Source organism: Platichthys flesus, chromosome 17 (genome assembly GCF_949316205.1).
Source record: "Platichthys flesus chromosome 17, fPlaFle2.1, whole genome shotgun sequence".
NCBI classification, from domain to species: Eukaryota; Metazoa; Chordata; class Actinopteri; order Pleuronectiformes; family Pleuronectidae; genus Platichthys; species Platichthys flesus.
Genome location: NC_084961.1, coordinates 14,580,340 through 14,652,428, shown reverse-complemented (window position 1 = coordinate 14,652,428; position 72,089 = coordinate 14,580,340). Strand labels below are relative to the sequence as shown.

The 72,089-nt window shown below is 41.9% G+C and overlaps 2 protein-coding genes and 2 long non-coding RNA genes across 4 annotated transcripts; all 4 read left to right on the top strand.

The window, feature by feature from the left end:
- The first annotated feature begins 11,266 nt into the window (after positions 1–11,266).
- Positions 11,267–12,322, top strand: LOC133972661 (uncharacterized). The gene is made up of 3 exons (XR_009924471.1): positions 11,267–11,334; positions 12,121–12,164; positions 12,248–12,322. It is a non-coding gene; the product is annotated as an uncharacterized LOC133972661 (long non-coding RNA).
- Positions 12,323–12,451: 129 nt separating this feature from the next.
- On the top strand, positions 12,452–13,369 carry LOC133972660 (uncharacterized). Its single transcript, XR_009924470.1, has 3 exons — positions 12,452–12,512; positions 12,997–13,083; positions 13,323–13,369. It is a non-coding gene; the product is annotated as an uncharacterized LOC133972660 (long non-coding RNA).
- A 1,171-nt stretch (positions 13,370–14,540) lies between these two features.
- Positions 14,541–19,503, top strand: topaz1 (testis and ovary specific TOPAZ 1). Its single transcript, XM_062410222.1, has 9 exons — positions 14,541–14,640; positions 14,835–14,886; positions 15,139–15,310; positions 15,393–15,487; positions 15,733–15,898; positions 16,308–16,460; positions 17,200–17,403; positions 17,556–17,742; positions 18,291–19,503. The coding sequence occupies exons 1-9, from the start codon at positions 14,552–14,554 to the stop codon at positions 18,487–18,489; spliced, it is 1,317 nt and encodes a 438-aa protein (XP_062266206.1). The 5' UTR covers positions 14,541–14,551; the 3' UTR covers positions 18,490–19,503.
- A 3,787-nt stretch (positions 19,504–23,290) lies between these two features.
- On the top strand, positions 23,291–56,201 carry trim71 (tripartite motif containing 71, E3 ubiquitin protein ligase). The gene is made up of 7 exons (XM_062410088.1): positions 23,291–25,188; positions 39,460–39,627; positions 43,670–43,804; positions 48,620–48,862; positions 49,306–49,803; positions 50,080–50,220; positions 50,454–56,201. The coding sequence occupies exons 1-7, from the start codon at positions 24,436–24,438 to the stop codon at positions 51,024–51,026; spliced, it is 2,511 nt and encodes an 836-aa protein (XP_062266072.1). The 5' UTR covers positions 23,291–24,435; the 3' UTR covers positions 51,027–56,201.
- Positions 56,202–72,089: the final 15,888 nt, after the last annotated feature.

The following is a 72,089-nucleotide window of genomic DNA, read 5'->3' as shown; positions in this document are numbered from 1 at the left end:
TTTGACACAAGTGGAGGTCTGCTGCTTAATGGTGTGGGTACAGCAGAGACATGGGGAGGATGGTTCTCCACAGCAAAGCTTTTTGCCTCCCTGGCTTTCATCCCAAGTGCAGACAACAGACGTCATCATTCTCCAACTCAATTTACAGATGCATTAGGAGATGCTGAGGCGCGGCCAACTCTCTCAAATGCAATCAGCCTGCCTGTGTGTTTTAAGTGGAAATTGAGGGCGCAATCTTTATTGACTTCTCTTTGACTTCTCATCGTCTGCGAGATCCTTTTTTCCACTCCATTGAAATAATTAAAAAATAAACAGCTGCACATGGGCTATTTTCATGACCGCCCTTTATTGATTTGTTTTCCTTTTAGGCTGGAAAAAAAGCAACTCGGATGTTTGTGAGGACAGTTCAAACTCATCTTGTAAAGATTTAGATTCAGATTTAAAAAAAAAAAGGTAAGTAAAGAAATAGATTTGGTTGCACACTGTTGAGTTTGTATGTGGACATATATATACAAATATTTTAATATTTAACAATACATTTTTTGAGCAGTTCTTGGCTGCATTAAAACAATGAACATATCTTCTATAAATCATTTGACTAACTCATTTAAAGGCCTGTCATCCAAGTAATAAAGAGTCATGCATTACTTTCAATCCACAATTTCGTTTTTATTATTTCGTTTATCTTTTCGTTTTTCCAGCACTTTAATTTATCGTCTACCATATTGACTTGATTAAACGAACTAATGGTAAATTTGAAATCTATAAAATAAATATTATATAAAGGTCAAATTTGAAAATTTTTACTCAAAAATGTAGTTCTGCCTGTGTCATTTTCTTTAGTTAAATATGCTTTATACGTGTCAATATAGATTAATAAGGTACTTTGTTATACCTCCTTCTTTTTCCATTTACTCTTTTCCAAGTCAGAAAAATTCCGTTTGGAGTGATTTGTGTTGAATATTTGAGTTGTTTAATTGATCTTGAATTCTGTTCTATGGATCATTAAAAAGCTCTTTATGTTCTGCTTTGTAAAACCTGCTGATACCTTAAAAGTCCACCTCTCTCCCTGTAAATTGATTTCACACCTTTGAGTTCACATTAGTTCTCTGAGTGCACTTAGGGGACAGATTCAGGACAAAGTCAGCTCGAGAGGTTTCCTCCGCGTAGATCCACCCGCGCACTCGCCAGCTGCCGACAGCCCTGTGCTTTTAACGTCTCGTTTGACCCTCAGCTAAACATATGACTAATTGAGAGCTCTGGTAAAAAATTGGAGAGAGGCAAGCGGGACAAAGGATGGGGGCTGGGAAGTGCAGAAATGAGAGGAGGGGATGGGCGGAGAGGTGGTGAGAAAGAAGAAGCGCACGGGGAGAAGGAGATATTAAGAAAAGAAAGGAGTCTTTGAAAAGATGACATCTACTATTATACTCTGCTATCAATAGCTATTTTTCAAGACCTTCATTCTCTCAAATATGTTCCAGATCATTCATTTCACTATTCATATCTGTCTGTATCGCCCAATTTCTGGCACCAGCTGTTCACTCATCTGTTTCACTTTTCATCTCCTCTTCCACCAACATTGGATTTTTTTTCTTATCTGCCTTCTTAACACAATTTTTTCTTCTTCCTCCCTTCATTCATTTCGCAACACTTGTCATTATTTTTTTCCAATAAACGTTTTCCTCGAATAACCCACGAAGAGAGGCTTCCGATTGATCTCACACACAAATGCACAGCTCAGAATATTGATTCCTCACGCTGTGGATATGTAGACACGCAAAACGTTATTCATATGTGCCGTTAAGTGGCTGCATCGCCTGCAACGGTGTGGATCTATATCGTTCAGGTGGAGGAGGTCTCTCTGAGCATGTGGACGTTATCTCGAAACAAGGGGCTGGCTGCCATAGCAACCATATGATGAGGCAGGCAGGGCTATTTAAAGGAATTCAGCTGCTGCTCGCGTTCCCGTCAGCTTCACACCGGTCCGCTGAAAGACAAAGGAACAGATGTGAATGCAGAAGGAATATAGATTCTTGTAGCTCCAGTGAGTTAAATGCGACAGATACCATAGTAGCCCTCTAAATGTAGGGTTACTTACATGAAACAAATGCTCACATTTAATCTCGCATGCAGTCTGAACAATTAATTAAATTGCCTTAAACTCCTACTATAGAATATCCTATAAAATCCATGTTAGGTTTTTAACATGTATTCTTGTCTCCACTAGGACCAATTAGATAGATCAGATTTAATTGCAGCTTTTCCACTTAACAACGCATCTAAACATGTGAACGCGCGCCCTATTTTCATTTTGATGGAAGCACCCATTAACATGAAAGGTAGACATTAAATGCAAATACTTATCATCACAGAAGGTGGATGCGTTCCTCTTTCCATATATGCAAATGTGAATTACAGAATCTTGCCGCACAAGAGAAATTGTATTTCATTACGGTGATGTGCATATGCCTGAATTATCCGCAGAAGGGGCCACTCTTCATGATTTTTAAAAGAACGTAGTTTTTCTCTAGAGAGCTGATTCTCAGTGGACAGCAACACATGTGGAGACAAGTGTGAGAGAAAAAACGTCTGCCCTCGACGCCAAACACAGAGAGGGGCAACATACAAAGGATTCCATAAACACACAATTCCCTGATGTTATAGTCGATTGTAAGCCGATTGGCTCCTGAAATAAACGCTTTAAGAGAGCAGTAGTGTATTTCAGCTCAGCTTCACATGGGTCTCTGTCAATAGCGGTCAATAACGTTAAGTCTGGTAATGACGGTCACTGCTTCCTTTACATCCTGCAGCTTTTACTGCTCATCTCTTCACTTATTACTTCTCCCTCTGAGCTTTTCACCGAGTAACCTTTTACAAAGAAGCTTACATATCCCATTATCCAGGTCATATGGTTAAGTTTGCTCCTGTCAACGAATGAAGGCAAAGATGAAACATTTAACGGGTGTTGGTTCTGGATTTTTAGTTTGGTAGATATTTAATTTCTTCTCCTTCAGCTATTAACAAAGCCTACCTATTGGTCCGTCCCGGAGCAGGACACTGAAACCCTCACAAGCACAAAAGCTAAAAGCCTAAACTGAAATCTATTAATCATCTGAATCAACCTGACTGCTCTATAGGAGAGGTGATTCTTCCTTTCCTACAAAAAATGCTCGGGATTTTAGCTTTTTTTTTTTCCACATGCTGATATTCTACCACATTTTAATTTCAGGTGCTCTGTAATTGGTGAAACTACTGGTGTGGTTTAATCACTCATTTGAGCCGAGCGTGCTATTCGAGCGCCTGGGAGAGCAGTCAAAAAGATTTAAAGTGCTTCATTGAAGCAAAATTACGAGTGACCTCTCTCGTAACACTCCCTCTGCTCTTCACTCTGCTCTTTATCTCATTCTAATCCCAACTCATTTCATATGCTAAGTTAAAGCTTATATCCACGTTCACTGTACGTACACACACATTCCTGGTAGCTGCGGTGTGATTATAAAATTTGCATAGAGGATGTTGTTGGAGCTTTGGAGAGCAGAAGATCCAGAGCTGAAGCAGGGGGTGGTGGGTGGTCTAATGCCTGTCAGGTGTAGAGAGGTGGCACAGAGTCTCCCAGAATCCCCTATGTCTGGGTTTATGATGAAGAACAAACCCAGACTAAAGTGGCATCATGTCTGAGTTTCTCTCTTCGCACCTCCAATTTTTCCTCTGATTCCAATTTGCATGTCCTCCCTCCACATCTGTTACAGATGGAGCGAAGATTAGGAGAGAGAAGAAGAGGACGAGTTGACTTTGTACCCCGGGGAGGACGCAGTGAGATGGAACCACTTCTCTCCCTCCCAATGGAGAACCACCATTACCATCAGAGCGCCATCTGCTGGCTTGGTGGGGTGGGACAGCTGGTGTTGTGAATCAGGCCGCCACAGTCCAAGGACCGGCTACTTCCCAACACCAGGGTCTCACCATCACCCCAAACATCTCGCCATTCTTCTACATTTTGTGTTGATGTAAAAAACTAAATTATGAAAAATGGATGTATATGTTTGCCATTATTTATTACTTATTTGTGATGCATTTTTCTTCTGGCAAAATGTCTAATAAAGCAAATGCAAAAGTAAATTAACTATCACTCTTCCTGTGAAATATGCTATGATAATGTTTTCTTCCCAAAATTGACTAAATCAATTCTATACATTGTGAAAAGGACATTGATTTTATTCCTATATTTCATTGTATTGAGCAATTATGGAACTACAAAGAGGAAGAAACATAAAGCTCCGAAAATGCTTGTCATTTCTTGTATTTTGCCCACAATAGGTGCATTGATCACCATTAAAGATGATGTTGGAACCACTCTTTAAACAATGAATTATAAAAAAAGAAAATTATCTAATATAAATAGTTCCCATCCACTTATTATTACATCTAAATATTTTAGATCACAGGCAGAGTATAGGGTTGAGTCACAGGTATTTTATTCAAGGAATCTACAAGATGAGGTATGAAGAAGATCACCCCCCCCCCCTCCGATGAGGAGCACTGTCAGCCGTCTCAGATTTCAGCACACTAATGTGTTGTGTCTTAAATAAGACACCAAATAAATGTTATTCTTCATTTACTGTTTCTTTTACAAAATACGCTGGTTCCTGTTGACCTAGAGCATAAATTAAATAATAAATGTGATTCAAAATCCTAAATTTGCCTCATATTAACGTGTCCTCCTTTCTTTAGTTTTGTATCCCCGCTTGACCCCCTGGTGTGAAATGAATAAAAGTGAGATGAACATGCTGTAATACTCAAAGCAAGAGAGAGGATCTTCACTGTAACTGTTGAGGGTTGATGCAAAAATGTAAGTTAGTAATGTTTCTAATGTAATGAGTCACCTTGGCCTATGTTGAACAACTTCTCCTGTCCTCCCTCTGTTAGCCATGCACAGCCAGCTACCTCCACTCTGCTGTGTCTGCACAATCGCATCTCCCTCTGTAGACCTTTAAATTAAAACCTAATGTTGCAAAGCATATCAACACCAGAAGATTTGTGCCAGAATTATACTATAAATGATGGTGTTTTTACGAAAAGTCCTTTGTTGATTCTGATTTTAGACATTTATTAAAAATGTGTATGTTTTTATATGATATGAACATTTGCATATGTGTGCACCAACTTCGCTTTCTGTTCATCTGTATATTTCTGCAGAAAATACTGCACCGTCCCTTTTAAATCTTGACGGTAGGTCTTTTTTGTACATCTCCTAATATTTTAAGCCCTGTAACCAACAATATCATGGATTTCAATTAAATATCTGTAGTTTCTTTTACCTCTTCTAATATTCACCTATTTTATTCAACTTTCATTTACCTTGAATTTAGGCTCTGTATTTTTAAACCCCTTTACAATACTTTGAATATATTCTTTTGTCAATGAAATGGGCTTTATCGATTAAACTGCCTTGCTTTTATTTTGCTTTGTCCAAAATGGTTTTATGTTCCAATTCGGTGGCTTATATAGATTATGTCTTTATATTGTGTTTATTCATGTGTCTATTTCTTTGTTTATTGCTTCTTTTGTTCAGGTTTATTAATTTCATTCGCTTTGTGAAGAGATTAGTGACTGAAAGCTTAACACAAAGTGAAAAGATTGTAACGTTGTGTCTGTAATGTGCATGTGTTTGGTTGAGTATCAAATAAATATTTACCCAAAATAGTTAAATATAAATTGTACCTGAACTGAAGGGAATATTGCCAAGCAATTCGAGACCTACTTTGAACAAATTCACAGCCCCACTTTTATTTAACTTCAATCTTCAGATCATCATCCCTGTAAATTTCTCGCCAACAGGGGTCAATAATCAATAAGATTTAGAGGAGCCAGATTATGGATCATTATTTTTCTGATAGGATTTGAACTATTGATTTATATTGCTCAGGGTGTTTATTGTGGCTTTTGGTCACATCGTTGTGGCTCCAATGCTTCCTTTTGAGAAGGTTAAGTTGCTTTCAGACATCCACCAAACTCCAGAGAATCTCCGGACATTCTCCGGAGGGGCTGTATGTGAGAACGCTAATGTCCAAGTGAGAGTTTCCGGAGTTTCTCCAGCCAGCCAGAGTAAGAACTCTGAAGACCGAATGAGGTGATGTAATATTGATGAAGTTGTTGCCTTAATTCGAATATAGATATACGTTAATTGATAGCACAACGCGCATGCGCAGTGCGGCCTGCTCACTGCGTGCCCATGTCTACCTGTAGTTCCTGTATTTGAGCAGCAGGTGAAGATGAGCGCTGTGCCAGGGAGCTCGGTCAATGTGGATCGGTTGTAGTGAGCTTCACCTGAAGTTTTATAGCAGCGACGCAGACAGCGCTTTATTTACTACGTTTCCACAGTTTTAATTGTCAGCATGTTCCCGACCTCCAGCAGAGTGAAACTCAACCGAGTCGCGTTAACAGACGTCGCCGGCGTCCAGCCGCACTTTCCGCGGCGGAGACGAGTCTCAAGGTCGCCGAGTAAAGTTTCTGCCGAGTCCGAAAAACTAGAAGCTTCTGAGGGAACTTGTGCGAAAGACACCAGCGAGGAACCGGCCGAGAGCTGCTCAACACGGCGAGGGGACCCGGGCAATGCGCGTGGAGGAACCGCGAAAGAGACGACACGAAGGAAACTGATGGAGTCATGCAGAGAGAGTGATGGAGCAGAGTTCAAACCAGAGGGACGCGACGCTAGAGGCGAGTATCACCGCAGCTGGTCACACACTGGGAGACCCAGGTGCTAACGGGAACATGGTGGACTTCCACACTGTCAACCATCACGCCACTTAGCTGTGTTGTTGCTAAAGGTTTGTTTTGTAACTGCTGGTGAGTTAGCAGGTGAAATTACGTGGGCTCCGCTCTAGTTTAACAGAAAACGGTAAAACGCTAAGCTAACTTTCGGCTAACTTCCAACTTTTTTGTTGCCACCACTGTTGGGACGGGACGGAATGCTAAGCTAACTGCGCGGCTAAATCTGGTGTTTACTGACCTAACCGCTTGAGGAGCGGCACTTTGGTGGCTGACGGGCCGTAAAAACGCAGAAGCATGTTTCAGGCTTAACGCGCGGCGAAATGTAGCGCAGAGAGCCAGGTTGAGAAGCAGCTACCGTCCTCTGATACAATTTGATGTCAGGCTTAAACAAGATGAGAACTGGCGCTAATACCAGTGAAGATAACACCCACAAGTCAGCCCACATGAACTGCCATGTTGAGCCTTGACCCTTTTCACTTGATTTTCCTTTGGGAAGTCACTGGGCTTCACACCAGTTTTGTCGTGGCTCTGTAAGAGGAAGCTAGATCTGCCAATTGGATGAATTTGGTTGCATGATAATGATAATTTATTGCAAGAAAAATAAACTATATTTATATTCCTTCAAATATTTGATTTTTATCCGGATGAAAACTAAAAAATTAGCATAGAAGTTTGGTGTCAAGAGATTGGTGCTGGGCAACCTCTGAAAACTGCTTTAGGAAAACAACAGGTCTAAACTGGAAGTGGGAGAATTGAGCCAGATATACTTTTGTCCAATCAAATGATCAGTCCCCATCATTGAACTTTCCCTCTTGTAAAACATTCTTTGGAAACACTGTCTATTATGTACAAATGGCACCTTTTATTTGGCTGTTTGATTTCAAGTGGAAATGGCTCCATTGTGGTTAATGATGGGGGGAAGAAATCATTCTCTACCACTGCAGCTCTAGTTCTTAAAAAATGTTGAAGTGGGTATTTTCTGCTGTATAACATCCAGTAATGGACAGTAATGGGCCATACTGCTTTTTGCAACAAAACAAGGTGAAGGTTTCACTTTTGAAAACTAGTTTCGAGCAAGAACGGTAAAAGTGAAATGAATGCTTTATTGGAAGTGTTTTCAAACTATATTGTTGGGGATCCATTGTGCTTAATGAAAAAAGTTAACATCTGGTTGAAAATTTGTGAAAAATGTTTAATTTTCCAAATAGAAAGTGTTTCATTTTTATTTTCCACTGTTTGACACCTTTTTGTTTCCACTTACAGACAATAACAGGAATACAAATCCAAGCCCCACTGGTTCACAGGGGTGTTCGAAAAGAACTGTCTCCCGCTGTGGTCTAAATGGGGACTGTAAATACATGTACCCTCACAAGACGACACTGGTTAAGAAGGAGCAGAAAAGCTGTAGCCCAGGACCAGAGCAGTCTGCAGATGAGTTAAAGATTAATAAAGGAAACCCAGTCATTGATGCCTCTAAGGAGACTGTCATATTGGTAGACCAGTACGCAAAGGTAACACTTTGTGACATAGCCCAAAAATGTGATCCATGCAGTCACAATTGTGGCTATGTGTTACCGGATGTTCTCAAGAACAAGGTTGTGCATTGCTTCAAACATGACGTGACAGATGTTCAGGAGGACCCTGGACCACGTTATGACCTCGTTGGAGCAGAGATTTCCAGAAAGAAAAGAAAAAAGCTTGGGTATAGCTTTACAAAAGGAAGCATGCCTTCCGCCACTGACTCAGAAAACATTAGTTGCAATAACACAGCAAGAACTCTCTTTATAGACGAAGAGAAAACATGTTCTGGGATGTCTGGTAACAGTCATTCAGGTCCTGAACTCATATTTGGGAGCTGCAACACTCACACTTCAACTATGAAAGAATACTGCGTCCATGAAAAATATTGGGTTCAGATAGACAAACCCAGAGAAACTGAGAAAGCACAAATGTCATCAGAACTGTTCTGTCCGATTAACGAGGTGGATGCAGATGAACCAGACTCATCCACCTGCCAGAGAGTGAGGGTCTATAGCAGAAAAATAAAATTTTCTTGTGCACGGACATACATGTCTTGGCCCTTCTCTAACACAAGCCGTTCCCTTACAGCAAATACTGTCACTGCAGCCTGTCAAGCAGAGCCCATCCATCCATCAGCTAGAAACAACAGTGACTCTCCAATCAATCAAAATCAGTCAGGTTTGCTGAGCAGCCAAACTAATGATCTGCTCCTGAATGCACCTACAGGGACCTCTTCAGACACAACCCACAAGGTTTCCCATCAGAATGAAGAAAGAGAGGATGTAAGGTGCATTACAGCCAAGAGAAATGGGAAAAGACACAGTCATATGTCTTCATACTCTTCAGACAGCAATAACATGGAGTTTGAACCTCAATTTACGGATGCTGAGGAATCTTTTGCCAGTCTGCTCTTAGATTCGGCCCCACCTTCAACCTCAAGTCAGCGTGAGAGAGCGCCTGGCACTCCCACAGCTTTAGGCTTAAGCATGCCAGCTAATGGAGCAGAAACCACCAGCTCCACGTCTACCCCACCCCCCTCAATGTTGGGCCTGAGTGACTGGGAAACAACCACTACTGCATCTCCCACATCATTTCAGTTCACATGCAGTGGTCTGGCCACGCCGTCCTCTGGCCCACCTTCATTATTCTTACTGGAGAAAGTCAAAGGTGTTGAGTCGGCAGTAACACGTTCTGCACAAACATCACCGTTGTCCCCAGCCAAACCAGTGAACAGCGCTGTAAAAAAAACATTGTTCCACTGTGAAGAAACTCAAATGACTTCATGTTGCTCTTCACCTACATCTCCATCTTTTTCTTTGCACATCTGTGACTCATGTCTATCATGTGAATCCTTCCTCCTCCTACCTCAAGATAGGCAAGAGGGTGATAAAGAGAAAGACATTCTCACAGACAGGAGCCCACAAAAACTGGAGCAATATTATAACCAAAGCCCTGTGAACCAGAACCACCATGTTGCTTTTGGAAAAGGCAGCTCATCATCACAAATCATTGCCATGGAACAGTATGGAGAAACTTACTCAAACGAATTCCTGCTTCCACCACTTCTGTCTCCTGTCACTTCACCTCGAGGATACTTGTATACAAGCGCTCTCCCCCAGGGGCAATGTTGTTCAGATGAAGAGGAAGAGATGAACAATGACACCAGTAAACACATAAAACTACCCGGACATCACTTGCCACAGATTGGGGAAGCTGATCATAAAAACGGCAGGGACCAACATGAAGGAGACGTAAATGAAGAAATGGAGGGAGTCTCATCAAAATGTCTTACTCTGAATGGAGATTTCAGAGATGGAAGCCAGGATAACACTGATTACGAATATGATGTGGAACAGGGGGACAGATCTTCGTCAGAACCCCGCTCTTCTCCCAGCAGCGACGATGAATCCCCTCTGTCTGAAAGAGAAGAAAGATTAAGTCCATCTGAAATGGTGGGCAGTGAGAGTCATAAAACGGAAGCGGAAGCAGCTGGTGCTACTGACAGCAGTCTTCTTGATGAGTTAACCGCTTATGAACGTGATATCTTGCTTGTCAATGTGATCCCCGACCCAGAGCTGTTTGAAAATCTACCTGAGGAAAGACTGCAAAAGCCTGGCCCTCCAAGAGTCAGTGATGCCCCTAAAACCAGACCTACTGGAGCAGTGAAAACTCTGTCACAGAGGTAAGAATTGTATTGATGTAATAGTCAAAAATTACCTGCATTGTCTATTATCAGTGAAGTTACTATTACTATTATGTATTTCAGATGGACACCAGTTATTGTAGATTTTCACAGTTACAGTCCCGAAATCACAGGTACGACCAGTGCACCAGTCAAAATCTATTATATACATTTCTGTTTTTTTGTGGCTAATTGCTAAAGGGTACTAGCAGCAAAGGGGAAATACCCATCAACAGATGGCTTGTCAAACACTAATGTAGAGCAGGCAGGGATCTAATGAGTCATGTGAAGCCATAACATAACAAGCAGTAGTTCAAAATAAATTTACATATTTTGTGTAAATGTATTAAATTCAGACATGCACTGAACTCTGGATAATCTCCTGACATTATCCAGAGGGGCTGTATGTGAGATGGCAAATGTCTGATTTGGGGGTCCAGAACAATCTCTGGACTCTCTCCCACCAGTCCCCATATTAATAATATCTGATTGACACCATTCAAGAGCATAGGAGGATATTATCAGTAGGATTCACTGCAAGCGAGTGGTCATGTTTATGAAATTTCTAGTACACAACGGACTCAAAAATAAAAGAAAGCAAAGATCTCATGATGAATGCTCCAGAGATTGCTGTTGTGAACGTGTTTTATCAGATTATCTCCTATGGTTTTCAATGGGGTCTGGATATTGTGTTTACATCTGAAAACGGCTACCTGAAGTGCACCGACCATTGAATGTGCTTGAATGTAATGTATTTAATGTAATGATCGTACTAAGGGTTAATTTGTGTGTAATTTACAGAGGAAAGTAACAGCAGACCCTGGAGACCTCAATGTAACGGCAACCTTCCCAGAACCATGGTAACTTAGTGGGTCTCCAACGTGCTTAGTCAGCATAGGACAATGGTTTGGCCGCACCAAAGATCAGTCTACTATTGAGGGGGGAAATTGCGTACATGTTTGTATTTCTTGGACCAATCACAATCATCTTTGTGGTACGAAACCCAAAATAGCATTTTCACATGATGAGATAATCAATGTCATTATAATCCATTTCGATACTCGCAGAGGGAATGCAGCAAAAAAAAAAAAAAAACAGTAAAAGACATATGTTGTGATAACTGTAAAAAAACTAACTTGATAATTCATGCCCTAGAGGTGAAACCTGCCTCTGGAGGAGCTCACTGAGCTCATCAAAAACACAGATGTTGCTTTAAATGCATTATACCAGTATCGCAGAAGCTCCTGTGAAGCGGAACAGACCAGTACATTGGTCATGTCACTGGCACTTGCACTTGCTGCTGCTGCCTTAGTAAAGAGATGAGGCAAACTGTAGGTGTGTAAAATATTAAACCAATGCCAGGTTTATACCCACTGAACTGCATCCGCTGGGTCAGACTAGGTCTGTTTAAAAGAGTTGAATAGATTGCTTGTCCTGGACACTGGCACAATGTTGCATCTTTTTAATTGTAAAGAATCAAACTATGGACATGTTTGTCTTGCATGCTTTCCCTGATATTCAAAACAGAAATTACAAACGACAAACAATAGGTGAAGCAAAAGGTTGCTGTTTAAAATTTAGAGCAACAACACAGATTCTACAGTGACATTGGTCTGCTAATAAATCTTTTTTGTGTTTTCGCACAGGGTCGGTTTGATGCCAACAATAATGTAAACCGGAGCCTGGAAAGGTACAGGTTTGCACGCATCACATGAAAGGTTTCTTGCACCCTGTATCTTTCATTATTTTTGAAAAAAGTTTGTCCTTTAATAGGAGCCAGCCCTTGCAGACAGTGAACCACCCACATAACATCCCTGCACATATGTCCCTAAGAAATGGTGAGGGGAAAATACAAATGATGAACAGTTTTTGTCAAGGTAACACTTCTTGCCACCATAAATGTTCCATAGAGTTTTACAGAGATAGAGTTAAAAGTTGAACTGTTGTGCACAGCTGTTCTTACACTCTGCTCTCTGCAGGGCCATTGATCCCAAACCCGGCAAACGCAACAGATTCTAGGCTCAAGAAATCTACTGCTGTAAGTATTAAAATAAAAAATAGACTTATTTATGTATTTTGCAGTTATTCTGAAATTCTTGACATGCTTTCATGTTTAAGAAAGAAAAAGCAATTGTTTCTTTGTAATCAGCAGTCTTTTAAATAGTTTTACTTTTTCAAAGATGAAAGCAGGAAATGCAATTTTATATCATAAATAAGAGCACAGTATGATTTATTGAAATGATATATGTGGTCTGTGTTTGGTGTTTTTTTTTTTTGATTGTGAGAGTTATTACTGATAGTTAGACTGGAGGATGAATAATGGAAGTATTTAGGTTTAAAAGCATGTTTGACTTATTTACACATTCATATCTTGGAATCTTAAGAGTAAGGTTTCCATTATGTACTTCATCCATTTTTCTGAAATCCTAATATTGACTTGTGCACAGTTAGAGGTAGGTTAGTGTGTTAATGTGTTCTAAAGATGTGAAGTATACACTGCAATGTCTCCTCTAAACCCTCAGTACTGCAGACAGTACTTCAGTGAGTCTCTGTCTTGTGGATTCAAGATATGTCGATTCCAGCATGTGCCTGTGGACGGGGATGAGAAGGTACACTGAGAGCATTATTCATATTTTCATCGCTTGATGGCAGCACATCAAACTGAATACACTGAAGCACTGTATAAAAGTAGATGATGAACCTTTGAATTGTTAGCAGGTGATGAGCAGTTGCATTAAGTTTGCAAACTTGTGCTAAAGCTTTCTGATTTGTGTTGAATCAACATCACTCTGTGGAGCCTTAGCTGGAGTAAATCCAGAAATTTGATAATTTATTTCCTCTCTCCCAGTTCTGTGTTGAAACTGTGATGCGGTTCATCAACAATCCAATGTGTCTCCAGAAAGCAGGCAAGTTTAAATTTTCTCCAGTTATTTGGGCAATGCTAACACAGTGTTTATGGGTTGGGTTTGTGCCTCACAAGGCAAGAACTTACTGAATCACAATGCAGATTTTGGTTGCTCATTTCGGTGTCTAAGCCATTTACTGAAAAAGTTGCCATGCTTACAGGTAGACTAAACATCTCCATACACTTAAATCCGGTGGCAACACACTCTCTACATGTCTGACAGCAGCCGGCAGTGTGGTCGTCCCTGTCCATAGAGAGACAATTGACAAGTTTGTAGCGGGAGTATTTTGCTCTATCAAGCTAACTCTTGTTTAGTATTAATTTATTGTTATCTCAGGATTTATTTTTGTATATGATTTTGTTATATTTTCATATTAAAGTTAAATACACACAAAAGGATAGTTAATGTGTTAAATTTCACCTTCTTCAAGTCAGCATAAAAAAAAGCTGTTCTTAGTGTTGACTGTTTTCTCGGGAAAAAGTATTGGTTCTATCACTGTTATGCTACCGGCTTTGATTTATTACCGGGATTGGAAAAGAAAAAAAAATGATACCCAACCCTGTTTATTGGTTGCTGTACAGTTATGTACACATATAATTGTGTTATATGTAAATGTCCTCACCTCTCTTACCTTCAACTCCATTCCTTCATTTAACCTTTTTAAAACTCTCTGACCATTCCTGTCTGCAGGAGCAGTATTTACAGGCTACTACCAGAAAAACCCACCAGGAGCGTTCTTCTCCATGCCAGTGTTTCTGTCTCTCCTCTGGTGTCTGCTCAAAGCCTGCATGGTGTCTGATATCCTCTCAGTCCTTACTGTCAGCTTGGCTCATAAGATAGCGGTCAGTCTGGTTTTCATCCATCTCCCCACAATAATGTCACACTGCAGTACACTCTTTTGTCCAGTAGAGTGCAGAACATCCTAAACATAGATGTCCTCCTCTCTTGCTAGCCTGGCCATGATTTCCTTCTGGCCCTGTTTGACTTGGTGAGAGGCAAGGGTCTCAAGGGCTATCTACCTCAACTCATGCAGCTCACATTCAAGGTATCTCAGTTCCAAAACACTCTGCTTACTGCATGGCAGTAGGATCTGTACCTTTTTAATTGGTATGTGTGAGAATTATTTTTGTACATGTGTTGATAGATGGCCAGTAGAGGTCTCGTGCTAAGTATGGATTGGCTTGAGAGTGTAAAACATACTCCTGAGTTCCAGCAAGCGATCTGTTCGAACTCTCCTGTTTCAGTGACAGCCAATCTCAGGTAAGTGGAACTTCCTCCGCTCCCACATACCAATGTCATGTCTTTCACTCTTATAAAAATCGGTACCAATCATCAGTATGATTCTTAATTCTGAAATGTTGTAATTATGTTTTTGACAAATCGTATCAGCAGCACACTGACCTTTATGTTTGTATTTTAATATATATATATATAAATAAATGGTTATCCCTTAGTGTTCCCTTTCCAGAGTACCTGAATCTGGCCCAATGCATTGTGGAAATAGAGGTTAGTTCTTAACACCGTAGTAGTGGTGCAACGGATCACAAAACACACGGTTTAAGCAATTAGTTTAGAAGGTGACAGCGAAAATAGAACTGTATTTTATGCGTAAGTTTTCAATTATTTTCTGCAATTTCACTTGGGTTTCAAACAACTGTGGTCCGTTACACCACTACTCGTTAGATACATTTATTCCATTTTTACACAAGGATTGTTTGTTCAATCTGTCCTTGTACCATTGCATTTTGTGGCTGTCAGCTTTGTACGAAGCAGCAGGACTGGAGGCGGATGGGAAAGGTGTTCAGGTCCATCTGCCAATCCAGCCATCATCCAAACCAAGTGGAGCAAATCAGTGGCCGCATCGCCAAAGCTCTCCTGTCAGAGAGCAAAGACAAGATGTCACTGCCCTTCGCTGCCTTTGCTGAGACAGGTAAAAGAAACTCCTTGCTGTTCATCTTTTTTATTTATTTGTGATTACTGAAGAATCAGCCATTTTAATTCTTATTTTTCAGTGACTCTGAGTGAAGGTGCCCTGATCCGGAATTTTTTGGGCAGAATTGGAGTCTCACTCGTGTTAAGATATCACAAAACGCATCAATGGGCCAAGGTAGAACCCCATCTTAAAATATTGAATGAAATGAACTGTAAACCTACATTTGAACAAATTCGTTTACATATTATAAAAAACAATGAATGGACTTATGGAAACTTTTTGGTAACATTGGCACAGATTATTGCAAATATCCAAAGATGTGATTGTGTGTGTACAGATGTAAAGTTTAAGATGTAGTTATGTTTGCACGCTGGTATTGCCTTGTAGTGTGATTTGGGTTTATGTGTCTACGACCGTAGGGTCGGCGGGTGGTGGAGGTGCTGTCCATGTCAAAGGTCAGCTACTCAATGCTGAAGGGTTTGTTTGGGAATGAAGACGTAGCTTCACGCTGCTGCTTGGTCACTGTGGCAACCGAGCTTTTCCTCCTGAGTGGCAGTGTGGAGGGAGCTCTGAACACGCTCCGAGGTAATAGAGGACACTCCCGGTTAAATAGGAAGTTATGTTTTGGTTTCTGATTTCAGAATGCATTAGAAATGTGTAGAGTCTTCTTAAATATGTTATTTAATATTGATGTGGTTGTAAGAGACAAACCCCTAATAGGTTCTACATTAGTTACATGACTGGGATAACTACAAATGAAGCACATTATGAATTACCATTTGAGTCTGTTAGTGCGATCTATCATGTGGTTATGCTGATTCCAAAATTACATGTTAAGTAAGCGGAAAGAATTGGTAATTAATATATATATTATATCTTTTATATTATATATCTTGCATATATTTAGCTGCAGACTGAAAATCCAGTGCTAGAAGAGTGTGTCCAAACATAGTGCAAAGTGTGTTTGTCTTTGTTCATGTATCTGACAATGCAGAAAACAAATGGTTCCTGAGTTCGCGGTCATGGCCATGTGAGCCTGCAGATCTGGAAAGTAGGAGGCATGTGTTGACACGGCTGGCTGAGAACACTTGTCATCGAGACACACTGGAGGTTCTCTGTAATCTACCTGGAATTAAAATGCCAAATGGTGAGAGAACACAACCGTTGGATAATGCATTTTAAACCTGAGGCAGAGGAGTTACTTGCTATTATTGTCACATCAACTTAGGCAACATCCACATTAAAAAAAAATTATTTGAAAAATATACCTATTTAGCTTTTACAGTGTATAAGAGATAATCTACCTATTAACCTGAAAACGCATTTCATATGACCAAAGCACGTGCACTGGTCATCTGTTTGCCGGTGTAAAAAGAAAGCAGATTGTCTCCTCTGCAGTTGAATGCCGTTTTGCCCAAAATACTATAAATGAGGAAGAGCAGTGGCAAAGTAAGGACAGAGATTCCTTTTTTTTTTTTTTTTTTTTTTCAGGAAAAGGGTTACATTATAAAACCTTCTGGTTTCTTTCATTGTTTCCAAAAGTCAGTGTCCGCCTTGACTAAGACCCAGAGTTTTCAAACTAAAACAGGCCTGGCAGCCTTGGCAGGCTTCGGGTAGTGTGGAGTTTAATACCTAAAAGATGTGAGGATGTTGCCTTAACCCATCATGCCACAACATATTTTGAGATTCAAATAAATGTGTAAAAAACACACAGCTTTTGACCCCAACATGTCTTTTCCTCTATTCTAAATTTTGTCCGGTTTTCTCTCCATTGAAGGTGGGTAAATGAAGGTTGGAATGGGTTTTCTTTTTTTTTTTAGATGTAAGACTTTTGGGCCACAGACTGCAAAATGATTGTAAGTATTTGTGATTATGTTTTTCCCCAGACTTGGTTGATATCTCCAGAAATGGTCCTCTATTTGACTCTCATCTACAAGTGTGCATGGACAGACAAGTTCTTCCTGTAGCCTCAGATACAGTGGACTTCATGCTCTCTCACAACCTGCCAGTTGACCAAGTGATGCTGCAGATTCTTTTTCACAAACTCGGCAAACAAAACCTGTGGCTCCGTGCACGGGAAGTCTTCAGGCGTGAGTATGGCTGTTCAACTCGGATCGATGTTGATCCTGAAAAATGTGCTGGTCTTAAGTTACATTTAGTTTATGTTCAGATCAGACAATTAAATGATGTTGAAAGTTGTCATGGAACTTATTTCAATTGCACCAACGTGTGTGTTCATCAGACTCTCTGAGTGTGGGTTACTACCCTGGTGTATCTGCTCCCCCTGGTTTCATGGCATTGATCGTCTCCTGTGGTCTGGGGGAGGTGGAGCTGGCTCTCACTCTTGAGATGTTCATCGCTGTCAATGCAACGGCCATCCTCCAACCTTCGGAAACCACCACATCCTGCCTCAGAATCACCCTCAAACGGTAACGTGGGTTTGAGTAATTCATCTTTAATTTATTTGAGCTGTGTCCCAATTCAGGAGGCACATGCTGAAGATGCTGCATTTGAAAACCAATTGCCTTAGTGGCGCGACTAGGTTGTTGGTTGTCCTAATTGGAATCCTCCTTCAAATGTGGCTGACTAACTCATGGTTCCATTTCCAAACAAACACAGGATCCAACGGCTTGATTCTTCTTGGGTCAACCTATCCCAGGATCCATTGCTGCGTATGACAAAGCTAATAAGCTAGTGCTGCAAAAGTAAAGTATTTAGTCTATGCGATTAAAACTGACATAATGTTAATAACTTTAAATTTGCATACAAAGCAGGGAAATGAGAACCGATCTGGATCTCCTAATTGTTGACAGTACACACATTCAGAATTCATTGCATTGTCAGTTGTGAACACACAAACTTGAAGCTTATCACTTGGGATCCGATATCTCCAGTGTGGACAGGGCCAGGGATGCAGCCCCCGAATTGGGACATGTCTGTGTGAATGGTATCATTCTGATTCTTCTTCCTCTTCCAGGACTCAAAGCAGCGAGAGCATGTACCTCTCAGCTGGTAGCCGCCTCCTCTCTGCAGCTTTTATCCCTCAGCCCAAGCTGATTGTTGACTACGCAGGAGTGAACCCTTCACAGGAGCAAGTTTTCAAACTTGACATCTCCTCTGCTCGACGCTGGCTCCGCCAAAATCATTTGTGGGCCAATGATGTGTGGGCACATTGACCCGAACACGGTTGTTTTCCTGCACTCCCCGGAAGCACTTGATTGATATTCTTTGTATGAAGTTTTAATAAGAAGTTGTTCTAGTCCAAAAAGTTTGCTTCTGTGGTTTTTCTTAAGACAAAAACGTCACAGACTGAAACAGCTGTGTTGTTCAACTCCCTGAATGCAACTGTCTGCGTTTGTATGGAGGATATGCTTGTGATGTCACTCTATTTTGCAGTTGCCATAGTTACACTCACCAGGAGTCATCAGCGTTTATGTCCCTTGTGTCAAGGGCCATGCATCTACGTGTCAGCAAACTTGATTTCTGGCCACATTAGAGTCGACCCATATCATCAGTCACCTCCAGCGGCCTTTTCCTGTTTTGTTAAAGACATTGATTTCCCTCTTCATGCTCTTGCACCTGCTTGTTGGTGTGTGTGGGGTGGGGGGGTTTGGAGAAGCTTGATTACTGGCCTATTGATCTGAGTTGAAGGCGTTAGGCTTTTCTTCAGAGCGTCCTGCGTTGTCACTGATTGGCCTGATGGCCTGATAACGCATGACTTTGAAACCAAAGTCTAACTTGACGCAGCACGTTGACTTGCACATATCTGATGATCTTTGTATTTAGTTGCTTGAATTAATAATGATAGAAAAATAAATGATGATGGCTGAATATTCAGGGAGCCATTTTTTTCTACTCCACAGATAAATAAAAAAAAAATGCAGCAAGTATTTTACTAATTTTCGGTTACTTACACAAACCGTGTTCAGGGGACAGTGGCTAGCTGAGCTACATGGCTGCCATTGACCTACATTGTCATTAATCTGAAATTAAATGTAATTTCCTGGTATTTAACCAGCACATAATTGTGTTTAAGTTCTATAGTATTTGGGCTAATGTTCCCTCAGTGTCTTAGGTTCAATGGGAAAATGTTCTACGCAGCAGTATGCAAATCCATTTTAATAAACACGTTTTCACACTGAAAATTAAATCTGCCTTTTATTGTCTTAAATGCATAATTTCATTTAGTCACAGACTGCAATGAATTAAAATTACTTCTTCTTTTACAGCTTGACTTTCAATCAATGAATATTTTATTTACGCTTCTCAACCACCAGGGGGAAGTGCTGGACTGATGACAGTCCAGTGAAGCATTCTTGGACGCTGTTATACAGATGTTAGGCATATAAATGAAATGTTTAAATAAAAAGGTTTTCTGTAATTGTGCTGGAGAATACTTGTTTACTCTTTCTCCTTGTGAAATGTCAAAGAACGACCAAGAGAAGCATAATACTGTCATACTGTGGTGTCATACCCATGTCTATCTGCAACCTGCTCTCTCACCTGATGGTGAAGCTACTTTCCAAGATGAAATCAGTTTACATTCATCTGCGAGAGACGTTTAGAGTTTGATTTCTGAAATGGAAAGTGAAATAAGTCCTGCAGGACATATGGGTTGATGATGTTGATCTGCAGGTCTTGAAACACTTAAGGTTTACTTATAAAGCACATTTCATGTGAGACATGTTTAAAGTAATGAAAATAAATTAAAAAACAATGATTGTATGACCTTGTACAATAGTTCATTTAAAGGCATTGGTGAATTAAACGTAAAAACTGCAATGGCTGGAATGTACCATTACAATTTTAGGAAGTGTACACCATTACTAATTTACATTGCCTGTAAGTACATGCATTTAATGATATTAATGTGATTTTGAAGGCAATAAAAAAGCGGAAACAATTTTTATAGAGAAGGGGAAACAAGGAGAGGTTTGTACCGATGTATTTAAAATGTCTTAATCGTAATTTTTGTAGCATATCGAATTTTCACTTTAATTGGCTACATTAGGAATTATTGTTCTAAACAACTGGGACATACAGACAATAATGGGTCCGATGTAAATGAACTAATGCCTAATATATCTGAGCCTTTTCTTTCTGAGACCATTCTGAGAGGAGAGCTCATGGGCAAGTCTAAGTAAAAATTGTCCTGGAAGACCCTCATGTGGTCTGGACATAGATATGTATAGTGAGACGTTATTTCATGTTAACGTTGTCAAGAGGCCCACATCAGATGATATATGCTGTAAATAATTGAAAATTACCCTAGTGTGTGTGTGTCATTCAGAGAAGTACACAGAAGTGATTGTGCGTCTTCTGTGTGTGGCCCTCAGACCTCAGCTTGTCATCCTGGAGAGATGTTGCATTAGTGAAATGAAAGAATAAACTCTATTATTCCATTTACCAAAATCTCAATTCTTTAGGTATCTCCAATTCAGACAGTTTGTCAAGAAAAGCATTATTTCCTCTAGACTTTCCAGCCAACAACACAGTGGATCATAGCCTCACATTATCCACAAATCTCAAAGGTCTAATTTCAGTTCTCTAGAAAAATATATATGCAAAGCCATCCCTCACTCCCTGCAAGACGTTAGAAGACTATGGAAGAACGACCTTGGTAAGGTAATGCCAGATGATCAATGGAAAGCAGTGCTTGACTTAATACACACCTCCTCCCTTTGTGCTAGGCACAGCTTGATACAACTCTAAATTATTATGAGAATACAATGAACCAATGCAAGATTGCTAAAAATGTTCACTAACGTAGACCCTTCGTGCCCTCGCTGCCAAGGTCAGCCGGTGCATCATATACACATGATCTGGTGTTGTCCCATCACTTAGCACATTTTGGACAAACATTTTCAGTGCCTATACTCAAATCTAATCTATACTGCTTGTATACATTTGTATATATTTGTATCTCTAGTAAATGATTAAAATGTCTAAAAGTGTGAAAACAAGGAAGAAGTATGATGTAAACATCCACTACAGTTGTTGAGCCGTAATGATTCTGCAGACAGCATCATGGGGATTCATCAAATGTATGTGAGACCTGTGTGAACTATATCATGCTTGATGGATGATTCTGTCTGGGGGAGACATTTTTTCTTACTTTGTTGTGTCATCATAACCTCTGGCATGCTTTCCAGCCATCCATCCTTTTTTTTTAATGTTTTTACTGCCCGCGCTTTCTCTAATCACCTCGTGAGGTTGCTGAAAATCAACTCACCATCTCTTTAGTCTGAGCTGCTGTTTTTCTTTCATTTCACCCCAGGATAAATGGCATAACATGTATGACCTGTGTCAAGTGATGTGTCCTCATATGATGTAGCCCTACAGTTAGTTCTGACCTTTTTGTAGGAAAAGAATATCTTCTCCACTAATTGCTTGCATATATGCCTACGCTTTTGTAGGATGGGCTCCTGTAACTGACATATAGCATCATTAATATAACATTAATTTCTGTTATTATTTACCTAAACAGAGAAGACTTGATTTTAATGTTGAATGTTCTTTTCCCCTTTTTCATCCATTAAAGGTGGTTATTTAAATTGTATCTCCAAGATGACCAACTATATTGATAAAGGATTAACCTTTGCTGCCTTGCTTAAAATTACACTTGTTATTTATTTTACTCAAATGTCAGTGTTTGTCAAATTCTGACATTATATAGGCCAGTGGTTTGCAAGTCAGGGTCTCTGGGGACTGTGACCCACTGCCTGGGGGCTCTCAAAAAGATTTCCAGATTCATCCATAAAAATTATCATCTAATAATCGGTATTCTGTGTTGATTTCTTTTATTCTACATATCACATCTTTCTGACATTTTTCTCTTGTTCCCTCGCATAACTAAATAGAAGTGTGCAATCTTCAGTGCTGCTCCCTTCATCTCCTTTTAGACTTTTTCTTTTGTTTAAACACTTTTTAACATTGAGACAACTCGTCATTTACATTATATTTCTCCCTAACCCTCTAACCCCCAGTTCAAATGTTTTTTCACCATAGTCAACACTATAGTCAAGAATTAAAGACAGAGCATGTCGCATTTAATTAAACCATATGAGGCAAAGTGGGATTTCTGAATGTGAGTTATACAAATAATGCCAGATTGATTGGTTGACATACATGAGGGTGGGCCCTAGAATATTTTCTATGTTGTAGGTGTTCCTTGGCTAAGATTTGAGAACCTTTGATTTAGACTTTATAGATTCAGTAAAATATAAACGGTAAAATCTGTAAAACTCCAATTCTCCATAGTTTCCCCAGACTGGCAAACTCCTCTAATGGCAAAGAAAGAAGGGTCATTTGCCTTTTTTGAACCGATTTTTACCAAGGTTTATAAAACATGCATATAGACTTACAAATTTTGGCAAATATATTATCACGATTTATTTAAAAAATGGAATTCCAAGCTTTTTAAAATGTGCTTGAACAGGAAAACATTTTCAAAGCATATTTAATGATAACTGGCTTCGAGCTAAGGGATAACGAGGAACAACTTAAATGTGCACCGGACTGAATAAGGGGAAGTTTTATTGGCGGGATATAGTGGATGGCAGCGGTGCTGAAGATTGAGTTTGGGAAACAAACCTAGTATTAGAGTACCTCCAGGAACGATGCACCAACACAGTAGATGGTGTTAATACACCTTGATGTTGGTTGCCCCCAAACAGTAAGCCAAACAAAGGAGATAGGATTGGACAAATGGACAAAAATAAGAAGTTAATCCAGTAGAGGGCGGTAATGCACCTTCACGTAGGTTGCCACCTGCCAATCAATCGAATAAAGAAGAAGAAGAGAATTTCCGCGTGGAGGTTGGACATGTAATGGTGCCCTTCTGGGAAACTTATGGCCCCTGATTTAGAAAAACCATAGATCCGCCCCTGCTTTTCCTGTCACCTTGACTATCGGAGCTGACTGATGCTCGTGAGCGTTGCGCGCACAAGGCCACGCCCCCTACCCCCTCCCTCGCTTTCGTGCACGAGCGCCCGGCTCACACACCTCCCGCGGCCTTTGGGCGGAAGTGGGTCCATTTTTCCTCTCAGTCGGATAAGAGCGGCTCAAGGAGCTGCAGCCCGCGCAGCGCACACCGCACGTTCATGTTGACGATTCACCCGAGAGTAAACAACGGCCAAAACCACCAGTAAGGGACGCGGCTGGGCTCCGTACGGTCGCCGGACCGAGCTTTTCCGCGCTAGTAGGGCACATTTCTCCTCTCCCTACGCCGCCGGAGGAGAACAAAAAATCCCTGCGCATTCCTCAACGCAGAGAGCCCGAGAGGGAGAGCAGCCAACGGTGCGGACGGGCGAGAAGGAGCGCTGGAAGCGGCCTCTTCACAGGGTGGACCCACCGGGGCTGTTGGCGGATGTTTGGGCTCCATCCGTGTTTGTCTCTGGCGCCTTAACGAGCCGAGGCGCGCGGTCCCACCGTCGCTTGGATGAATAATTCACTGTCCCTCGGTCCGAGGCTCGCGCTGCGAACACCTACCGACAGCCGGCTGCGCCCGACGCCGCCGGAGCTCCCGGCCCCCATGGTGGACTAGAACCGAAAACAACACGAGAACACCGAGTCAACACGGGCCTGAGGTGGAGGGTAGAACAACCTATATTGAAAAATACTTTGGTGGTGTGGGAGCTGTTCTGTGGCGCAGAGCCCCGTCAGTCATGTTGCCGAGTCGGTGGGGGAGGAGAGACGGAGCCCACTGTACTTCGACGCCGATCCGGTTTCACGCCACTTTCGGGTTTATTTTATGATCCTATCCACGAAGCATCGCCAACATCGTCCATTGTTGGTGTTCTTTGACGGGATGATGCTTCAGCCTTACACACGCGCATCCAGCTCAGCAGCCTGACTTACTGTTTCTCTATTTGTTACCTCAAAAACTCTCTGTGGAGAAGTGGCTGCCTCCGTGCTTTGCATCAGGTCAGAGTTATATAATACAGAGGGGGATCTGTATGTCGTTTAGCACCGTTTTCACTTTCTGACTTTATTACCTCATGAATCTACCTCAATCTGCACATTGTTTACTACACGACGGGCCGCTGTGTCCTCATGAATACCTCATTCTCGTCGCTGCGCATGTTTTAAACTGAGCCCGTGTTTCGGTAACGCTGCTGCAGATGGCTTCGTTTCCAGAATCGGACCTGCAGACGTGCCCGCTCTGCAAGGAGCTGTGCGGCTCCTCTGCTCCCATCTCCTCCAGCTCGTCTACCTCCTCCTCCTCCTCGCACACCTCGTCCTCCTCCAGCCAGACCACCAGGAGACTCCACGTCCTGCCCTGCCTCCACGCCTTCTGCAGGCAGTGCCTCGAGGGCCAGCGCAGTCCCGGGGACCCGCTGAAGCTGCGGTGCCCCACCTGCGACCAGAAGGTGTCCATCTCCGAGGCCGGCGTGGACTCCCTGCCTTCCTCCAACTTCCTCTTCAGCAACCTGCTGGACGTGGTGGTGAGCTCCGAGGAGCAGATCCAGAACAAGAACGGCCACCACCACCACAACAATCACCACCACCGAGGAGGCCTTGGTGTGGGCTCCTCTGGCTTCCATCTTCCCCAACGAGGCCTGCTACCTTCACACCTCCTGGGTGAGCCTCAGTGTAGCTCCTGTGATGAGGAGAACCCAGCCACCTCCCACTGCCTTGACTGCCAGGAATATCTGTGTGACAACTGTGTGCGGGCACACCAGCGGGTGAGGCTGACCAAGGACCACTTCATTGAGCGCCTGGGAGAGAGCCTCCTTTTGGGCCGGGTCAACGCCAACAGCAACCCGGGCCAGCCGGGGGTGTCCGTGTCCCTCGCCCAGTCCCTGCAGAACAACTTTGCCCTGCTGTCCCTTTTCCAGGATCGCATGAGCTTCTGTCAACACCACGACAATGAGGTGAGTAGAGCAAAACGAATAAAATCACTCCCTGTAGAGAGTCAGAAGCAGGGCTGTGTGTTTTCACTCAGTTAAAAGCGTGTGTGTGTGTGTAAATGCACTTTCACATCCGATACGTTTCACAAATGTTGGTGTTTGGCATCTAAACCGACTCCTGGTTGAGTAGCTTAATCACATTTTATTTAATGTGCCCCCTCACACACACATTCACACACACTCCTATAGTGTAATAGCATTATGTGTGTAGTATAGAACCATACTGGGGGCCATATGGCCTTAGGTTCAAAGGGAGCTGAGTGGCTCTTCACCTAGTTCCCCAGAGACAAATAGGCACGTGTGCTGAGCTGGATTTACACATACACTGACCCTGCATGCATGTGCGCACACACACACACTTATAGGCATGCAGTCTGGTTAATCTGTACCACACCATCCATTCAGGGCAGGGAGAGGCCCATGTAGTAACTGCACACATGTTTCTATGACCGTTAGAAGTCCTATCCAAGGACACATTATGGAGATGTAGCTTTTCTCTGATAATGGGAGAGACGAGTTGGAAGTTGGTCCCAACGCTTGCTCCATGTGAAACTACAAAGCCCTATAAAACCGGAAACCCATCTATTCTTGGTTTAGTAATATGAGCAGGAGGGGGTTTGTGAAACGTTACTTTTGTACCACTTCTGGTTTCTGTTGAGGAGCTATAGGAAGTTCTTCCTAAGGCAGGAGAATCCACTTTTTGTTCTCTGATCCTGAAAAAGATTGTGTCTAAAAAGAGATCTGCCAGTGTCAGTGATTTAAGAAAAAGCTGTATGCAGAAAACTTAATGTATATTTCCCCGACTGTACAAACATGTGAGTCGAGTTCCTATTTGAAAAATAAGAGTTTTTTTTACTTTTTTCACAAAAATGAACAGATCAGGGTGTATGTGTGTGTGTGCGTACTTAATCACGTGTTGTCACATACACAGTCAAACACATGTGACACTGCAGGATGCCATTAATTGTTAACTGAACCTTAAAAAGCATGCTGGTGCGTGGCCAGTTGCCATTGTTTTGATTCCCCTTGTAAAACAGAAGCAAGCATTTCTACTATGCTTGTGGATCATCTGGGCTCTGGCTTCCCAGTTCTGTAACTTGAAGCGAAAGAAGTTGCCCAGTAAGAGCAAGTAGTGCAAGGAAACGCAAACAAGCTACTTCGGGCTGTAAACATGATCACGCGATCTACGCAGCGGAGTCATTGCGTCACTTCCTGTCTTTGCCTGCTGCACCCGGCTGCTCCATTTCTCACCTGAATAAAGCAGCAGACTTGTTGTTATTGTAAACGCGTCTGTGCAGAAACCCTCCCGCTTCATTGTGCCTAATGTACCCAGAGGTTATGTCTGAAAAGGGCTTATGTTAACAATGACGTGTGGAGTTCACCTGATAACTGACCAAAGTTCTGTTTATATAACTTTTTACCAAAATGCATTGTGGGTATCCTTGAGGGCCATTAGCCATGTTTAAATTATTTCTCTCAAAGCCATTTTTTCTTATAATAACAGGAACTTAAGCCGTGTTCACACAAACTCTGGAAAATGTCAGACAAATTTGGTCCGGCAATTTCCCAAGTTTGTCTTTCATATATATAGAATGGAGCCAGAGATTGTCTGGTTCAGATGCGTTAAAAAATAACAGGGAAATCTCCTGAAAATGTAGGCGCAGTGTGAAGCAAGCAGGAGGCAGGAAGTGACGTTACACTGCAGAAATCGTGTTTTTGTTTGTTTGACATCGGCGTCGGCCTTTATCAATGAAGGCTCTCGAATCTTGTTGTTTTTCTTCACAAAATATTGGTGTTCATTTTTTTTTCTGCTATTTTTCATTGCACACGCTCTTTTTTAAATAGTTTTTTTAACCAGGGGTTCTCAGATGTAGCCCCTCTTTTTGAAAGCTCATTGCTTCATTGTAGAGCTGCTCACAAACACATCTACCTCATGCTTAGACTGGTCATCAGGAGCACCGGGAGAAAAATGGCTGTGTTGGTCTGGTGGACCAGGGGCGTTGTTAGCCCTGGGCGTCCGGGGCTTTAGCCCCGGATGTATTATGAATAGCCCCGGATCAATTTCGCATCAATTTTTTTTTTTTTTTTTTTTTTTAATTTTAAATTTTTTTTTTTAATTATAGCCCCGCGATAACATTCGCTGATTATAAAGCAAACGTTTTTCCAAAGCAGTCATGTATGTTTTAGAAAATTTAGATGAATTGCTCCAGTTTCTCCCCTGGCCATAGAACGGGCAGCATATCCACATTGATGGATTTAACTAACTGACGTGCAAAATTTTCCCCCCTTAGTCAATGTTCGCCCCTGGGCTAAGCCCCCAATGTCTCATGATCCTAACAACGCCCCTGTGGTGGACCATCCTCTGCAGGCCAGCAGAACTTGAAATAACATCAGACAGACCTTGGCATTTACACCCCTTTGTGCAATTGTCATTTAGGTGCGCATGAGAATGCACCGTGTTAGTGTTTGTGTCCACTGGGCAATCACAATGATCAGCCCGCATTGACCCGACCCTAGTACCCCCACCCCCCAGCCGCTACTGCCACGGATAGAAAAGAATCTGATTCTGTGGGGAAAAGCTAAACAGCGTTTAGCACTAAAGCAGACCAGGCAAGAGGAAGCATGCTAACTGGAACTTTGCATGATCAATTAAGGTCGGTTTTCTCAGCATCATTAATTAGCTGACTCTTCATTATAAGTTATTAACTGTGCTGAAATATATACTAGAATGAATTGATACCCATGAATAACCTGTCCTTAGTTTGAATACATTAATCCAGTCGTCCACAAACACACACATGCACATATGCACAGCCCCCATCCAGTGCCAGTAAATAGGTGGGCTGTTTTCCAGTAACTGCTTAATTTCCCAGTATAGCCTGACTCACTGTGCTTCAGCCCTGGGGGAGGGAATGACACAAGAGAGGACTACTCGTTCTTACTTTTTTATTTATGAGCTCTGAGCATCTCCACGTCCATCATGTGTTAACATTCTCACTACGCCCGTTGAGTCTGCTAGAAAGACCAGTTTTAGCCTGTTGACACGTTTTTAGAATGTAAATATTTGTTCATGCGGTGTCTTTATCTGGTTGCTTTTGTTCTACTAATCCCCAGTTTGTCAGTTTGTCTAGTACAATTGTGCCAAGGTTTCTTTCTTAGTTTGTTTGTTAGATGGTGTCTTAGAGGCATGTTATTTTCATAATGTATTTAACAGTTGAGCTGCTGCATAAATCTAAGTTGTTGTTGTCATTATCATCATGCGTGATCATTATATATGATAATAACAACAATGATAACTTCATACTGGTCTGGAATACAAATACTCTTTCTCGAAGAAATGGTTAACTCCATTCTGTGAGAGATCTTTATCAAAATTAGTTCCTTTCCATGTGTTGTTGCAGTACAATATGTCATTTCTAATTTTAGCCATAGTTGTTTTCCATCACATCAGGGGTGTTAATCAGATTTGCAGTTGCACATAAACTGTTTGTGATTTGTTCAATTAATTAATTAATAAAGGAGACGAGGCGCTGAATTCCCTTTTGTCTGGGCTGCTTCTTTGAGGTCAGCTTGGTTTGTCATGGCCCTCAGTCCCATATTGAAGGATTGTGCTATGACTATTAGGTGTTCAGCTAAATCTGCCCCAAAGTGCATGTAAGACACACTAAATGCATATTATGATTGCATAATGATGCATATATATGCAAAATGCTAACAGTCATGACAAAATTTACACAAAATAGTCGTATTTGCATGCTGAGTGTGTGAAATCTTTAAAGTCTTCAAAGCAGCATGACACTAAACTGTATACACTTTTAAAGATAAGATATTTCTCTTGAAACATATGTAGAATGCCAATGCCACGAACTTATATTCCTGACCTGAAAACATCAAACGCGATTGTTCGTCCTCTCTGTCTTCCCTTTTCATTGCGCAGGTGGATTCATCACTTGTAGATTTTGTGTTATTCCAGCTTCATTGGAAAAAGAGGGACAGGAAGCTCTTTAAAAAAAAAAAAAATCCTTTGTGTCATGTTTACCTTTACCGGGTTTTACCTGTGGATTGAATATCATGTTTATTTGCGTTGGCTTGAATTTCTGTGCCCACAGTGACAACAAGTAATTCTGGAGTGAACTCATTCTTAAATATATAGAACAAAGCTGCACCAATTGTAGAATGTGGTTTATTCCCAAGTGATGGAAGCATATAGATTGCTGGTGGAAAAAAGAGTTTCAGTTGGAGGATAAGACACCGTGGGCAGTAAAGGGAGTGGGCTACACACTGATAAGAATATATGTTTTTTATGCACGAGTGAATTTGTTGGCCTACTTAAACAACATAAATGTCAGTTGTTGGTCGTGTGAGTCCCAGGCAGGCGGAGAGGATTCAACACTGTGTCTGAGGTTGAAATGGAAAATTGGATTACATCAATGGATGTGCCCTCTGCTTGTTGGGATGTCCGTCTCCAACAAATACATACCCTGCAGCTCCATCAGAGGGGCGGCTAATGATATGATAATCCCACAAAATGTCACTCTGTTGTGTAGATTAAATTGTTGTCACCATGGCTTCATGCCTGGCTGTGCACGTGCAAGTCTTTCCAGCAACACACACACACAAGCACACAATCTGTTCTTTATATAGTAGGGCTGGGCGTGAGGGTGGGGGTACTGGAGCAGACTGAGAGTAGACAGAAAGTGGTTGCTGGGCAATGAGCCCCTAAAATGCGTTGTGCTATAAGAAAGAGGTGAAGTTGAACTAATCACATTGACGGCCCACCAGTGTGCCCGCATCTCCACAGGGAGCACTTCTGTCGAGCAGTAAGGAAGACAGTGACGTGTTCAGTTGCAGTTGGGGTCCGAGGAGCTGTATTGTACTTTATCCCGCATTTCCCCAATTCTCTCCTTTGTAAAAGTTTACTGCTCTATTTTGTTGTTGTGTTGAGGAGCACTATCACTCCAGACCCACGCTTGTTGGTAGGCTTTGTGTTCCCCCCCCAACTATATGGAGCTTGCGAGCAGAGAATGTTTGTAAGGAAACCTAACCCAACACTGACGCTGATACAAGGCCAGAGGAATTCCTGTAACTTGAGTTTATACCTCCTGGGTTCTCCGTTTCCCTTCTCCCTCTCTCTCACACACACACACACACCCTGGGTATTTCCTCTGTTAACTGCTGCCTTTCTCATCAACGCTCTCTGGCTGCTCTGTGTCAAGAGATGTTGGACATTATAGATGCAGAAAGTCTCCTCAACATGATTTAGCAGCTGCTGCTGTTGAGGGGCAAGTGATTACATTTCATCACTCCTGGAAGTATCCGTGTGAGTGTGCGGCAGCAACGTTTTCCTTTCCATGAGTATCTCCCATCTGTAGGTAGTTATCCTCTGAAGAGGATTTTAGTGTGTGTGTGTGTGTCTGGGTTTCCACACGGCCAGCAGAGTTGGATTATATGAAGTTGGACTTCCAGAGTTTCAATGCGCAGCATGTGCCAGTAATTGGAGAGCATTTTCTGTTTCCTGTGTGTTGTGAATGTGTTTCATGTAGCTGAAGGAAGAGCGTGCATGTGCGTGTGTGCGTCCTAGCTTTGATGTCCATTTGAGGACTTTGGGCCGTATAAATTTAATGGATAGAAAAGAGGGCATCTATCACATTCTCCTTGACAACAGGTTTAAAACTCATTCAAAAGCAGGAACCTGCCACTTTCTACTTGGTGGTACGGCACAAGTAGCGTTTTAATTGGCCATTATTTGACCTCACTCAGGGAGATTGGGTTGTTAACATTTTTATCGTTAAAGCTCTAAACCCTTTTTGGCCTTCCAGCCATGATTGTGGTTTTCTAGTATTTGACCAGGGTTATGCTTATAATCAATTGGTAAGATTGCTGCAGTGTGGGCAACTGGGCATATTTGTCATATAAATCATCAGATGACATCTTATGATTGCAAGTTTAAGTTATACCTTTTTATATGAACATCTTTCGAATGCATGCTGCCTTTTTCTTACTGCTGCAGACCTGTAATCTGCACGTTCATTGGCCGATTTATGTAATACCTCACACTTAAGCAGTGTTCTGTCACACAACAGCACTGAGTGGAAAAGGTGACCTTTTATTAATATGAATCAAACAGCCATATTTGAAAATAGCCTTCAGCTGAAAAATACAGTGATCTAAAGCCAAACATTCTTCAATCAAATTGGTGCAAGGCAGCGATCACTACTAATAGATTTTCTTTGTGCCTTCTACTGGTTAATTCATGATTGTTGGTTGATTCATGATGGAGGATAATGCCTTGATAGTTTTCTGGAGTTATAAAATCATATCTCTCAGTATTATAAACATCACACTTGTGGATGTTGTATCTGTTTTTGAGCCAAGACCAAAGATCACTACTTCTCTTACATCTACGGATGGCATTAAATCACACTATGCATGTCCACCTTTACACAACATCTTTGTTTGTCCCACAGTGCCACCGCTCTCTTTCACACAGTCTAAAAAACCAGCATAAAATCTCACCCAGTAAACATCAATTCTGTATCAAATAATTGAATGACGCTCTGGAAGTTTAAAAGCAGAATAACCCAATAATCATTCATTCATTAATTTGGTCTGTAAATATTGTGTTGTTTTTTTCGGCTGTTCCTTCCTTGTTTTGGGGTTGGGTTGGGCTTGCTTGTGTAACCAGACCAGTTTCTGTTAATGTCAATATTTGTACAAGACAATGAGTGTTTGTAATCCGTCCAACGTATAGCGTGTTAACGTCCTGTGTTTGGATCGGACCGTTTTCTATGAGCAAAGAAAACCTTGAGAGCTTGTTGTGAGACTGTGTTAGAGAGGGAGGAAGAGGAGCAGCGTTATTATGGATTGAGGGTTATTTAGCATGTGGGCTGTTACTTGTTCTCTAATGTTAAACTAACTAGGAAAAGCTTGTGACTGTAGAGACACATGCACATTCGTTACGTCTCAGTTGCTCCCGTTTTCCCTCCCACAGCTTTTCAGCTTCAGCCTGTTTACCCTTTTTCTCCCCTCCTCTCCTTATTGTTGTTGTACTTCTACATATTCCTTTCATCATTATCAACCCCTTTCTCTTCCACACATCCGCCCCTTTTTTTTTTAACGGCTCAAGTGTTTAGCACACGACATTCATTCACACGCTCGCTGGGTAAGGAGGCCAGCTGACTGGGGTTTGTTTTTCATCTCTGCCGTGGGGCCGTCCAATCAGATGGTCGCTTTGCAGCCACCGCCTCCCCTCGTTGTATCTGGCTGAGTTTCAAAACATCGGCAGGCATGTCCGTGTGCGTGATGTGTCCGTGGCACTCAGCCAACTGGGGTTGCCACAAGAGGGAGGGGCTGCAGCGGCGGAGGAAGGAAATAGCAGTGAGAGAGTGATGGAGGGAAAAACTGTGAACAAGATACGGAGGGTGTTTGGAAAAGATGAGAGTATATTTCTGTGAGTCCCATAAAAGGAGCTTTGTCTGGCAGATGGTACTCCAGGGATTGTTGGGAATGTTGGGATTGGGTATTTGACAGATTATCCAGCCTTGACATACCAGACTGGCTTAGGGCTGGTGCGAGGGCTTGTGCCGTCTATTTTACGTTTCATAAGAGGAGTACCTTTTGTTAATCTCTCCCTCTGGTCCTAGTTCTCAAACATAACTATAACAGATGTAGCATGATGAGGTGAGTTTCCTCACTTACCTTTCATTCAGAGACCACTGATCCATTTTGCTGTGCATTGCTCTGCTTAAGTCCACAACATGGTCTCTGTAACACTTCCGTCGTAGTGGAAGAATTTGTTTTGCATCTCTGTGTAAACTAAAATCTATCTGGGCAAAATGTAATTGGTCTAAACATGTTTGTTTTCAAAAGGCTTTTGGCTTGACCTGTGTATGAGCTGCTTTGACAGGCCATTTTTTGGTTTGGTTGCTGGAGGTTTAGTGCAGAGCTTTTTATATACAGTTTATGGTGCAGAGTGAGGTTTATGTTCATCCTACCTGGTGAATGAAGCATTGCTGCAACAAAGCAACATTTTTTTTTTTTTTGTACGGATTGCTGAATAAGAATTTATTCTGTAAATGGTGTCTAGCTCGCCACAAGCCTTTTGTCTAGGTGTCTCATTAAAAGGGTTAATGTTAAGGCTCATTAATGGCACCCTACCTTTTGAGATGTGTCGGTTTCAAACAATGTGTATTTTACTTGAGCATAAATGAGCCTTTAGACTGCTGTATGAGATGAGACCCTCATTAACAGTTATGCTTTTGGTCTTAACACTATAATGAGCAGATTTACAGTAATTGGGGGGAGCTTAATGAATATGAGCCAAAACCGTGATACAACATCCCGTCTTTTGGAGGTTTGCAATACAGAACGGCATCCGCTGCCATTGTTGAACTCTCAATACTGTGAATGAATGATTGTTTGTGTGGATCTGGCCTACTCTGGATAGATCAATGTTCTAATGAACAGAACACAAAGGTAAACAAATATTTCAGTTTCTCAACAGGAACTTCTTTTCTTTATCTGTTGGGATCAGGCTGCAAAACTCTCTGACTTCATCTTGTTGGAATGTCCCTTCAGTTTGAATTTATCTGTGTCTTTACCTTTCTAACCTTTCTTGTTTCTGACAGGTAGCAATTACGTTAGACCCTTAGTCAGAGAAGGTGTGATCATTCAAGTCACTTTTTCTCCCACTTCATCCTCCATGCCCTAATTGGGTTTGTTTTGTCTATTTTGTAAATCACTTTTTGAACTTAGACATTATTTCATTAAAAGATCTAGGATTTAAAAAATCTGGTTCTAAATTAATTTAGTGGATAATGCGCTATTGACATTTGTATATAGTAATGCATACAGTATAGTTATGATTAATTATGTAATACGAATACAGATTTGTCGTTACTGGTGCATTGTAGAAGCTTTATAAGTAGTATAAGTATAAGTTTTTGCATCAGCACATATTATAATTAAAGCAAAATTCACTGGAAGATGTTCTGCAGCTGTTGGTTGAGTATAAAGATAAACAGTTTTTTTGTGCTGTAAGCATGTCAGCAGTGTAATTTAATTTAATCAGGAGCTTGTTCCCAGACAACTGCCTGATCGAAGTAGGTATTAAGTGCTTGAGATAAAGAGCAGGACGTTTAATGTCAATTTGATAAAGGTTGTACAACATAAACATTGTAAAATGGCCTTTTCATGTCAATTGAAAAATGAATGAAAAGGCAGTGTTGGTATTAGGTTTTTATCTAAAACTACTTTCACTTCCTACACAAAAATTCCATTCATTTTAAGTCGGATCAAGTTTCACCACATGTAAGGTATTTCAAAATGCACTATTGTATTTGCCTAGGACAGTGTCACAGACAAGAGAATAGTGAATATACTCCACTATTCTAAACTATAGAGTCCACTGGAGACTGCTGAGAAATGGCATTTGACCATTACCACTGCAGATGTCCCGAGCATCTCACTGTCAGGGGAAAGAGGTTTTGTTCTTTCGAGGAACGGGATTACTCAATTCCCAGAGCAGCCCTGGTTTTTCTGGCACTACAATGTGACATTACATGGCTCTTGTCCCTTCCCCCGCTCTACTGTGCATGCAGGCAGCAAATGCTGCGCAGAGTGATTTTACTGGCTAGTTGAGCTCGTGCCCTCTCCCCCAGTTCCCCAGTATCTAAGAGGGGAGGGTGGGACTAACTGCAGTGTGCTGCTGTGTGAGCACAAAGCCATCATGCATTCACTTCAGCATTATTTCCTACAGGATTTCAGTATTCTGCTCTTGTCAAGTTTAAGTTTGTCAAATTGAATTAAATTAAAGTGGGACTTGTTTGTCTCTACTAGATGAAATTCTGTTTAATTACTTGCATTACTGCACATACAAATCATGACTAGTATTTTTCCGTTCTTGGCTGTCTCTTGCATTGGTATTGTTATACTATATTTAAATGAAGGGCTGCATCTAACCATTACTTAAACATGTAACCAATATAGCCAAGCAATAATATGATTCATTTTTTTAAGACAATACAATGTCACAAATTGTGAAAATGCTAATGTTTTCCAAATACCTAAAGTTTTGGAAAACTAAAGTTTTTACTTTGGACAAGCTCTACAAAGCTAAAAAAGAATTGAAAGAGATCTGATACAAAGCCTCCAGTGGCTCATTAGAATAGTTGCTGATTTCTCTGATTTCCATTCTAATTGATTAAACGACTAATAGATTATCAGCTCTATTTGAAGGTTTTTCAAATCAAGTGGGAGCAAAAACAATAACAAACATAGTCCATATGTTAAATGAAGATATCCATTTGATTTAAAGTTTTTCAAGCAGCCAACATAGGGGTTGAGTCTGTGTGAATGGATAATGAAGTAGCGTAATGGGCAGAGAAGGAGAATGAGAAACATCCGGTGCACTAATGAAATACAATAACTTGCCTCCCCCATCGCAACTGAGGAGCCCTGCTGCCCAGAGCTTTATAGTTGCTGGTGGGATATTGGTCCAAGCTAAAACTCACTGCTCAAACCGACCTATTATACTTTGAGTCTGGGTTTTGATGTTGTCATTTTTTTGGACAGTATGTCATATGCCCTTGTTGTATATTTTTCCAGCGTGCTACATGTTGATATGTAATAAATCAATTCTGCAGGCATATGGACTCTGCCTGAAAGCCTCCCTCCCTCCCGGGTGTTCCCTGTGGAATTTACAACTTTGTTAGCGTGACACCACGCCTATTTCACATCTTTTAAAGTTGTTTTTCACATTGCTGCATCACGTGTGCGCTGGAAGTGTTGGGTGTGTATACTCTTGCATGTGTGAGGGCGTCCAGCGTATCCGTTGCATGGCATGGCTGTGAAATGCCTGGTCTCTTCTAGTAGCACATCTGTGACAGAGCTTCTTTACTACTGGCTTTTTAAGAATTTGGTTCATGCGTGATGCATTCTTTTGCCTTTCTCTGGCCTCAGACTTAAAAGTTGTGATAATTGACTTGCTTTTTAATGACTGGTTTTGAGGAGGGAAACTGATAAATACAGAGGGAACAGGATCCTTCCATGAAGACTCCTTGGAAAAGGCATTCAACTTTGTTAGTGGATAGGTATAGCTGGCATGGAGGGAAAAACGCAGATGCTGTTGTTCCAGATCATGCCTCTGAATCCAGGACGCTGACAAAGTATCTGAAATCTCCCACTTAGTGTGTGTGTATGTGTGGTATTGTTGAGTTTTTGCACATAGTACATAAGATATTTGAAGTCATGCAGCTATATAGTCATAGGATCTAGTTCCATGAAACATCACTCCAGTGTTTTCAGTAGCAGGCTTCTGTTCTGATCATCCTGTTGTTTTTCCTTTAATCTTGTTTCCACTTGTGAATGGAAAAATGAAATCACACAATCATGTTATATTATTGATTTCGGAGTAGCGTACAAAATCTTGTCGATATTATGTGTGTATAAATGAATTGCGATTAATTCGTTCATTAATCGTAATAGAATTAACTTAGCTGAGGCTCTTGAACTAGTTCCCCTCAAGGATCATTCTGTATGATATCTTGTGAACCAGCCCACATTTCCACCAGTTTTGACTGGAATATTGTTATAAAGGGTTGTCTTTAATGGAGGGAGTTGCACAATAAAAAGTAAAGAACAGTAGCAAGATGGTGGGTCACGCACTATTATAAGAGATGCTGTATTTCTTAATGGAACGGAGGCTCTTTTCGCGACAAATCCTACAAATTCTCATGTGCATTCTCTGTTATCGCCTTCCTCATTGTTTCTTTCCAACAGATAATATATGCACTTTAAAACCTGAAGTAGGAGCCAATTTCTCAGGTTCAGAAAAATCGTTTTCGATAGAAATGTTGCAAACAGTTAAAAATTGTGTTTTGAGGATCAGAATGGTACCAGTTCCATCGGTGGTTGATAAAGATATATATGCTTTGCTTTGGTGGAAGACTCTGCATTAGAGGGAAGGGGATTTATTTAACTGTTCATAAATACTAGCTGTCAATAGGGGCAATTAAACTGCATTGAATGGCTGACTTTGTCTAAGTTGGTCCGTAAGGGCAACTGTTACAAGCTCTGAGTAAATTAGCACATTTTATTAGAGCTCACTTGCCACACTATTCATTGTGGCAGTTTGTGTGTAATAAACCAAATTTGCATTTTCCATTAGCTCTAGCTGAGGGTCCTTGCCTCTTTGTTAAGCAAAGCTCAGGAGCTAGCAAGTCAGCTTATCTGCCCAGAGTCCTTTTCGCCCCTGTCGTTGCTGTATAGAATTAACAGTATAGCGAGCCACCTGCCATATAATCGTCAATTTTGAGCAGTGTCATTTGATCTAAACACTGTTAATCTTAGTCCTGCACATGTAACGCCCTCACTAGAATCCATCCTACCCTCACACCATTAACCGCCTGTTAATATATAAATTCCAGTGAAAACAATGCAACTGCATCAACTAAAACTAAAAGTAAATCAAAACCTAATTAAGTCAGAAAATAAGGAAAACAACCTTATGAAGCACAGTTAAGTAGTACTTTTTAAGGAAATCACTGTTTAGTGCATGGTTCATGCTATTTTAGTCCTTAATGGGTCCCCTGGCACACATCTGATGCATGATGTAGTATGTATGTGGAAACACAATAACATAGAATTTAGTAAGATTGATTGGCTCTATTGTAACCAATACCTGATCCATCTACTGGAGTCGGTGTTGGACTGATAACCTCCACACTAAGCCAGATGCATTCCTCACTTTTGTGCGTCCCGTCCCCTTGGAATTCAGGGGATGTCGACGGGGGTGGAATAGGACAGGAGGGGAGAAAAGAGGAGCCGGGTATTGAGTGACAGACCTGTTCAGAGACTGCAGCGGGCGACAGGGCTCAGCAGAAGGAGAGACGGCCAGAAATGGGCAAGAAGAAAAGCATCGAAGAGGAGCTTAAGGAGAGGGTAGAAAGGAGGAAATCAGATAAAGGGGGAGGTGTGTGTGTGTGTCCGTCATTAGATTATGCAGCTCCCCAGGGGAACAGCCCTTATTGATGGATTGATTGCAGGCACCTCCCCATCCACTCAGGTCTCCTGTGATTGGAGGAAATTGATCTGGTGTCTCTTTGGGATATGATGGCCAGTGCATATTTAATTAGCCTTCCATTACAACCAATCAGCATTCATACAGGGGTTTTAAAGCAAAGCTCAATTTTCCCCCCCAACAAAGGTTAAATTACTTTTACACTTCTTCTCCCAAGGGATGGGGGCACTTTTGTCAACCAGTGTTGCTTTGTACTTCATCATCTGTCACACACACCTTGTATCAGGGCGTACATAACCCTGTGCTTTAATCCCAGAAAAGAGAAAATTTTACAAGTTAAGTAAAGGTAAGATATTAAGTAGAAATCACAACAGGTATAAAAACTAATGCAGACTTTGTGAGCAATAGTTAAAAAAATGTCAAATTATATAAAATCACTTTACAGCCCTTATTCTCAGATGTCTAGTGATGGTCCAGAATGGATATTGATCTAGTCCCTCCTTGTGTCTTCTGGTCCTGTGGCTTGGAAGAGAGGAGCTCTCTGGGGTGTTGATGCCTTTTATGGTCCCCCCTGGTAACGCATGCATATGGATGACTTGTGTACCATTCATTGTCTTTTCTCATGAATTAGCTGTGTGTGTGCATGCTTGAGAGAGAGAGAGGGACATGTAACTTTGTGATTAATGTATTTACCATGCCAGATTTACCATGCCAGATTTATTTATCAACCTCCTGTGATGATGATGTACACGGGATGAACGCAGAAAGAACAAACTAAAATAATGCAAATTTCTCCAAATTCAAAAGAGAAGCCATAAATGAAGAAAACTTCAATAAAGATGTCAACTTAGAAATATTATGTAGGTTTTGGTGATAAGGGCCGACCAAAGTGTCAATTTTCCACAAACAAGTACATGTGATCTCTGCAGCTAAACTTATAAATTACATCCGTCCTCCTGCATGCTGCGCCACCCCTCACCCGAACACTCAGGATATTTTTGTGGTTCATATGTCTAAAAAACCTATGAGCAGTGAGTCGTATTTGCATCACACATCTCAATTGATTAAGTTTGTTAATTTCTAGAGCATATGAAGTCAAATGGGCTTTGTGTTCTGCACCCTTTTTTCCTGTTTGGTCACAACAGCAAGAGCAGCTTCAGCTTGTACAGTGTGAAAACTAAATTTAATTGCTATCTCCATCTCTCTGTTTTCTCCAGGTGTTCCTGTTCTTCTGCGAAACCTGCTCGGTGCCTATCTGCAGGGAGTGCAGTGTGGGCCGTCACATGGGCCACACCTTTGTTTACCTGCAAGACGCCGTGCAGGACTGCAGAGCCATCACCATCCAGCTGCTGGCAGATGCAGAACAAGGACGACAGGCTGTGCAGGTGAGGCAGGAACGCAGACACAGAGAGTCATTCACAGTGGAAACATTGGGGAAATGGTCATTTATTAATTTAGATTTTTGTTTGTTCTAAACATAAAGTCTGGGACCAGGACCATAAAATACATCAGGATGTAGGTTTATTAGTATTAGTAGCAAATCTACCAATGAAAAAAAACATGGAAACAAGACCAAATGTTCTTAATCATTGCCTTGAGACAAATAGGTCAAACTGATTTAAGCTGTTGCTCAACATAGCCAAGTTCTCTCCTGCACAATTCTTTGAGGTCTAATATAAAGACCATACAACACAGATCCCCACTCATCTGTCTCCTGCAAGCGGTCACAAGATGCTGGAGAGAGCAGCTGTGTCTCTCATCCTCCCTCGATCTGCTATTAGAGATGATCAGCTTTACTATGTTTGAGAGTGACCAGTCCTGGGCTGCTGGGAAGCCTGGGGTTAGAGGTGTCCAGCTGGCCCTTAAAGGAGGTGGGTCACATGGGGTGAGGTCTGGCGGGGGCAGGGCTGAAGGTCAAAGGGGAGGAGGACTGTAGTGGAGGATGGGGGAGGTTATATGAGGCATTTAAAGGATTTTAGAGAATGGAAAATTCCCCTCCTCTATTTTAAGATGTGGAACAGTTTGCCCTCCCCTTATTCTCTCCCTCACCAATTCACTCAATCCCTCACTCCCTCACAACACCCCTCCGCCTCTTACTCTCACCCACACCCACACCCTCTCCTCATTTACGTTATTATAGATTGGATGGTAGCAGCTTTCTTCGCCCCCCCCTAAGATCCAGGCTCATATAGTGAAAAATACAGGAGTGAAGAGCAGATAAGAGGTTTCACAAACACTTTAATCACAGGCTTGTTGGGCCTGTAAGCTCATTAAGCAGCAGGTGAGATGCATTGTACCGGCACTGACATCAGGGAAACAGTCAAATATTTCAGAAACAATTGACAATAAGAATTTGTCATTAGACTGTAAAAGTTAATTGCATTCATTTTGTGATGATCATTACAGTGGCTTCATGAATGTCATGAGTTTCTGATTTTCTCTGCCTTGTCACTGTCTTAACATTTAAAAAATGTGACTACAGTAAAAACAGAATAAGTTAATAATGAGGTGTTGATGTTTGGAATCATTGGGGAAACTAGCTGTGACTTGTACTAGATTGAGGGGTGTTGTCTTATCAATCAAAACGATAACTTTTTTTGAAGCAGAATTGTACTGCAATTTGCTGACATTGTAAGAAGCAACAACTCCTACAACTGTTAGCCCGTTAATCCGGTGAGGCAAAGGACACATTGGGAATCCTACACTATAGTAAGGCCTGAAACTAATTTGAACAAATTATGTGTTGGTTCTGTGATGACAAGTTTCACATTAAGAACCAAACAATAAAAATATTTAAATACTCTTTGGCTGTAGCCTTATGTTTAAAACATGGTGTTAGAGATGCATGTGCAGAGGGACAGGGGTAGATCACTCACACCTCCTTTGCCTGTAAGGTTATGCAGTGTCATGACCTTGGTAAAGACGTGACTGAAACATGAAACACTAGTTATTGTCACGTGACATGATGAAATGTACTATCTCCTCAGCAGATGTCCAGCCTCACCTTTCTCTGGCTTCTCAATGAGTGACCCACACTTTGTTCCTTAATGGATCGATAATTATGTCATGGCCCCGAATTTCAAAAATACATCCTACATCAAGACTAAAGCCCGACCAATATGATATATTGGCACTTTTACATTTTTTAGGGTTGGACTATATTACTTTCTAAACACAATTTTTCTTCTGGCTCTAGCTCAAATGCCAGACTTCAACATATTTGAATGTATGATTAGCACTAGGAACATGCAGCAGGGTCAAAGGAAATACTGCCTACCATCTGGCAAGACCTTGTGGTGTTAGGTGAATGTTTGTCCATTTTGTCCGAGGTCACCACCGTAGTTAAGTGCTGACGCCAGATAATATGTAAACACACACACACACACACACACACACACACACACACAACCCTGTCCCCTGAGGTTGGAAATTTTTGCCCACTCCACACCCATTATCTTTCCTGACCTCTGACCCTGGACTGACCTGCTGGTTGGCTGGAGCTCTTTTTCTCTGCATGCCGATTGGTCAGTTTGACCCTCTTTGTGTTCCAAGCTGTACTTTCCTGGAAATGCTGGGGGAAAGCCAGAAGCAGAGAAGATGCCAACTATAGGGGGAGAGGCAGACAGAAGAGGACAGGAAACAAAGTGTGAAAATCAAAGTCTGAGCTCGAGCACGGGATGAAAGTTAAAAGATAATTTAAGACAAAGATACAGGGAGGGAGAAAAACCTATAATAAATACATTTTGAAACAAGAGTTTTTTTTTAATAAAAATAAACAAAACAACATTTCACACAATATACTTCCTCATCCAATTTTGAAAAGTTTTCCCCCGCTTCCTCAAGGATTCCCTCCCTGCTATTCCCTCTCTGGGGGCTGGATTTAGTTGATCCTTTAGCTGCCAGCCTGAAAGGGCCCGGTGTAAGAAAAAAGACCCCTGCTGCCAGGCTTTGTTCTTGCCAGGTTGCCGTGGGGGTTGGCAGTATGTGTCTTAAGACATCAGTTGCAGATCATGACCTGTGGAGGTTTAGCCGACCTTTGATCCCTGCGGCCGATATCACAAAGGAAGCCTTATCCTACCTCCCCTACGTCCCTGTGAGGTCCAGTTCACCCTGTGACCTCCCAGAAAACGCCAGAGGAAAAGCCAGATAAAACACTGGGGGAGGAGGGAAGGGGAGACAAAGAGAAAAATGTGCATTTAGCTGAAATTGTTGGTTGTGAAAACTAAAGCTGTCTAAAGTATAATGTTTAGGTTCAAATCATACAGTGGCTTTTCAGTTCCTATAATTACAAATTCTCCTCTTTTCATTGTAAACCAAGTTAAATTATCCAATACCATCCTGTCACTGGATACAAAAAGATACCCCTGTTCGGCACATATTCTCAACTTTAAATACAAGACCAAAGATTACTGGATATGGTTGATAATACGTCGCCATATTGAAAGTTTAAATTGTTTGATTTAAGTAGTAAATATCTAGTTATAATAAAGACTAGGAATCTATGCCATGTTATTCAAATTTCCAACTCTTGACATTTTTCAATGCATAATTCTAGTAACGTTGGAAATTTGAAACTAAAATGATAGTAGAATAACACTTGCATACCTCCGCCACGGCCCAATGGTCTCCCCTAATGAAACCACATTTATATTCACTAGATCCAGATTTTATTTGCACAATATTGTTAATATATTTTGAAATGTTAATTCAAATTAATTAACATTTCAAAAACACCCTTATTCCCAATGTTAAAGAAAGTGAGAGAAAAAACCTGGATCCACCCCCTGATCCAGATCCAAACCAAACTTTAATGGGTTCCTCTCTAACTCATTCCACATCCCTCCATAAAATTTCATGGTAATCAATCCAGGAGTTTTTGTGTAATCCTGTTAATAACAGACAAATAAATGCGGATAAAAACTTGACCTTCTTAGTGGAGGTTACTAAGGTTTATAACATTTAAATTTTAAATACGAGAGTGACTCAATTCAGTAGGAAGCCTTACCATTTTGTGCACTGTGAATTGACTTCCTATTCCTGGCCCACATTTCCTTTTCCCTTGTCTGAGGAGCTGCCAAATGTGAGAATTGAATAGATGACAAAACCCAAGCAAATGTTGTTGCATTCACTTGCCAGGAAGATGACAAATATAGTGTCCTTTCTTTGAATGTTTCCTGATGGTTTGGATCCTGTTTCTTGAGGTCAACTGTTATCCCACCTGAGCCATATCACAGACCAGGCAGTGCTTTGTTTGAGCATTTAGATATTCCTATGTGGCCCTCTGTCCCACTGCAGAGTGAGAGGTCATCATGTGACTTGGTTCATCACCACATGTTACTGTTTCTTTTATTACCTTTTCGCTGTCTTGCCTCATCTGGTTTTGTACCTCATCATTGAGCTCTAAGCCTTGTGTTTTTGTTCTTCCAGCTGAGCATGGAGAAGGTCCAGGCCATGGCAGAGCAAGTGGAGATAAAGGCAAAGGTTGTGCAGACTGAGGTGAAGGCACTCGTCCTGAGACACAAGAAAGCGCTGGAGGAGAGGGAGTGTGAACTACTGTGGAAGGTGAGTTTTACAGTTTCTGTCTTGTTCTGGTCTGGTCCCTGTGGCCCAATTGGCCATAATGAACAGTTAGTGTTTTTTTCTACTTGTCACTCAGGTTTTCATGAACCATCCTGTGAAAAGAGTACTGTTGTTGTAGCACTCTCATTCGTTGAAAGTGTTACTGCCCTTGAAAGACACATTGATGGAGTAAATTCATATTTCCTGAATAAGAAAAATACCTTTTTTATTTTGTATTTATATTTTTGTGATACTAAAATTTGTATTCCTACTTATCCACACCTAGCTATTTGCATCCATACCCTTACATTCAAGCAACCTATACCAGAATCTATACCTCTGTAATGTGAATGTACTGTAGACATGTGGTATGGTAAGCTTATATTACTTTTACACCAAATTTTAGCAGGTCTACGCATGTTTTGTATAACTAGATGTATGAGCATCATAGCGACAGGAAGAAAAAGTGCATCTTCAGTGTCTAGACTGCCAAAGTAAAGACGTAGTAATCGGTGTGCTCACCTGGGTGTGATGTTATCCTGCTGGGCCGATAAAATCCTTTGTTACTGGCAGAGAGTGACCCGAAAGGTAATGTTGATTGAATCTATTCCCATTGCCCGGCAAAGGCCAGGGGGATTTAGAGGTGTTCTTTACCAATGGAAAAGGGCCTTATAGTGTACTTGTTCAGATTGGTTAACTGTACTTAGTTAAACAAAACCCTGGATGTAGCTCATAAACTTAGTTTATTCTGCAGCTTGCACTTCAGAAACCCTCTGCAAGGGCCTCTCAGGTTTAAAGTTACCCTGAGAGGGGTTCCTGTGTGAAAGAAAGAGCCTTCATCCCTGAGGCCCTTCTAGTGCCTCCAAATCCCTCACCCTCAGGTAATAAATGTATGACATAAAATGTCATAAAAAGGACACCTAACTACATGAATACCATTGTACAAGTCAGATCTGTAACAGAAATACAGGCATACAAGTTCAAAATCCCCCTCATATGATAAGTAGCTGAAACCAGATATTGAGACCCAATCCCATTTCACCCGTTCTCCCTTAGCCCTACCTCTCCGTTTTGTGCATTCCAGTGTGTAGGGGTAGGGTGTCCCGATACTTGCTGCGATGGCGCGGCAAGTGTTCGGGCTATACAGCCCTCGAAACTGAGATATTTCAGACCCACACTTCAAACTGAGGGCTATGGAAATTTCCCAGAATGCCTACAGAATTACAGCAAGATGGGAGAGAGACCCACACATTTATCTCCATCACCAAGTATTTAAAAATTAAGATAATAATTGTAATATTTTAGTTTAATATCGTATAGCAGTGAGGTTACTGAACTTAACTGCTCCTCTCATAACATTGCATCCTGGCAGGGTTGCATACAGTCCACTTCTAGCAGCCTGAAGCTGTGTGCTTTTGATGTGTATGTGAAGTGATTTCCAGCATCCAAGCTTTTAAATTTCCACGGGATGAAGGCAAGTCCTTGTGCTGTATGATTTTTGTCATAGTACGGAGGGAGCGCAGTAAAACCATGATTTGAGCATTTACCTGGTAATTTGGTTCACCTGCATTATTATAGATGTTATCTGGATATTACAGGTTTGTCACTTTAGTACCTGCAAGAAAGAGCATTATTTTATTTAAGATCTCAACAATTTTATTACAATGACTTCCCTGGCAAAACATTTTGTCGTCTCTAATTACATCGACGATTACTGATGACATGTTGGGTTGCTGTGACGACTACTGAAGATGTAGAGGCTTCTTGAAGTGCTGATTCAAGACTGATTTCAACCAGTACACTTCTGACTCAAAGGGGCAAGATAACCCTCGAAAACCAGGGGTAGGGTGAAGGGGTGAAAAGGGATTGGGCCTATATCGTCCATTTGCACATTTATGTACATGTGCAAATTTGTTGCTGGTGTTAGGGGTGGATCATAAACATACATTTAAACGAACACCCACCAGCCCACCATGCTCTTATTTCCCTGCTTCCCCTCAGAGCAGGTTTGGTGGCGTTGTAAAAGGTGGCCTGCGTCTCAGATCTTAGCACTGCTCGGTGTGTGTGCACATGTGCAGGTCAAAGTGTCACATAGAAGGTTTTCACTTACCCGTGTTCCCTCTTTAATCCTTTTTACACCACTACAGGACTCTTTATCCCTGATATATAAACACACACACTCAGACTCACACTCACACTCTCTCCCTGTCTTTTTATTTTTTCTTTCCTGCAACATGACCCACTGACTGAAAAGAACCATTACACACGTTTAATGAATTAAGATGCTTTGCTGTGGTATGTAAGATGCAAGTCTAACCATCTGAGGGTATTCGTAGGACACTTGATTAATGATTTTGAGTGTCAGAAACACCAGTTGTTGCTGATGAAAGCTGCATGTAAAATGGAGCTGTGCTTTTCTATGGTGTGTGATTATCATGCGGTATTTATAGAGCTGTTACAAGTCTATCTAACTGTTGTTCAACGTCAGAGACCATTGGCTATCGCCTGATGATATTTTAACTTTTGAGTGCAATTGCCAATATTCTGGAGCTTCTGGTGTAGACAGAATTCTGAACACTCTTCTGTTCGGTTTACACATTTTGAAGACTAAATTTTCTCAATATAGCTCGACACAGGTCGAGCTATATTTTTTTAGTTTTGCCTAATCTCGATTAACAGCTATCTGATTGCAGGCAGAATAAAAAGCAGATGTATTTCAGCCAATGCCTCCACATGGACTGTTAACCTGTGAACCGTAACAGAAACCAGAAGGCTCCAAAATGTTATCCCTCAGCCACAGATTCTGTATATTCACATGCAGAATCTGTTTATAGGTTATTTTTAAGTTATTTATCAAAGAGTTAGACTATAAAAGAGTTGGACTCAAAATGGGGATCTGCATTCAGCACTGTTTTAGGGGGAAAATAAGCTTAATGGCGAGTGAAAATAATTTGTTAAACCCCATAACCTCAATTTAATAATAAAATTGACAATATGTTGAAAGTTAACTGTGAGGTAATTTTTCCAGTATAGATGAGTTTGGTTGTTTTGTAGCATGGCACACTTTATCAATGCACTTTTCATCACTTTGCTTAATCACTACCTCCTGTGAGCTGCTTTGCTCACCTGTTTACCTTGCCTCGAGTTTGGGAAGCATCCAGGTTGAGCTGACAAGTCCTGAATCATACATGTCCTCAAATTAAAATTAAGCCACCAGTGTTTCCTGCACTGCTAGCCTCTGCGTTGGTCCCCTGCACTGACGGGAAGACAGAAACAGAATCCAGGAAGGTTCCCCGCAGTGACTCAGCCCTGAGTCAACCAGCTAGAGATTCATGTCTCTGAGACGATGGTAAAGGCACCAAAGGTGACTCACTGGTAAAACATGAGACTGAAAGACAGTGAGTGGGAGTCTATGTGTGCCTTTGGTATGTTATTGTGTGAATGAGTAGGAAAGGAGTTGTGCTTGCATGAATTATTGTTACCTGCAAGTAAGGCTGCTTTCAGGAACACACAGAACTCTGTATAAACTGCGGAAATCTTGTGGAAGGGGGTGTATGTTTACAAAACCTGGGAACTCCACAATGGAATTTATACGGCATGTCCTGCCTCCTGCATGCTCTACCCAGAGGCTTACCCTCACTCGAACCTCCAGAGGTGTTTGTGCTGGACACTGAAGAATCTCCTGCTGCATTCTCCATATGTGAAAGGCAAACTCCCAAGAAAGTTCGGACCCCATTGTCAAGACATTTTCCCCAGATGTTCCTTCCTCTATCTCTGTCTGGTTGCTGCGCTGAAATACACACCAACTCTACCAATGGGTGTTTCAATAGAGGAGCTAAAACTAGTCGTGTCTATCAAAAGCCTAACTCAAGTCTTTGTCTTCACTGACTATAAAGTGTAACTCTAGTCTCACAGATGCAAATTGCACTTCCACTTATCCCAGGGATTAACAATAGACCCCTCTCTTTGAGGCTCTTTGTCTCTTTCAACGTTAGAAAATAAAGCCAGTCAGCCTATTGTGTCCAACTCTTCTGTTAGGTGACGCTAAGTAAGAGCACAATCTCTGCTCCTCAGGTTCTGCCACCCTCTTTAATGCTCTATTCTCACTGCCTCTACTGTAACTTTATCCATCATAACACAGATGTGTCGTGGTAAAGTGGCGCTTGGCCCTCTGTTCTTTTATGATATTCAGGCGATGTGACATACATGTACTGTGCATCAACTAAATGCATGTCAGGCACTTTTCTTCTTCATCCGCCTGAATATCCTGCAGACTTGGTATGGTCAGCACATTGCTGCCATCCTGTGGACAGTTTTGCTGTGACTAATCTGCAGTGACAGGCTCCAGGAGACTTAATATCTTTGTAACTCCAAATTATATTTGAAGTAAATAAAATGAGTATAATCAAAGAAGTGGTTTCAAATGGGGTCCACCACACCCCCACAAAGTTTTGACAGTATTAATCTGAACATTTTCAAATTTTAAGCTCTTCAAATGTGAATATTTCCTCTTTCTGAGGTTTTTGGACCAAACAAGACATTTTAGGAGGTCATCTTGGATTTTGGTAAACACAGATCAGCATTTTTTACCATTGCGAAACCAAACGACTAATCGATTAATCAAGAAAGTAAGCGATAGATTAATAGATGATGAAAATAATCAATAATTGCAGCCCGAGTATAGATGGATCAAATCTAGTTGTGTCTGTGTTTTGGGTGAAAAACTTCATACTTAACAATCACACCTTTTTGTTTTGTGCTTTTTCCTGCTATTCGGTGAACTAAATCATCTTCGTGATGTGCTTTGTCTCTCTGCAGGTAGAGAAGATCCGTCAGGTGAAGGCCAAGTCTCTGTACCTGCAAGTGGAGAAGCTGCACCAGAGTCTGACCAAGTTGGACTGCACCATCGCCGCTGTCAGCCAGGTGCTGGATGAGGGCCACCACCTCGATGTGCTGCTGGCTAGGGAGCGAATGCTCACACAGATCCATGAGCTCAAGGCTCTCAGGGGCCTGCTTCAGCCGCAAGAGGACGACCGCTTCATGTTTACTCCTCCAGACCAGGTAAGCACTCAAGCTAAATCAGTGTGGCATTAGATGGGTTTCACTACATATTATATCTACTGTTCCTGTTTCAATACATTATTGACATATTATAATTTAACATCCTGTCCATACTAATTGCAGATATTTTGTAAAACTTACTTTCCCTCTACATTTGAGCCTCATGTTTTTGTTGTGTGTATTCTTGTGTACTTGATGTCACAGCTTACTTCATGCATGCTCATTGTTGTTTTGTGTTGAGCATGCACCAAAACAACACAAACAACAAATGACGACTATATTATGTAGGTTGTGTTCTTGTTGAGTTATTTTCTAAAATGAAAGTCATCTGGAGATTTTCTTTAAACCGCAGTAATGAAGACAAGGCATTCATCTGCTCTGAGTTTATCAGGATATTATTTAAGGAAAAGAAAACTGAACTTATTCCATCATGGTTCCCACAGGCTCTGCACATAGCCACCCAGTCCATGGGTCTGATCAGTAGTGGAGCCTTTGCCCCGGTCACCAAAGCCCACGGGGAGGGTCTGAAGAGTGCGCTTCGTGGCAAGCCTGCCTCCTTTACTGTGATTGGATATGACCATGATGGCGAGCCACGTCTCTCTGGTGGTGACACGGTGTCTTCAATAGTCATGTCAGTTGGCGATGGAAACCTGTCTGCAGCAGAGGTAACAGACCACCAGAATGGCTCGTACACCGTCGGCTACGTGCCCAAGTGTGAAGGGGAGCTCCTCGTTTCAGTGCTGGTGTGTAACCAGCACATCCAGGGCAGCCCCTTTAAGGTGATGGTGAAGTCGGGGCGCAGCTATGGGGCTCTTGGTTCACAAGTCGCAGCCTTCGGTTGTGAGGGGGAAGGAGATGGTCAGCTCTGTCGTCCCTGGGGCATCAGCGTGGACAAGGAGGGCTACGTGGTGGTGGCTGATCGAAGCAACAACCGAGTACAGGTAGGGCTTGATCAGTTGTCTTATCAATCAAATATGGAAATTATGATAGTGGTTTCTCATGAAGACGTGATTTACGTTTCAGTGGTCAAAGGTCACAGTGACCTTATATGAATATGTAATAAAAAAGGGGTATGTAGAGATATATCTACAAGGAGCCTGCACTGGCTGGCGGACACATGCAACCACAGTACGCTAATTCTAGTTCTCCCAAAACACAAGTTAGGGCTGCAATGTAACATCCTAAGAAAATTTAAGTGTTTCTTCTTCCCTCTCCAGATATACAAGCCTTGTGGTGCCTTCCACCATAAGTTTGGCTCTCTGGGTTCTCGGCCTGGTCAGTTTGATCGTCCAGCCGGGGTCGCATGTGACAGTCAGAGACGAATCATTGTGGCTGATAAGGACAATCACCGTGTACAGGTATCAAAACCCCTAAAATACATGCATCAACACAAATCATGTATGTGTCTGAAGGTCAACAGGAAAGAAAAAAAAAAAGACTAGAATTGTGTTAGTTCCAGAAACATGTTGGCCTCTGAACTTTTTTAAACCCATGTTCTATACATGTGTAAACACACAGTTCCTCCTGCTTATTCTCTCTCCACGCGACATATAAACATGTTGAACTCTAAGACATTTGCTTTGTCTGACAGGTGTTTACTTTTGAGGGCCAGTTCCTGCTCAAGTTTGGGGAAAAGGGTACCAAGAATGGGCAGTTCAATTATCCCTGGGATGTGGCTGTCAACTCTGAGGGTAAGATCCTGGTCTCCGACACCAGGAACCACCGCGTGCAGCTCTTCGCCCCCGACGGGTCCTTCCTCAACAAGTACGGCTTTGAAGGGGCCCTGTGGAAACACTTTGACTCTCCCAGAGGAGTGGCCTTTAACCACGAAGACCACCTGGTGGTGACCGACTTCAACAACCACCGGCTCCTGGTCATCCGGCCTGACTGCCAGTCGGCCCGCTTTCTGGGCTCCGAAGGCACAGGGAACGGGCAGTTCCTGCGGCCCCAGGGTGTCGCCGTGGACCAGGAGAACCGCATCATCGTAGCCGACTCCCGCAACCACAGAGTCCAAGTGTTCGAGCCCAATGGAAACTTCTTATGCAAATTTGGCACCCAGGGGAGCGGCTTTGGACAGATGGATCGCCCCTCCGGTGTGGCTGTGACGCCTGACGGAGTCATTGTGGTTGTTGACTTTGGAAATAATCGCATTCTCAAATTCTAAAAAAAATAGTTGCATTCTCTCCCTCCATTTGTCCTTTCAGCTTTTTCAATGAAGGAAATGGAGGCGAGGGAATGAATCAACTGTCAGAACAGGAGGAGAGCTTAGAGAGGACTGAGAGCAAGTTGAAATGAAGGGAAAATAAAACTATAGATTTTTTTTCTTTTTTTTCGTTTGCATTGATATTTTCCAAATCAGATATCTGTGGTTTGTATGACAAAGGGGACCTCTACAAATTGATAATCAGTAGACAAAGAGCCATATTTCCCTTCGTCGCTCTCAACTGCTCTGAGTTCTTTCTGTTAGCTCTCCTTACGAATCCATCTCAGGGAATTTCTCACTTTTCTTGAAATCTTACACCCTCTGCTCCACACCTACCTCATTTAGCTCTTTATGAATGTACTCATAGTCACTGAGCAGAGGTTTTAGTCCGTGAAGTTTTACAAAGAAGAAAAGTCTAACTCTATAGTTTGTTATTTAAGAGAGACAAAAAAAAGAATAGACTCTTCAGTTGATATTTGCACAGGATTAATGGAATTCTTGCTGTGCATTTTGAAAATATGAGTTAAAGTGAACCTCCTGAATGTTGTTGCTGAGACAATACTCAGACCACTGTAGAGGCTGCATGATTTATTGTCAGACGGCTCGCTTGGAGGGGAAATTAGGGTACAGTAGTGTCCTTTTCATGTTTTTGGCTTGTTCATTTTTCGCTTATGCATCAATCCTCGTCTCTCGTGGCTCTGTTGAGTTTTTTTGTGTGATGATAGCCGAAGTGTGTGAGAAGTGATGCCAAACTTGATAGAATCAAAATTAGCTCAGGTCATTGTAGGACTGATTAGAATGATCAGTACTTTTCAGGCGCTCCCTCTAGCTTTACTTGCTACTTTATTGATTCACGAGAAAATAGTTTAGGGAACCATCTTCAAAATGATCCCTGAGATCCCCGAAATAAGCCCTGTAATAAAATTACCTAAAGTAGCTTTAGCATCCATACACCGCCCCACCCCAACCGTGTCTTGTAAGACTGGATGAATTCTGGTTTTGATAAAGTAAGACAACCTGTGCTCTCCAGACAATTGCATGAACAACGATGATGCAAAGACTCGAATGCAAGGAGAGCAGCGTCTCCTCCGAAAGCGAGGACCCACCAAAGGATTTTGGAGAAAACCTTCCAGGATCTGGATCTATTAGTGATCTTAACATAGAGATTTAATCATATTATTGAATGACACCTTTTTGATGAGGCATGCTGTGTAACAAAAGCCTCAGATGAAGACATCTAATTCGGCCGTCCAGAGGACATTAATGACATCAAATCACAGGGCTAACATTACAATCCTCTGGATTCCGATGTAAGCCACCCCCCGTTGGCTCCTGGGGCCTGTAGTCCAGTCCAATGAGGAGGGCACCATTGTGAAGCCATGCCCTATTTATTGATGTTTGGAGCTGTGAAGTCATCTCCAGATTCAACGCTAGTTGACGGATTCCTCTAAAGATGAAGGTCTAAAGACCAAATGTTATAGTCAACCAAAGTTAGAATTTCTGCACATTGGCCAGATCTAGATTTAGCTATTTAATAAACGAATCCTCCCCTTTAAAAACATTTTCTTGAATAATCATTGTTGCTGGGAATTCTAAAGTTCACAAAACTCAGTTGTGAGTTCATAGCACTGTCCATGCTAGGCTTAGATGGATAAAGTGTACTTGGGGCAAAGTATATTGTGCATGAGTACTTGTACATCCTGCAGAGACCAAGACCCTCACTGTTTGAGGCAGGGTTTAGAAGAAGACCCTTGTCGTCTGTCTGCAGAGATGTTCGAGTACAGGACAGAGGAACACTGCACCAAAGAGAACCCCTTTCTTCCCTCTCGCATTTATCGCATCAGCCATCAAATGATGCCCCCGGTTTTATTAGTGTTAGACGGCCTGTGGGCTGAAAGTAGAATCTTTCATTAGCCTTTATATCCCTCTCTAATTTCCATAGAAACAAATAGATTATAAGTCTTTGTTGTGAAAGCATTGTGGGTTTTTGAATCCCCTTACCCTCTGTGTCTCGCTGGAAGCACTAAGACAATTAAGGTTCTGTTAGCCACTTCCTTAGCCTGGCACAGAATCCTGGGACCCATGAAAAGAGTCACTGACCGGCTCTCGCCTCTGAGGAGAGGGCCTGTGTGCACATGATCAGGATTTACATCCTCATATCTCAGATATCCTTTCCCCTCAACACTCGTTGAACCTCCTCTTGTATACCTCAATTCCTGAATACCTCAAATGTGTTACTCATAGCTACTGTGCATTTAAACATTCAAATACCTCAACTTGTAACTCTCATTCTGAATACCTCATTGCTCTTTATTTAAGCATACCTCGTCAGATATTAATGCATTACGAATATACCTCATTCTTTGAATCTTCTTGTGTTACAGGATGTCTCATAGCTCTAGGACCAAAGATCTTGGTACTGTTCAGAGTCCAAATTAAAACTTGTGTTATGTTCATCACTCCACCTGGCAGCCCTTAACAGCTTTTGGTTTGTCGAATCTACTGTAAAATGCCTGGTAAAACTCTGCCTTTTTATCACAAAATATTTCAGATGGAAGCATTGTGCCAAAATGATCCGGGAGACTTCTGTGCCAAACAGAGCTGGCATTTGGACCGCACTGTTTGGAGAACGAGAAATGTCACTGGACCATTATATCATAGAAACAGATGTAAAATCAGAGCACACCAGGACCAATCCTCGCTCTCCTGACTGGATGCGCTTAACAGGGCTGGGCCCCATTTATCTTTAGCTAATCATCATGATGATGAAGAACATACAGATTACATTTGTATTTTGTGACTGTGTACAAGGGGTGAGGGGAAGAGGAAACTGCCTCTTTTAAAGAGTTAAGAACTTAAAATGCACAACCACAACCTCTAAAATCAGCACAATTAACCAATATTTCAGCTCGGACTGTAAAATGCTTGGTGATTCATGTTGAGGGCTTGGAGACAAGTCTGAACTCAGCCTCTGACTGTTTTTAACAAACACGTCAGAGGATTTACACAGGCTGGATTGTTATTTAAGTCGAGCTATTAGCACATTGATAGGGATCCAGTTCCAGTCGAGAGACCCTGCTGCTTTGAACCCAACACCTAGTTTCACCAGTAAGATTAGTTTTTTTGCTTTTCAGTGTTATTCAGTGAAGTGTTCATTCACGTTGCATCAGATTTTAATTAAGATTCCAGAATTCTATCTTTGAGATCTTTAGGTCTTCACTCTTAAAGAGAAAAAAAATATGTATTTTAAACCTTTATTTTGTTTTTCATTTTGTTGCATGCTTTAAAAAGTCCTTGTATTATACTGACGTCTCTCAGATAGGTGTTTGAAAAACTCAGATGGGGTGGGAAGCTGACTATTGGGATGATTTTTACCAAAATATATACCCAAAGATTTATATGTGTGTATTGCTTTGGATGGAATTAACCTTTGACCTTGGCGATTGTATTTCCTGTTCTCAAGAGGCTCTGCAGAGCACAACCTGTTAAGCTAGCCACGCCTCAATTCCTGAGCAGCAGCAGAGGCCGAGTTTTGAGATGAATGCAGAAGGCTGGTCGGCCCCTCAAACGCTAGTGCTTCATTACCTTTAACTCCCTTCTAAATGCGGAAAATGGATAAATGAACATAAAGTCCTTTCACACTCGAGCTATGTATTGTACGGAGGCACTGAAAGCTTCCTGCCGAAGTGTAAAGTACTGAGTGCAGCCATTTTGTGCGTGGATGTTGTTTTGGGATCTCTCGCTGTCATGTGAGAAGCAACTAGGACTCCCCAGTACAAACTATCAGCTCCCCTCCTCATCTTTATAAAAGTCCAGGATGTGTGGCGATGGCTGCTGAGCATGTGATTGGTTGACTGCAATCCACTCGTGCTTTTTTGATCGGGCCCCTGTGGTTTATGTCCACCATTTTATATTTTGCCTCTCACGGTTTAAAGAGTGAGGGAAAAAAAGCAAAGGTGCACCAGGTGACGTGTTCAAGGTCGTAGCCCTCCTTTTAATGAGTGTATTGAAAAAGAGAGAGAAAGAAAGAAAGAAAAAAAAAAAAAAGTTTGAAATTTTAGAAAGCAAAAAATTAAACTCAGGTAGTTCTCAGCAGCCCTGCTCTGCAGGTGTCTCATTGAAACGTGTCCCGTAGTGATGAAGTAGTGACTTCTTCCCCCCCCCCCCATCATAATGAACTCTCAGTACTAGTCTGATTCCTTTGTGTCCAGTTACCTATTATGAAAACAAATTACTTGTCAATCTGAGAAAAAAAATATTTCAATTAGTTTCCCCTGATTAATCTTTTTGTTTTTGTTGCCAATTTTTCTTTTTCCTTTAACCAGAAAGTACAAATACTTCACACCACTTGATGCTCATTGGCCCTTTTAGAATGTATTTTGTGAAGAAAAGGGTCAAATGGGATCTTGTTGATGCTCACTCCCTACAACCAGCTGCTGGAAGCCTTATAAGACTGAACAGAGACCACATTCAGAAAATAAATACTCCGCTCTAAGATCTGTTGCAAATTTTTCACACCAGCAATACTATTATGAGTAGATGTTGGAATCATGTTATTATAGAGGAACATGCCGCATCGTGTTCATTAATAAAAACCAGCCTGTCTGGGGGGGACGTTTGGCTCGAGGGGATGACAGCAGCTTGTCCAGGCTCTTGTTGTTCCCACCTGTCCCGTTCTCCCAGCAGCCGGGTGTGTGCGGAGTGGTCACTGTGTTTGTGCGCTGCATCTGTGTTGTCTGAGCAGAGATCCACTGAATGTATTCTCCTCACAGTCCCAAGAGGCAGGGCGGGCCAGTGTGGCCAGCTGAGTTTAGAAGGGTGCTGCTGGTGCTTCCTCTTCCATGCCGCCGTGTGTGTCAGTGTGTGTGTATGTGTGTGACTTTCCATATGTCTACCAGTCAAAACCATGTGTGTGTGTATTTTTCCAGTCCAACTCCCCTCCCTGAACACACACACACACACACACACACACGTTGTGCTGAGTGGAAGTGCACATGTCAGGTCTTCAGTCTAAATAAGGCAAAGGAGACAATAATATATTGGCCACCTGCTGCTCTCTCTGTACTCAATGGACTTTAAACATTTCCTATGCAGTTTTTTTTTTGTTTACACTTAAATAAAGTTGTTTTTCTTTGACTTCAAATTGAGTGTTTCTTTCTTGACCCTGAAACTTCACGAATATGAAATAAAATTGATTTATTTGTGTTTCTTGCTGCCCTGACTAGTGGAATGTTTAGTAATACTGTGTGTGCACTCCTGTGTATGTTCCCCCTCAGTTACTTCTGGGAGAAGGAAGTGAGAAGTCATTGTGATTCAGGAAACAGCCATGTGGGTGAGGTAAATGGAAGAATACAGAGAAAGCTCCACTCTATGGGTTAAACGCCCAGATGTTAGGGGTTTATGTCCCTGTGTGGTTGTGTAAAATCACTTGTCAGAGATGCTAGATGTATAAACAACCTCGAAACCTAAAAGTTCTTATGTTATTAACTGCTCTTGGCATACATCCGCCTATACTTCTTACCCTTTACTTGAGAAACATGGATTTTTTTTAATTTTCTTGAATTTCACGAAAAAGAATTATGAGATGGTGTCCTCCTGATCAACGACAGGGCTTTAACATTGGATAGTTGGTCGGCAGATCAAAATTACAAGGTAATTCAAATCCCATGGCTCCACTGCGCCCTCACGTGGTCAGGAACTGCTACAACACGTTTACTGATCCTCATCCTGCCCAAGTTTATTCATTCATGAATTATCTATGCTTCAAAGAGCCTAACACAAGGAACAAGATATCAAAAGTGGATGCTGGCACAAAGCTTCTCTCATGTATTCATGAAGGACTCACTTTGCTGCTTTTCCCACTTGGTAATCAAGCCTGTCAGGCACGAGAAAACTGTATGTTGATGTGAATTCATAGATTTACCCTACAAGCTTGAAACAAACGCATTGTATCTTTCCAGTATCACCTAGAGTGATGTTTGAATTGGTCCAAACCAGCACCTTACTCATAAAGCACACATCCTTTATATATGATCATTAAAACAAAACCTCTAACGCCCGAGGAAAGTTTCTTTCTCAAGTTTCTGTCGACGATTTCTTCAAAACTGAAGCATCGACTAAGAATTCCTTTCATCACAAAAGGACTAAGGACTAACGACACAGACTGACCCATGCAACATGTCAGACTTTTCAATTCACCAATGTTTTTCCATGAGTTTTGTCATGAACATATCAAGGGTCACGAGGTGCAAGAAATAGATTGAAGTAGAAATAAGAGAACAGAACATATTTTACATGAAAAACTAATATATCACAAATGTAATATATTATTACCTCTGTGGTAACACTGTGTCCGCAGCACAGTGTGTAAGGGACAGATGTTAATAGGGGCCCAGCAGGTCATCTTTGCCTGGGGCCCACTGTAATGTCTGGACTAAAAACAAGAGAAGCAATGTCATCCTCAAACAAAACTCACTTTGTCTATGTGCTGGTCATGCATCATTCTAAATGCTGTAAATCATCGCCGAGTGATGAGACAAGTCTGGAGTCTACAGACAGTGTCTGTGCTGCAGAGACGAGCAGGTTAAACATTGTCTTCACTATGTCTTCATGGATGAACCCTTTACCCAGAGAATCAGTGCATTAGAAAGGGTTTTTACAAAATGTCAGAAACAAAGCGTGCTGTCAGAGTTTAATGTTGTGGTCAGTGTGTGCAGGTCGACTGATTCACAGCTTCACTTTCAATTTGCAGTTCACCTTTATTATTATCCCTTGAAATCTAACTTCTTGTTGCATCCTCCAGGTGTAAAAAAACACAGGTAGCTCTAAAATCTGGATGGACAAAGGCAGTGTGTCTGATGTGGATATTTCTCATGTAAGATTATAGAAGTAAGAATTTGGAGTATGACCCCCACCACGCCTCCCCCCCAGAAGAGGAAGCTGACTCTCAGTGGTCCGTCTCTGAACCCCCGCTCCACTGAAACATGGCGGCCAATCACTGAGTACGTAGATTGAACGGTTAGATTGAATAGATGACCTCCTGACAACAGGTATGAGACATTCAATGGAATGACGGCCTGCTCCATTGAAGTGCACCAGTAAGGCATGGTCTGCAGCACTGTAACAGCTCCACCGAACACAAGTATCAAAGCCAATATTAATCAGCCTGTGTTTTCCCTGCGGTGCTCAGAACGTGTGTGGCAGAAATGACCTGTCTGTATTCAGCATCTTTTACTATCCAGTGAGCTGCAGCTGAATCATCCCGATGACGCCCTGACTCAGGTGTAGTTCCCAGCCTCTACAACTTGATGTCAGCAGTGCTGCATTTCCCATCCACCCTGGTAGAAACACTGTGGGCTGATTTGTGGTACAGAACATTAATGCGTCTTAATCAGATCAAGAGGACGACGGGACGTGAGTGCAAAGCTGAGCGGGGAAAACGTACACATGAGTCGTGACCTGCGGGTTTTTTGCGAGATTACAGCGACAAGGCACGACGCGGCGTCTCTGATCAATCCCAGCAGCAGACTGGTGGGGCGTCACACGTCTCCTGAGTGGGGAGAGCAGGAGCAAAGGGGCACCTGGAACTGTGAGGCCCCACCAGATGGCTGGGAGGTCCTCTGTTGGGGTGGGTGTGTGTGCGTGTCCGTGTGTAGTGCATGAGTTGTGTTCCCTGCGTGGCTCTCAGAGGACCCAATTAGCTGCAGCAGGCTGAGAAGCCAGCACAGAGAATATCAGATCCGAATTGTTTCACAAACTCTCTGCCAGAACCACCTGAGAGGGTCTTTTACCCTTCGTCATCAAAGAGCAGCCTAGAAGAACACCTTCGTCAAGGCCCAACGGTCCCCACATGACACTGCACGGTTTTAGGTGGATCTGCTACAAATTCGAATAATTATCATTCACCTAAACATTGTCTGAATTACTCTCAGAGAAATGTTGGAAAATGTTGGAAAATGCCCTGTTTCATAATGTTAAAGAGAGTGAAAGAAAGTCCCTGGACGTGAATTAAAAACTGAACACATAACCTCCTGTGCAGAGAAAATTAAATACTCCAGGTTTTAGTTTTGGTTGATTCCACTGAGAACAGAGAACAGACTCATATGTTTTAAGTGAATTTACATTCTTGAAACATTGTTATTGATTCCTTTCTAATTAATCGACTGTTAATGATTATAGCAAAGATGGACGACATGACAGCTCCCAAAAGTGAAGCCAAAGTGTCTTGGTCGCCACCGGTGGATGAATGTTGTATTGTCGCTATATGGAAAATTGACCAGACTAACAGGATGAAGAACACGTCAAATATATTTTTTCTGAAAGACGATTGTGTATGGTACAATAAACAAATTTACTTAAATATAAAACTGAAAATAAGAACCTTAAAAGTTTTAGAATTTCTTCATTAATTTAAACAGTTGTTTTTTCCGTTATAATTTAGTTCCACTGCATCTTGGAGAAAATTCCACTACAGTTATACTTTCAGGATACAAGCTGAGTTAACTACTTTTTTCTAAACAGAGAGTTTCTTGTGAGTGCGTCAGAGAGGGCCGAGGGCATTCGTTGGTTGTTTCCAACATTAACCTCAGATGCAGAGGCGTAGGCGGGTTCGACCGACCCCTCTCATACGGGGCAGGGCGGGCAGCTGATGTAGTCCTGACGTCGAGGTGACGGAGGGGCAGTGACGTAGACGAGACTCTGTCGAGTACGCTGCCCCCTCGAGTCTCGCGTCTTCGTATCCATTGCCTCCGTGGTCCTGATGAGAACCAGTGGCCATTCAGAGTTGGTGGTGGTGGTGGGGGGGGGGGGGGGGGTCAGAGAGAAGAGGAAAAGAGGAGGAGGAGGCAGATGTGGAGCAGCTGCAGCAGCAGAGCGAGGGAAACAGAGAGAGAGAGAGACATTGATTTTATCCTGTATTTCACACTCTTCAGAGAATTTTAGAGCGTATTGACTCCAACTCGCAGCCTGAAAAGATGTTTACACTCTGTCTCATCGTGGAGACGAGCAGCAAACAAGCTTGCACTTGAGATAATGAGGCTTTTTCGCCCAGAAAAATAACAAGATGCAAAAAAGTGAAGACACGGAGAGCTACTTTTTTGTTACTGGAGCAAAAACAATTCAAGCCTTGGCAGTTTTTTGGTGGTCATTTGACTTATTCTATCATCCGGCACTCTCTCAGTTTCGCATCATTGTTGCATTCCCCTTCACGTCTGATTGTGGGTTGTGTCATTTTTTTCTGATGCCTCTTTCATGCCTGTTGTCACACCATGAACATGAGCTGTGGCCAGACATGTATGGACAGATTCAGCTCGGCAGGGAGCTGGAGACAAGGTGTTGAATCGTCCTTATGTCTTGCAGCATAGCAGTTGTTTATTCTCCGTAGCTGCTACAAGCCGAAAAAAAGACAACATACTGTTCATGTACCCCGTCTTTACCACATCACCCTTTATTTCTATGTATTCTGTTGTTTATTCTGTTTCCTTCATATCAGATACAGACGAGATCACTTAGTCCCTAAAGCAGTTTACAAGTCTCATCCACATGCAGAGACGGTCACATCACCCCCCCCCACCCCCCACGTCACCCCCCCCCCCCCCCCCCCACGTCACCCAGCATACACCCACAGCCAAAAAGGGGGATTGACTAAACTCTGAAGATGAGACCCACTTTTCTGCCGAGGCAGAGCAAGGTGACACGCTGAGTCATACCTCATTTTGCGACACAAGCATTGAGCTTTCTTTTCTTTTTTCGGGCGAACCCCCCCAGAGGAGGAGAGGACAGGTGAATTTGGATGACGAAGCAGCTGTGGTTACTTATAGCCATCGCATTACCTGACGTCCTCTGATTAATTTCTTCCACAGGCGAATTGGATCATGACATCTCTATCTTCTCCCCTTCCTGTCAGGGAGTCATGGCAACCTCGATGTAGCAGCATCGCCAGGCAGGAATGTGATTCAATGTGAATAATGTGGGTGGTGGTGGGGGGGGGTGTAATCCAGTGATAGGTTTATAGACCCGCCGTGGCCTCGTAACCTCGTGTTTGTTGAGGCTGACCACCAATCTACCTCGTCATCATGCATCGCAGGAGCTTCGTTAGAGACACACACACCTGACCAGGCCATTACAGCAGGCAGGGGACTGATGACATACAAAGTGACAGATGCAAGACGGAGCCATGTGAGAGCTCACTGACCTCTGCTCTGTTCTGGGCGCCGTGTGCGCTGGTGAAAATGACCCGTCTCTAATGCGCTCTCCCAGCAAAACAAGACGGACCGGATCGCCACATGTCCTGCACATGAGATGTATCCTGCTCCTGTCAAGGAATGTGTTCTTTCAGGTGTATGTACGAGAGTACGTAAGGAAGACGCTAATTCTGAATTCTGGTAAAAGCAGGAGATGCTCTAGGAAATGTAATTTCTTAAGCTAAGCTAAACCTTAACCTTAACCCTAACCCTAACCCTTACCCTTACCCTCATCCTAACCCTTACCCTTACCCTTACCCTTACCCTTACCCTTACCCTAACTCTAACCCTAACCCTAACCAAAACCAAACCCAAACCCTAAAGCTAGACCTAAACCTGACACTTGAAACATTCATTTGAGTTAGGGGATTTCTTTTTTACCCCAAAAGAAAGACGTCTCCAATAATGTGAAAGATTGAGGTCCCCATGACATGAGTAATACCTGCAAATCACACACACACACACACATACACACACTCGTGCTAAAGCAGTATGTCATTTAAATAGCTTGTCAATCAAATAACGATATTGCCTTTCCTTGTGCATGTAGATGTGTATTGACCTTTTTGTTGTTGTTGCTGTTTTCCTTCCTTCAGCTAAACCTCTGACTCTCTCCAGAGACTGGTTTCTACTTCTCTACGTGTCGGTGTCTCACAGCTGAAGCAACCAATTTGTCGTCTGCTAACTCCTTTTGTTTTTTATATCAACCTCCACAAAGTTAGTCAAGCATAACCAGGTGCGCTGCTGTCAATACCATTATCCTATTATTTATTCATTCCCCCTCGTCTGTCTCTTTCTTTTCCCTCAACTCTGCCCCAAATGGAAGCAGCCAGAGGGAGCTGAACTTCCGATGATGACACAGTATGAGGTCAGTGCACACACACACACACACACACACACACACACACACACACACACACACATAAACAGAGATCCAACATCCGAATCTGAAACGTACTCCACATCACCCACCATCTCTCCCCGCGGCACCCCCCATTTCTTATCTGCGTGTCCGTCCTCCTTGTGTTCTCTTCTCTTTATCTCCCACTCGTTCATAGAGTTTTCTGTTTGAAGGAAAAGCGTTTCCTCCTCTCTGACGACAGCAGAGGACCCAGTGGTGAGGCACATCAAAGTTTGTTTCATGTTTGGGCTGCCAATGCTTTGCTGAGGCTCTGATTTGACTCAGATTGGCCCATTTTATTCAGCTCCAGTCGGAACACAGGCCTCAGCCCTCTTGTGCGATGACAGATCCGCTCGTCGAGGCTGAAACTTCAGTAACATCGTTTTGAGCGATCGCAGGCAAGTTGAATTATCCAAAGTTCACGTAAGAGACACTGGTAAAGCTGATTATTTCAGGGGAGCTGCAGCATTTAATTCATAATTTAGTTATACTTTATTTAGCAGAAACAATAAGTGGCTTGATGTTTATATTTGGTGGGTGTTAATTCATGTGGAAAGACTCTTACTGTGTATTAACTACATATTAACATTTTACAGGTGCACATGTAATAAACCTTTTACTCATCCCTCATTTACATTTATAACTGCAGACACGATGGCCCGATCTGTCACAAGCTGTAAATTATAATGAGCGAATGAACAGATTTTCAGTTTCCATAAGGTCAGAGATAAAATAGTTCAGTGGAGCTGAAAAGAAGAAAAAAACAGCCTCTCGAGGAGCATGAACAGCTGCCAAAGAGATTTGATCAGAAACCGGCACGTTTGGCAGCTTTTCCTCTTCAGTGCTCATGCGGACTTGAGTAAATGACTTAATTGAGGATTTTAAAAGTTGCATCAGTAGAATGAGGGAGCTGCTCTATTTTTCAGTGTCCGTGCATCCAGTTGGCGTGGAGCAGCGACCTGTGGGACACGTGGACAAGTTCGAGGTCCCGGTGCAGACAAACACCACGCTGAGCTGAATGATGTGTGCACAACATTTAAAAGTCATCTGATAGGGAGATAAGGAGCAGGGGTGGCTCCGTTGATCCTGGCTGGGATATCGATTCGGTCAATATCAACAGTGTAAAGCAAACACAGGGCCATTGGCTCCGAGATCGCTGATCGATCGGGAGTCACACCAGCAGTTCCTCCTCTCAAGTCAAAGGTCTGTGAGATTAATGGTTATTGGACATTGTGTATTATTTCATAGCTGCTTTTATTTGACCAATTTAAATGAATGAAGCTGAATAAAACGTTTCTAATCTAATAAGGTACCCCCCTCACCTGGATACAAAAACCAGGGCAGAGTGACTTCAAGTCAAACCAAATCGATAAAAAATAACCACCTGATTTATTTCTTTTCTACAATCCTCCCAGCCTCTATCGCTTCCTCTTGCAGAGAGACAGAGAACCACCGGCACTTGCGTAAACTTTTAAGCTCTGAGATTTTGCCCCAGACTTGTAAAACCGATATCTGTCAGCTGATGCCACAATATCTGTGAAGCTTCTTGGCCCATCAAATATTGAAGCAATGTGCATTAAAAATGAATGAGGTTAACAATATTGTGTTGTTTCTCTGATCCCTCTCGCACCGATCATCTTTAAAGGACCCAGACAAGCAGTCACACACATACACACACCCACACACACACATGCAAACAAACATAAACACAAACACACACACACTTACACAAACATCCCTCTACTTCCAAATGGTTTCCAGTATATTCTCACTCATCGCATTACATTTTATGTCTCCGGGAAAACTTGTAAAAAAATGATGGCTTGTAATTTGTTTTTTTTTATTAAAGTGAAGTCAATACTGGTCCATAGCAACAGCTCCTAATGTGTTTGGAACTTGTTCATCTTCTCTATATGTCTTTGAAATAGCCGACCCTGTGGCCACTCTGTGATTATCAGTCAGAGCTGCGGCTATAATTACACACCACTGGCTTTATGCATATTTAGACATTGCACTTCATTACATGTGCCCATACTCAGCTCCAGTTTCCTCGTATTGAAGGGGCCCACAGTTTGATGCAGTCAAACACTGTGTGGCTCTGCTGCTGAATGTGATAGGTGAGCGCGGTGACAGAAGTGCATTTGAAGTGCAAATCCACTCTCAGTTCTTCATCTCAACCTTTTTCCCGTGTCCCCGACTCTCTTTGTGCCCTTCCTGTGTTCATTTCTTCTTCCTTTATTCCCTTTCTCTCTTCCTCTCTCCCTCTGTGCAAAAGTTGCAGCGAACAAAAACTCTAATGAAGACCAGAGAGACTTCCTAATGTCGTCACGATAAAGGTCTGCAGGCATACATAAATTAAGCCAGACTGACAGGGAAAGACTTTCAGCTAAGAATAAACGTCATTATCCTGATGATTATTTGACTTAAAAAGCCCTTTTCAGAGCCGGGGATACTTTTGATGTTGGCGGGGAAATAACTGGGGAAATGGTCCTCATTTTCCCACAATGCTAATGTGGCAGGGTGATAACCTCCTACTGAATGTGGAACCCTACATCGCAGCGAACCTCCTGCAGCAGCGGAGTCACGACCACTTGCTCCTGGGATTCTGCTGTATTTTGACGTGTGGTGATGGGAGATGCATCCATCAAGCCGAACAGGACGGGGATTGAGAGATTTGAAGCTCCAGCGCTGTCCTCGTTGCTGACAGCGAGGACAAGTGATGTGACGCCGGGGGAACGGCGTCACATTTTTAAACAGCCTGTTATGTATGCGTGTGTTATTTACATACACAAACACACACTGTGCCTTAAATCTTTCTGTGGCGCTCCCTGATGAGTTCACTTAGACAGCAAGAACACTCATGATCAATGGCTGTAAGATAATAGTCCCCAAGGGTAAACGTTAAAATCTAAAATGTCGAGTTCCAAGTTATTCTAAATAGGATGCAAATACTAGGTGTCTGTTAAAAGTCAAAGCATCTGGTCATTTGTAAAGGAACATACCATATTTTCCGGAGATTGGCTTTCTCCAATATTGTGCCTATTCATGCAAAGAGTATTTTCTGTTAAAATGACAAGTAATTTAAAATTGGTTATGGATTTTATTGTAGGGCCTGAACCTCAAAGAGCAATATCCTCTAAACTGGACATTCAAAATATATTTTGAATGTCCAGTTTGATCCATCAGAACAAAAAAGTTGTAAGCCTCTATAGCCTTAACCTTAACCTTTAAACCCAGTGGCGTAGCGCAAAATCCCGGGCCCCCCCTGCAAGGAGGTGGCGGGGGCCCTTTCGCAACGTTAGGGGGCCCTCCAAGACACGGGGGTGTTGAACTGACATCATTGATACAACATTACCGCATACCCTACATAATAGGGTATGTAGGGCCTACATTGGTTTTATTGGACTGAACTGGTGAAGGAGAAGAAGGACAACAGGGTGGGAGGGAGGGTATTGGCTGGGAGCCAGACAGAGAGATGTTATCATCACCCCTTGATAATTAACAGCACCTCATCGATTCAGACTGAGTTTAGTCTTAACAACTCAATTTCTGTCACTTGGTTTTTAAGTCAAGTACCAATAACCAATACTGTTGAACACGACTGCACAAGGTTCCAATGGAATAACAACTATTCCATTGTCTGGAGCGACACTCTACCACATAAGTAACACAAAACTTGTTACAATCGTTCCAAATTAAATGAACAGGCCACCAGCACTGTGTAGCAGTCAGTGGGAGGGCGGCAGTGAGCCTTTAGTCTGTGGACGCATTTGAACATGTTTTATGAACAATGTCTTCTTCTATGTCCTAAGAAAAACTACAGCAGTGGTCAAACCACGGGTCAAAATCAAGGCAGGATCCTTTTGAAACTTTTACTTTAATATATCATCTGATCTTCATTCATAGAATCACTTCCTCTTTATCAAATTGTCTATTCTTAACTTTTACTCTGTCTTCAAAGAAAAAGTTTAATCGCTATAATGCTTTCCACCGAGTAGAATGACATAAGTTTTACTTTGAAAATGTGTGAACTTGGTTCTGAAGATTGTGCCGATTGTTCAACAGACCTCTGATATAGCCAAAACGCAGTGTATGAAAAAAGCAACCGAAGTTAAATAAATCATTCAAACTTATACACAAGTCACACATGTGAACAGTAAGGAAACAAATTCAGTTTCATTTTAAGTAAAAAACATTGACTGTAAAATTGTTATTGCACATAAACCAGGTGGGATGTACACAAAATGTTCCTTCTGCGCCATATACTTAATAATAATAAAAATAATTGTGAAGTTATTAACACAGGACATGGGAACAGCCCATCCCAAACAGGCAGGTTTATGCCCAGCAGTTAACATAAATAAACAACATGGTGATAGTCACTGTTGATACACATTTAATGTCCGACAGGCAATAACACAGTACAATACAGATTCATTACAGTTTGCTTTAACTACCTTACAAAGAAATAGTGCCCATTCCTGACCTACAGCAGCACATCTGGGACCCACTCACTGCTTTTTATGTTCCCACAAAAATGAATGATCCCATTTACACTGAAATAACCTTATAACAGAAACATTCAGCTGCTCACTGAAACCATTAGGATTTGTAGAAAATTTACTTTATAAATTATTGAGGACAAAATTACATGTAATAACCACAGAGTTGAGTGTGCGCTACAACTCACTGTGAGTCATGTCACCCCTGATGTTCTGGGTCCCCGGCTGCAGTGTAAGTCAACTGAAGGGGTCAGAGCCAAGAGCACACTGCGGAAACTATTGTGTCTGAATTCACTGAGATGACAAAATGATCTGCGGCTTTTACGGAAGCATTTGCAATAATAAATTCAAGTAGGATGCTACAAAATAACTGGTACAGCGGCTGCATTTCAAAGTGTAGCCTGCTCTTGCTAGCTTCTCCATTATGAACAACACTAGTTTTAACTGAAGACTGAAGTAGGTGTGAATGTTTATGGTAATTTGTCTCTGTATGCCGGCCCTGAAGTACTGGTGACCAGTCCAGGGTGTACCCCGCGTCTCGCCAAATGTCAGCCTGGCTCTGCCCCCCCACGTCTCTAAAAAATAATAAGCTGTAAAGATGATCCATGGATGGAATACTGTGTTGGACCATTTGATTGGTCCATACTGAAACATCCCAACACATGTTGAATAGATTGTCATGAAATCGTGTACAGACATTAAAGTTCTAAAGAAGAGGAATCCTAATGATTTTGATGAAGCCCTGGTTTTGCATCAAGCATCGCTTTCAGGTCAAAACCTTCTCATCAGCCTCAGCTGTACTCTGTTTTAGTGTTTATATTGTCACATGCTAAACCAAGGTTGAGATCTTAGTGATCTTCTACTATAGCTATTTCACATCCCTGTGTTACCATTGTCTGAGCATGTTAATATCAACACTGCAGAACCACAGGGAAGACAAGCTAACATCATGACTCAAAAGACTGATCAGCTTTTCACAAGTCACATTCTTTACGAGGAAGCTGGTCTGGTTCTGATCAGGGAAACAGTATCCAGAGCAGAGAAAGACAAAGACCAGGTCAGAGAAAGTGAGCAAAAGTCAAGAAACTAGGAACAAAAAACACTAACCCAGGAAAAGAAACTGAGGACGGGAGCACAGAGACTAAATACACCAGGAGAGGAGAGACAATGTTAACATTGACACCAATATTCTTTTTTTTAAAGAATTATTTTTTGGCATTTTTATGCTTTTATTGATAGTGCAGAGAGAGACAGAGTTGAAATGGGGCAGAGAGGGGAGTGACATGCAGAAACGACCGCGGGCTGGAATCGAACCCGGGTCCGCTGCTGGCCTAGGCCCATGGGGGGGACGCCCTACCAACTGAGCTAAGGGCGCCCCCTCAACATTGACACCAATATTCTGATGTTAAACGGATTAAGACAATATCTGAATCAGACACAACAAGCTTTTTTTCTGATCATCTTAATTTGTCATGCAAAAAATGTCAATAATTAGATTAAGACATGTGGACTATTCTGAAATTAGTCACAACATCTAAACACGTATAGGTCTTAAACACATTATAACCCCCACGTTTTCACAACATTTAGCAATTTCAACATACGGATGTTATCAACTGCTTGACAACCAACACATGGACTGTGCACAGGATTGCTGGCGCTGTGAAGAAGTCGCATTTCTGGGATGAGTCAGAAACCAGAGGTATGCCAACCATTATATGGGAACTAAATATTGCGTTTGAACCGGTGCAAATATCACAATAGCAATATATTCAAAAAGGTCACAGGTGCGTTGGACCTAGTGGCTGACGTGAGTCTGAATAGGACTGGTCTAGTGGCAGAAACTTGGACTATGGGCAGAGAAGGTCCTGGATTGATCTGTCCAAAAATTCCAAAAGTCTCCCTACCCTGTCTAGTGCCCCTGAGCAAGGCACCTTATTCCCCCAACATCTGCTCCCCGAGCGCCGTACATGGTCGCTCACTGCTCTGTGTGTCCTGCACCAGATGGGTCAAAAGCAGAAGTTAAATTTCCCTACCTGCATGAGTGTGCCTTTGCATGTCTGTGCATGTGTTTGGGACTAATAAATGCATCTTAATCTTAATCTTAAACTATGGTTTGTATGAGGAATATGAATATAATATGTTATCAGCAACTATTGTTAACCACATAATCGAGATAATTTCTATTTCAGAATAAATTCAACAGTCTGAATATTGGTGTCCATGTAAACATAGTTACTGAGGCATTTTACATCCTACATAGGATTGAATTGATTTATTGACTAATCAATACTCAAACTTGTTTTTTCAGTTCAGCTCATGTACACAAACAATCTCATAATTGCAAATCCAGTCACGCAGTGTCACACAGAATCCAAACAACAAAACAGTCCATCACATGTGATCGCATGACGGCAGGTGGAAAACACCTGCCGTCATGCGATCACATGTGATGGACTGTTTTGTCGGACAGCTCTGAATTCAATTAAAAAAATAAATGTAACTGCCTTACACTCACAGCATTACTTTAAAAGTGCTTCTCCTGCCGCGACAGAAGCTTTATTAGTTCTTCACGAGCCTTGGAAGCGAACAGCCCCCCTCTCTCTGCTAGGAGATGGAGCCATCTGGGAGATGGGCGGCTTGGCTCCTCTGAGATCGTCTGTCAGGCTTTTGCGCTGCCTCTCATATTAAGTTCCATCTCTGTGGGATTCTCGGTAGATTCAGGTTGATTTTTCTTCTTCTTCTTTTCTTTTCTTTTTTTTTTTCTTTGGCATCTTGTGGACCACATGGCTGACTAATGGGATGCCCGTGGAATGGATGATGGTGACTCTGCACAAGAATACGGTTAATCTCCATTAACAGTCACTGAGTGTCCACTATGTATGGCCACACATATGGAGGCTTTATATTGACTTTCTTACTTTGGACCCTTGGTTCAGGTTAAATGGTGCATTTCACGTGCATGAAAAGAAGCTTTTACTTCTTTTTACAACAGGGATGCTCAGTACTCTAGAGAATGCTGCAGTTAAAATGAACATGGTCTCTCCTGTAGTGAAAAGAATACAGGTCATTGCCAGCGTAATACAATATGTCCTGAATATCCCGAGGTGAATAACAGCTCTGTCTGTTTGCCTTATTAAGCTCGTTTTTCTATCTTTTTTGTAATATTTCTAATAATTTCATACCACAAACATGGCTGATGCAACAAGAAACCAATCCAAGTGAAAAGAGGGATAATTTCTTCAAGTATGATAATGGCTTGAGCCGGTGTTTACAAAGAGACAAAGTGTCAGATTGAGAGTTCAAATTTAAGGAAAATGTGCTGGCAGCTGAGAAGCTGATATTCTTTTGGCAAAGTGAACTAATCAGACATTTCCTGGAAAGTGAGTGAATGCCGCGGTTTGGTACGGAGACGGAGTAAGGAGGAGTGGAGTGGCAGAGATAGACAGACATTGAGAAAGAGAAAATGGATGGAGCTAGGGACCAGACATTCCTCAATGCTAATACGTGAATGGGGTCCAGGTGCTCAGGAGACAGGCATAAGAGGTACCATCTGTTTATCCAGACAAGGCATGCCAAATAAGAAATATTCATTATGATTCATAGAAGCATACAAGCATACCCTGCATACTGTATTTCAGCAGGGCCCCCAGGCTGTGTAGCATCCATATGCAATAAGCTGGGAGTGGGGAGTACCTGTCAGTGTGTGCGAGAGGGGAGGGTGGCAGCATGTGTGCCCACATAAATGACTACCTGGATTCCAGAGTGGCTGTTGTCATGGCTGTGTGACTAATTCCTACATGTCAGCTCTGATTATGATCATCAAGAGTCTCACTGGCAGACCCGCAGCATCTCAACAATGACACTGTTGATGAAAAATGTCCCTGTCATTCTGTCGTAAAAAAACAAACATTTTATGATCAATCAGAGTATTCCATGTTGACCATGTATGTCTGTGTAATTTTGTAATATCTGAATGATTTCCTATGGTGTTTCATGAAAAGTAATATGTAATAACGTCGCTCAGGATGTTGAGCGAGAGGTCCACTAACCAGAAGGTCAGCAGTTCGATTCCAGTCTGCCCCTTTTTGCATGTTGAAGATACTGAACCCAAGGTTTACCCCCAACACGGCAGTGTGTGAGTGAGGTGTGATAGAAGAAGGGCTGCACATAGATGAACTGCATGAGTGTGTGTCAATGGCTTAACTGTACTGTCAACATCTTTGAGTCGTCATCAAGATTAAAAAAGTACTATACAAATACAGATCATTTACATGCTAATATTTATATAGTTTGTAAAATTATATATACACCATGTTTAGTTTTTTTTAAATTATTATTATTGGGAGTAAATGTAGGTTTTTCTTTTGTGGACATTCATGGACACAGAAAAAGACGAAGCCTGTGCATATCTGAGAACTGTGTCTCAGTTTCCCCTGTAGCTATGGTGCAAAATTACACTGTAATTCCCAGGAAAAATTAATAGGAAGTAATAGAGTAAATTTATGACCCGGGAAACAAAGTGGGACCATTTGCTGTGCTGAGCTCATGATGAGCTCACTGAGCGGCACTGGGAGAGAAACGTTATTGAAGGGCATTTACACGCAACTAATTCCACGCTCCTCATAATAGGATCGCAAAAAAGTCATAAAGGTCATTTTGGAGAGGAATATTTCCAGATTTTCTCGCTGATATAAGAGTCTTGAAAACAGCAGCAGAGGCACAACAGAGGTCCACGTCTGGTATGGTATCAATCACCATTTGTTTCCATCTTTCGCATGTATATCTCTACACAGTAGTGACCTGAGCACTAAGACACTATCCACTGATTTTCCATTATTCAAATCAAAACTCTAACAAACCATTGAATTCTTCTTTTATTTTCTTCGAATCAGTTGTTTAAAATAGCAGCCCTCCACTGAGTTACATTTTTACATTTAGTTAGTTAGTTTAAACTATTATTAAAGCTGTCGATGGCCATCTGTGGCTGTTTACACTTCTTGTGTAGTCAACCTGTGAAAACACTTGTCTTATATATAACATAATTCCTGACCCCACAAACAAAAGTTGATAGAAAAAAAAATATCATCATCATCAGGTTGTGGCAGCAGGCTAAGCAGAGTGTTCCACACCTCCCCAGCTACACTCTCCAGCTCCTCCAGGGGGATCCTGAGGCTCTCCCAGCCTTTACCCCGGGGGCTCCTCCCAGCTGAGTCTGCCTGGAAAGCCTCCAATAGATGCACACAAGAGGCATCTCATCAGGATGCCTCTTGTGTGCATCTATTGCCTTCTGTGTTACCTTTTCACCAAAAGGTGAAAAGGTCCCTCCCATAAAAGTAGCAGCAACTTGAGTCACTACAAACGATGAAGAAACTGTCCC

Excerpts from the sequence above, each read along its gene's own strand:
- topaz1 (XM_062410222.1), top strand. The coding sequence starts at position 14,552 with ATGGATTGGCTTGAGAGTGTAAAACATACTCCTGAGTTCCAGCAAGCG. Across the intron at positions 15,899-16,307 it reads AGCTCTGAACACGCTCCGAG|AAAACAAATGGTTCCTGAGT; the intron begins GTAATAGAGGAC and ends CTGACAATGCAG. Across the intron at positions 17,404-17,555 it reads TGCACGGGAAGTCTTCAGGC|ACTCTCTGAGTGTGGGTTAC; the intron begins GTGAGTATGGCT and ends TGTGTTCATCAG.
- trim71 (XM_062410088.1), top strand. The coding sequence starts at position 24,436 with ATGGCTTCGTTTCCAGAATCGGACCTGCAGACGTGCCCGCTCTGCAAG. Across the intron at positions 39,628-43,669 it reads AAGGACGACAGGCTGTGCAG|CTGAGCATGGAGAAGGTCCA; the intron begins GTGAGGCAGGAA and ends TTGTTCTTCCAG. Across the intron at positions 49,804-50,079 it reads GAAGCAACAACCGAGTACAG|ATATACAAGCCTTGTGGTGC; the intron begins GTAGGGCTTGAT and ends TTCCCTCTCCAG.